The 72,089-nt window shown below is 33.2% G+C and overlaps 1 pseudogene; it reads right to left on the bottom strand.

Annotated features, from left to right (window-relative positions):
* Positions 1 to 25,085: 25,085 nt before the first annotated feature.
* Positions 25,086 to 61,374, bottom strand: LOC114086891 (trifunctional enzyme subunit alpha, mitochondrial pseudogene; annotated as a pseudogene).
* Between the last annotated feature and the right edge of the window lie 10,715 nt (positions 61,375 to 72,089).

Below are 72,089 nucleotides of genomic sequence, written 5' to 3'. Positions count from 1 at the left end.
CATACTGAACTTGCAGACAAGTTTGTCCAACTTAGATTTCCTCTGTGTACAACTTATATTCCCTGTTTTCCCTTGAGCATGTCTCTTCTGTTTTGGCAGAAGCTGTGGTCTTACTCAGACAGAGTCAAATAGTTTGTTGGAGAATGATGGCTGAGAAGACACAAATAAGTGTAGATGTTATATGTCCACTTAATGTTTATTTTACTGTTTCTCTGCGGGAAATTGGAACTTACTTGTAGATGTATGTAAACCCAATGGAGAAACATATTCCTTTATAGAACAAGCAAGCTACTAGTTATCTGTGTTATCATACTAAGGAAAATGACAATAGCATCTATACTTTTCTGAGCACTTATTGTATGATAAGTACTTTATAAGATGCTATTATTTAATCCCCACATGTACTCTGCAAGATAGAATCTATAGATGAGAAATCTGATACTAATACACAATATGTATTATACAAGTGAGTCTATTTCACCATCATCATCTCTTCCTTTCTTCTGTGTTTTAATAGAAACACTCCATAAATGGGAAAAAAGAATAAGTTATTTGGAGTAAAAATTTATGTACCTATTCTTTCATGAGATTCACATTGTGGCTCTGGTTTTTTACCTCCCTCTTTCCCCTCTTGAAATATTTTGCTAAGCTTATCAGAACCTGCATCTGTCTATCAGGTATTTATGATTTTTCTAATCAAATAAGATCACTGAGGACTTGTAGAAATATCATTTAGTGTCATTTTATTTGGCATAGGAGACTTATAAAAGCTGATATGTTAAGATTTTTTTTTTTTTTAGATCATACTTTAGTAAGTACAAGAGAAAATTTAGATGAACTTCATTTTAGATGTTGTCTTTTAAGCCCTTCCTGGGATCTGATTTATGCTGACGCTGTAGGCACTATATAAACAATATGTTGTAGTGCTCCTTCTTTCCTTGTGCTCCCACTTCCATTTCCATCCTAGTAAATCCTTTGAAGGTTTTATTATTCAGGGGTGGGAAGATTGAAGTGAAAGCTACAGAATGATTTAACACTGTGGGAACTTAATCAATAAGAGTGTTGCTGAGAGCTCCCAGGAAAGGGTGTTGTTTTCCATCCAGATGATAATGAGGCCGAGTAGCAGCAACCTCTGGAGGAGGAGTGCTGGGGCAGCGATTCTTTGGTGGTGCTTTTGCTGGTTGCTAATTAATAGTTTTGAGGCCAGTGGGGCACCTTTTGGCCTCTCTGACATTTGCAAGCTTTTCTGTGGCTTGTCCCACATGTCTTTCCACCATCAGGGGTCACTCTCAACTGGATTGGAGTCTGACAAGTCTAATTGGCTCGAATCTATGCAGATTTAAACATCTAGCCCACATGCCAAAAATCTGATGTTTTCTCATGCTGCTTCTGAGTTCCTGGCATTATGGGATTGGTGCATGCCTGAATTATTATGTATCAGCTTATCCTTCTGTTAGCATGTTAAAGAGCAATTAGCTGGATGTGGTGTAAGAAATAGGGAAAAGAACTTCAATGCAGTTCAGTTGTAAATGCCTTTTATATTTAAAAAAAAAAACTGTCAGACCATTGAGCATTACTGGTTGGAGAGCAGATTGAATCGTATAGTCAAATTTTTTTAAAGAGTGAATAATTTCCCTAGAATTGGTTTAAAAAAAAAAAAAAAGAAAAAGATCCTTGCTGGGCAAACATACAAGGATGGTATAATGTAAATCACCCAAACATTCTTGATTTACTTACATCATCTCACTTCTTTTCCCTGATCTTATACTTCTCTTAAATTTTCAACTTTTATTTTATTTTTAAAATTTCAACTTCCTTATAACTGATTTGTGGCCAACTTGCTAGGTAAATTTTCTTGTAGATTGTATTTTGTCACCATTGCCAGTTTATAGGATTCTGAGTTAACTGAAGAATGCTGAGCTAGAAGATGTACTCACAATCAACTCAAGTCATTTGGATGAGACAGCGCATTCCAACTGTTCTTGGAAAAATTTTTTTTAGTTGACTATTATAACATATACAAAATAATATAATACCCATGCTGACAATTGCTCATATTTTGTCATGTTTAATCATAATAATCTTCAGAAGACAATAGCGCAGTAGAGGAAAATATCTTTAAATAATAACATATTTAGAGAAAAGTTAGATGACTTGCCAGTGTGCCTGTTTCTGAGTCAAATTGAATTTTGATTATAAGCCACTTTTCCATAAGAACATTTATGAAAATATTTTTTCAGTAGATTAGTTCATAAAAATCTTTTTAGATGATAGATTAATAGATTGTATATTAACTTTTCAAAATGTGTTGGTATAGTCAAACTATTTAAGGAGTTTTTAAAAGACAGAAATAAAGTGAAAAATTTACCTACATAAGTTAAAAAATTTTACTTAATAAAATTGAAATGTAATTTAACATTAAAAATTTTAGCTCAAATGTACTCTAGAAACTAAATATTAATTTCACTTCTATCTTCTGAAGAATTTGTACCATTTTTGATAAATGATCTGAAGACATAAACTTTTTTTATACTACATGGATTTCAAATTTAATGCTATGAAAGGTCACAAGACTCTGGTTGAAACTATTGGCAAAATTCTTACTTTTCATAAAATGTTGATAAATAAAAATATGTTCAATTCAAATAATAGTTTAAAATATTCAATATTCAGTTCAATGCTAATCTTAGCCTTTATCTCAAGTACTTGAGAAATCTGAGAATGCCTTTTATTTTTTTCCCATTTTAGCATAAAATGTTGTAAGTACAACATTTTTTTTCTAAAGAATCTCTAATTAATATCTCAATGTTGCTCAGGTCTTAAACTCATCTTTAAGTTTCCTCATAGCATATTTACATTTTAAATGCAGTTTTGGAAAAAAATATTATAAGATAAAAAGAAGTGTGTATGTGTGTTTGTGTGTGTGTGTGTGTGTGTGTGTGTGTATGTGTATAGTTGGGTATTTCATAATAATTTAGAATTAATAGTCTCAGTAGAACTGATTACACAGAATATAATTACATGTGTTTTTTGTTTTGAGTTTCTATTCATGTACTATTAGACATACTCAGAATCATAAGCATGGGCATTTAGAGATCAAACTAGCAGAGAACTTAGATATCATTAGTTTAGCTCCTCATTATACATTATTTTATTTATTTTTCTGATTTTTTTCCCAAAACAAATAATTTGAGGTCCATTAATATATGAAGAAATGGGAGAACAGCACTTCAATGTCACTTGTGGATTTATTCCAACATTGAGATTTGCCATTATGAAATGAATAAACATTAATTTTAACATTTTTGTCCAAGCAGTTTTAATGAATAGTGTCCCAATATTACCATATCAAATTAAAATGAGACTACTTGTGTTTCTTGAAGAAGAAATACTTTTAAAAATATCTACTATTTGTCAAGCCAGAACCAGAGATCCCAGTTTGTATGGTGAGTCCTGAACTCGTTGCTCTGGCCTAATTAATATTACTGCTTACCTTCACTCTCAAATCATATGAATATATTAATTGAATGTATGCCTTCTTTTCTATTTGTCTAAACATTCCCTAAAAGAATTAAATCACCAGGAGATTTGGGATTTTAGTTTGTATTGTTCATTAATTAATTATGTGATTTAGGTTAAGTAAATCTACTAAGTCAAATTTGTCAATAGTAAAATAGGAACAGTGTACCTTTCCTAAGTGATAATAGTGTCTCACCAGAACTTCCATAGCTAGTTCATTTAAAATACATAGAGAGAAGTTTTATTATTGCCTAACAAATTTATTTGAATAGACCTTGATTTAAATCCTGGCTCAATGCCTTTACTAAATATGAGTTTTTTGTGGAATTATTTTGGGATGTAAGTGTGTGTGTGTTTTGTTTATCATCTCAAAATAAAAGGAGAAGAGCTACCACCCCTCACCCCTCTGGCACAGACTAGATAAATGATAGAGAGAGGTTGTTAATTTCTCCTTCCCAATTTTATGGGAATAATTGGATAAATGAGCTTATAGTCATGTGAGTGTGGCTTATCATTATTGTTACAGAGTTATGATAAAATACCATGTTTCATCTCTCTTGCTTATTACTTTAATCTCTATGTTTAAATCTTATCATTATATTTTAAGTAAGGAGAAATGATTCTAAATGACTTTATGTGACATGTCTCACTAATGGGGAATCGGAAAAACTATGAAAGATATCAGCTACTTGAACCAAAAGGGATGTGATTTTGGTGGGCTTCAATTGTAGAGAAATGGACCAGAATAAGTTTTGTCAACTATCTGGAAATTAAGGAGAAGCCTAGACAGAGGCAGAAGCTAAAATGGGGAAGGGTAGGGAGGCATGCAATTTGGGCTCTAAATGTATCCCTTGATTTTCTCCATGTTTAATTTGGAATAAAGACTAATTGTTGGTAGGGAATGTGGGTAGGGGTAGGCCTATCACAGATAGGATGGGGAGAAGTGATATGTAGGGTAAGGGAAATTTTAGCATGGATTTCAAGTTTAATGCTATGAAAGGTCACAAGACTTTGGTTGAAACTATTGGCAAATTGTCTTGTTATGCAATGAGTCAGGGAAGAAAGATGTAGGTGGAATAAATCAAAAGTTTATGTCCTGGTTGGTTTCTTTTTGTCAAATTCATTATTCAATGATGCCTTTATATCAACTGCTAGTTAGAAATTGATTTTATGAGGTTTTTTTTTGAACTGGGACACAAATGAGTAGATAATCTCAGATTGTGTAATAGTAGAAGGCAGGAGCTCTGTACCAAGCAAGTTTATTTACCAACTTATACCAAAAACCAAAGAAAATAAATTGTTAAGCAATTATTGAATTTTTTAAATACTTATTTTCCCAAAAAATAAGAGCTTTATTGTAAATGTATCTAGAATGTCTATTTTTTGTATGTTCAAATTTTCCTTGTTGTTACTGAGTTAGAAGGATCAATCTCTCCAATCCCACAATCAGTTGTGACTATATCCATAAAACTAACAATGGATGTACATTTTCAAAATTGAAAGTCATTAAAAAACAATGTAGGCCACTGTAAATCGTAGCCAAAAACAGTTATAATGGAAATCTTTTATCTATGTCTGATTCACTAACATACAATTATTCTGAGAGCTAATAACTTTTTTTTCTTGGAGATAGGGCCCCAAATTCAATTTTATAGCTCATAGTCCCAGTAAATAGAAAAAGTCTGCCAAACCTGCCTTTATAAATCCTTATGATTTCATGTTTTCAACATATGTATTAAGCTAGAAAAAAAATGGGAAGTGAGATTTGATGGTTCTTTACTTGAGATATATATATATATATATATATATATATATATATATATATATATATATGAAGTTTTGTTGTTAATTTTTCTATTGTTTTAGAGATATATATGATATATAAGTAGAATTAATTATTTCAATAAAATACAAGAGTACTTGGAAGAAATACTTGCTCCTCTCTCAAGTCATAATTCAGCCTCAATTATTTGAATAGGCCATCATCAATCCACACTTTCTACTCATTGAGAAGATGGGCTACAATACTCAGTTCCCCCAGTGGTATTATTAGAGGGGAGTACGGAGTGCACTCCTAGCAATAGGCCTCATCGATGCTTCCTAGTTCCAAAGGAGAATTTTACTAAATAAAGCAAGTCTTCTGGTGGAACACTTGAAGGAGAGATCTACTTTTTCAAACTGAGAAATTGAGTTCTTTTGAAGAGTTTCAGAGTCCAATGTTGATAATTGCTTTTAAGATTATTTAGTAATATTTTTGAAGAGTTATTTTTTGTTTAAACATTTTTATTTTTATTAAATTTATTATTAATTATTTAAATTTAAATCAGATATTTTCACTTGCACACAAAAGAAACTGTTTTAAGCAGAAAAGGAATTTGTTAAAAAGGTTGAATATTATCCAGTTATTAAGAGGTATTAAAATTAATCCCTGGAAAGACTAGAGAATCAGACTACATGGACAGGAACAAATCCCAAAGTCATCTTATAGAATGATCTGTTGGACACAGATATGATACCTTGTTGCCTTGATAATATCTGCCCTGGAAGCTGCTACTTGAACTGCTATCTGGCGTATGGATATGGTCACTGCAGCTAACCCTTATCTTTACTAGAATAGAATTCTACATAGACACTAGGATGGTGATGCCTTTGTTTGGCTTTGCTGAACACCTTGCCATTCTGGAGACTAATCCAGAGATTTAAATGATGAAAACCATAAAAATGCAGAGTCTTCTAGTAGGATTGAGTATCTGCTCACTAGAGATGTTCAAGTAGAGACTAGGTGAGCACTTATTAGGAATATCTTGAAGGGAATTCTTTCATTGTACAGTTGGAAATAGTTAATATTTAAGTATCTGTACAACTATTAGTTTAAATCTGGGAAAAGTTTCAGGATATATTTATTCTTCCATTATTAATAGTCTTTACTTTGTTGATCTAGATGAGTATCTGCTGGAATTTGTTTTGCATATGACCCCTTCTAGATGTTCTAGAGATGAATGAAGGTAGGATGTAAGTTGGTGATAAGGTTTGTCCTATCCATTTTATATTCCAAACAGCAACCGCTTCTGACTTAATAAACTCAGAAATAAACATAAAGAGGGAGAGAAAGGGAGGGAGAAGGGGAACAGCAAAGATGGTGGAAGGAGACGTCATCATTATACAAAATACATGTATGAAGATATGAATTTGGTGTCAACATACCTTATATACAAACAGAGATATGATAAATTGTGGTATAAAGGTGTATTAAGATTTGTAATGCCAAAAAAATCAATAAGAGAGCTCATGTATAATGGCATAATTTGGCATGAACATACTTTATATACAGAGTTATGAAAAATTGTGCTGTGAATGGATAATTATGAATGTAATGCATTCCACTATTGTCATGTATGAAATAAGTAAATAAATAAATACATTTACTGTGGGCTATAGACCTCATCCTATTTTAGTGAACAAAAAGTCTCTAACTTTATTAATTTTACAATCTTATGCCAACAACAAAAAATATAATAAAACACTGTCTGTAAGCTAAAAAAGAAAAGAAAAGAAATAAATATAAAGAAAAACCATTGTAGTTGTTATGGACTTCCAATTTAATATGGTTGATTGAACACAAACATTTATCTTTACTCTTCATGAAACCCAATTAAATTGAAAAGAAGATTAATATATATATAAACACAAGGACAAAAAGAACATGAGAGGAGAGGTAAGTAGATGAGAAATGTTTCCAGTTTTGGAACATATGTAAAGTGGTATCTAATGCAGCAAGAGAAGAACACTGATATGGAAAATTGTGAAATTGCAAGCACTAGATAATTCTGAGGTCTGTAGTGTAATGTGGAAATAAGAATAGAAGGAATTATTTTAAATGGTATAGTTGACAGTCAAAGAAAATGGAAACAAACAAAATAAATAATGAGAAAGGAAAACTTGTATTTTAATCTTGAACCTAGAGAGTGAGAAATACCAGAAGGGGTAAGGAGAAAGAACATCCTACCTTGTTAGTAGTTCAGTGATCCTTCATGAAGGAAAATCAGCTCAAGTATCAGAAGATAAAATATTTTTCATCATATTTATATATGCTGCTTTGAGGCTATCATGCTTATAGGAATCTTAAAAGGAATTTTAGATATTTAAATAAAATTTTGAAATGCTTTTATCTCTTGAAAATTAACTCATTCACTTTATTTATTCAATAATTATTTTCCCCCTTGATACTGTAATAAGCTGAGAGTACAACAGTGCACAAGAGAGGCACAATGCCTGTCTTCATGGATTTCATGATCTTGAAATCTTAATTAATTTTTAGTCTTTTAAATAGCAGGTATGTCTTACATGGAGAGACAAATGTTCCTACTAATGTGATAGGCACTTTGCATTTAATCATAGAAGCTCTATAAGGCTTCATTTTTGTTTGTCTTAATAGTAACTATTTTAGATTGGTGTAGAAATTAAATAAGGGATATTCTTGGCTTAGTGCCTGTCACTAAATAATCATTCAATAATTATCAGCTTTACTTAATCATTTTTTTCTTATGATCATGATGTATACTTAGGATTCCATCTGAGCAGATGAATGGAGTGAAATTTAGAGAATTTGTACAACATGCTCAATGTACCTTGGCTTTTAAGTGATGGAATTGAGATTTGAGTCCAAGTCTGTCTTACTCAGACCATATGCTCTCTCCACTCTATTATAAATTTTCTTCTAGTACATTATACACGATCTGCCTTTTTAGGTTAGCTTTACTATTGAGCCAGTATTTACAAAATAATTAGTTATGGTTCCATTGAAAAACTAAGAGGTCAACATTAATAAACTACTATTAATTAAATTACACACTTCATTCAGATTTAACTAGTCCCCTACATGATCACATTGCATTTTGTTGTTATGTCTCTGTAGTCTCCTTTTCTTGGCAACAGTTTCTTCAATTTTCCTTGTTTATGACCTTGGCAGTTTTGAAGAGTACTTGTCAAGTTTTATGTATGAGTGTGTCTAAAGTTTTTATCTTCAGTAGGGTGAATTTATATTTTTTGGGGAAGGGATGATACTGAAGAAATTTAAGTGTCTTTCTCATTGTTTTGTATCAGAGGTTACTTGATATTAACCTTCCTTATAGTCATGATGTTAACCCTGATCACTTGGATAAGTTATTGTTTTCCAGCCTTCTCCACTATTAAGTTCTTCTTTTTTCCTTTTTATGCTCTGTTCTTTCAAGAAATCACTAAATCCAACCTACAACTACACTAAATTTGGGGATTACATTTGTACAATGCCCTTTAATTTATGATGGGGTTACTTATTGATAAACCTACTTTAAGTTGAAATTGTACTTAATGCATCTAAACTACCAAACTTTGTATCTTAACAACACAGTATACTTTAAGGTTGCTTGTTTATCCTCCTGATGAAATGCCTGACTGGGAGCTGTAACTTGCTGCCACTACTCAGTTCTGCAAAAGGTATGGTAATAAATATCGATACCCGTGAAAAGATAAAAATTCAAAATTCAAAGTACTGTTCTTACTAAATACATATTACTTTTGTACCATCAATAAATCCCCAAAATTCCAAGTTATACCTTTGTAAATTGGGGACCATCTCTGTATTATATGAAATTCTTCTGAAAGAAATTTTGTCTCCCTCCCAATTTTCTCAGCTTCCCATATTATTTTTCTAAAAATATATTTTATTTCACATTTTACATAGTAATTGTATATATTAATGGGGAATGGTGCTTGTGACATTTTAATACATGTGTATAATGTATAATGATCAGATTAATGATCTACCACTTAAGACATACCTCCTTCCTTTGTGTTGGGAACATTCAATATTTTCTCTACTAGCTATTTTGAAATATTAATTGTCATCAGTGATAGTTATCTCTCTGTGCTATATAATATTAGAAGTTATTTTTCTTATAAACTGTACTTTAACCCATTAACTATTGTTTCTCCATATCTCCCTCATCTATAGCCTTCCCTGGCTCTGGTAATAACTAACCTGTTGTATTCTCTACTTTGTTGAGAACAATTTTTACCCTACATGTAACTGAGAACTTTTGGTATTTATCATTCTGTACTTGACTTACTTCACTTAGCATAATGATCTCTAGTTCCATCCATGTTGTTGAAAATGAAAGATTTTATCTTTTCTTATAGCTGAATAGTATTCCATTGTGAATATGTACCACATTGTCTTTATCCATTTGTTAATTGATGGGCACTTAGGTTGTTTCCATTTCTTGGTTACTGTGACAATGCTGCAATGGACTTTGGAGTATAGATATCTCTCTGACATGATGATTTCATTTTCTCTGAATGAATAATGAGGAATGAGATTTCTGGATAATATGGATGTCCTATTTTTACTTTTTTAAGGACCCTCCATACTGTTTTTTACTAATGGCTGTGCTAATTTACATGTCCATCAACAGTATGCAAATGTTCCATTTTCTTCCTCTTCCTCACAAGTGCTTGTTATCTTTATAGTCTTTCAGATATTAGTCATTCTTACTGGGATAAGGTGACAGCTCTTTGTGGTTTTGATTTGCCTTCTGTGATGATTCGTGATGTTGAACATTTTTTCATGTCCCTGGTGGCCATTTGTAAGTCTTCTTTTGAGAAATGTGTATTTTGTTTTTGCTTTGGGTTTTTTGTTTGTTTTTGTCTTTTTTTTCCTTTTTCTTTCTTTCTTTTTTTTACTATTGAGTTTGTGGAATTCCTTATATATATTCTGGATATAAACAACTTGATTCATTGCTAATATTTTCTCCCATTCTGTATGTTCTGTATGTTGTCTCTGCACTTGAGAATTTTCTTTATAGTGCATAAACTTTTGAGTTTTATGCAATCACATTTTTGTATTTTTGCTTTTGTTTCCTGTGCTTTTAGGGCCTTGTACAAAAATCATTTTCCATTCCAGTGTCCTAAACATTTATCATATGTTTTCTTCTAGTAGTTTCTGTTTCACATCAGATACTAAAGTCTTTAATCCATTTTGAGTTGATCTTTGTAACTCCTGAAATGTAAGAGTCTAGTCTCATTCTTCTGTATGTGAATATCCAATTTCCCCAGCACCCATTTATTGAAAAGACTATAATTGGCTGTAGATGCATGGTTTACTTCTAGTCTCTCTTTTCCATTCATCTATGTGGCTATTCTAATGTCAATACAGTACCATTGTTATTTTTATTATTAAACCTTTGTATGTGTTGAAGTAGGGTAGCACAATGCCTCCTACTTTGTTCTTTATGCTCACATTGGCTTTGTCTATTCATAAATTTTTGTGGTTCCACATAAATTTTAGGATTGTTTTTATAATTCTGTGAAAAATATCATGATATTTTGATAGGAATTGCACTGATTTTTGTAATCTCTTTAGTTAGTATGGATATTTTAACAATGCTGATTCCACTAATTTGTGAATATGGAATGTCTTTCTTTTTTTGTGTGTCCTCTTCAGTTTCTTTCATCAATATTTTATAATTTTCATTATAGAGAGCTTTCACATCTTTAGCTAAATTTATTCTTGGGCATTTTATTTCTGGATGTTTTGATTACTGTAACTTTGTTATATCTTTTGAAATAGTATTTATTATAGTCAGGTTTTTTGCGGCTTGACCAAAAGACTTGACATGAACAATTTTAGAGGAGGAAAAGTTTATTTTGGAGCCCATGGTTTCAGAAGTCTCAGTTCATAAATAGCTGGCTCTGTTGCCCTGGGTATGAGGTGGGGCAATACATCACAGCAGAATGAAACAGCATAGGACATGGCACCAGGAAGAAGAGAGAGATCCCTGATGATCAAAGACAAATATATTCCCCAAAGACATACCCCCAGGGACCCACCTCTTGTAGCCACACCCTATCTGTCTATAGTTACCACCCAGTTAAACCCTGTCTGGAGATTAATGCTGTGATTAGGCCAAAACTTTCATAGCCAAATCATTTCACCCCTATGCTTTCTTGCATTGGGTCACATATGAGGTTTTGGGGGACACCTAAATCTAAAACACAACATTATTGCAATTGGGATTGCTTTTATGATTTCTATTTTGACTATACCATTTAAAAATCTTTGGGCCAACAGTGCCTAAGGATTCAAATTTTTCTATATCCTCATCAACACCTATTATTCCTTTCCTTCCTTAAATCATAATAGATAGGTATGGTTGAAGTCTCGTTTTGAATTAGATTTGCATTTTCCTGATGATTAGTGAAATTGACTATCTTCTCATATTCCTTGTATCTTCTTCAGAGAAATGTCCTTTCAAGTCATTTGCCTGTTAATCTGATCATTTTAAAAGGAGTTTTTCTTATTGATCTATAGTAATTCTTTATGTAGTCTGAATATTATTCATTATCCCATGTATGGTTTACAAATATTTTCTCTAATTTCAAAGGTTTGCCTCACTTGGTTGATTGTTTCCTTTGTTTCACAAAAGGTTTTAAGTTTGATATAGTCCCAACTATTTTGCTTTTGTTATCACAGATGAATGTCATGGAGCTTTCCCCCTATAGTTTTCTTTAGTCATTTTATTGTTTCATTCCTTATTTTTAGATCTTTAGTCCATTTTATGTTAATTAATTTATTTTTAGTGGTCAATGGACCTTTATTTTATTTATTTATATTTGGTGCTGAGAATTGAATCCAGTGCCTCACACATGCTAGGCAAATGCTCTACCACTGAACTACAACCCAGTCCCCATTTTGTGTTAATTTTTTAAAGTAGGTATGAAATAGGGGATCATCTTTATTCCTTTCATGTAGATATCCAGGTTCCCAACAGTATTTGGAAAAAAATAGAGACTATATTTTCACTATTGTGTGATCTTGGCATACTTAGAAAAGATAATTTCACTATATTCATGAGTGTTTATTTCTGGGATGTTTATTAAATTTCATTGGTCTTTATGTCTCTCTTTATGTCAATACTGTGTTGTTTTGATTACTGTAGCTTTGTAATATATTTTGAAATCAGGTAGTATGTTTTCCAACTTTTTTTCTTGTCTGTTTTGTTTTGAGAGTTCATAAGAACTTTATGATTTTTTTTCTATTTTTCATAAAATACCTTTGGAATTTTTAATAGAAATTACATCGAATCTACAGATCACTTGGGTTATATGGACATTTTAAAATGTTAAGTCTTACAATACATGAACAGCATTTTTCCAGTTATTTGTGAATTCTTTAATTTCTTTCATAAATGCCTTGAAGTTTTCAGTTTGTAAGTCATTCACCTCTTTGATTCAGTTTATTCTTGAGTATTTTACTCTTTTTGATGCTATTATAAATGGGATTATTTTCTTTATTTCATTTTTGGATAGTTTTTAGTTTATAAAAACATTTGATTTTTGTATTAAACACTTTGATGAATTTATTGGTTCTAACAGATTTTTTTTTGTGTGATCTCTTTAGGGTTTTCAACATATAAAATCATATCATCTATAAACAGAGATAATGTTACTTCTTTATTTCCAATTTTGATGTCTTTTGTTTCTTTTTATTCCCTAATTGCTTTAACTGGAACTTTAGTTCTATAACTGAAGTCATAGGACTACCTGTTCTTATAGAAAAATATTTTATTTTTCACCATTTAAATATGTGAGCTGTGAGGTTTTCATGTATGACCTGAAATAAGCTAAAGTAATTTCGTTCTATACCTGGCTTCTTGAATGTTTCTATTATGGAAGGATACTAAATTTTGTCAAATTAAATTTGTCAATTTTTTCTACATCCGTTGAGATGGCCATGTAATTTATGTCCTTTGTTGTAATGGTGTGGTGTATTTTATTGATTGACTTTCAAATATTAAAATGTCATCATATATCAAGGGTTAATCTCACTTGGTGATAGTGCACAATTCTATGCTGATGAATTCATTTCACCTGCATTTTGTTGAGGATTCTTGCATCAGCACTTTTCAGGGATATTGATCTGTACTTGTATTTTGTTTTCTTTGTTCAGCTTTGTTTCAGAGTAATGGTATCCTTTTATAATTGACTTTGGAAATGTCTCCTCCTATTCAATTTCTGGAGGGATTTTTGAAAAATCATCTTTAATTCTTTAAGTCTTTGATGTAGTTCTGTAGTGATGGCATTAGTTTTCAGATTTTTCTTTCTTGGGGAGGCTTTTATATCTAATTAAATCCCATTACTGGTTATATATCTATTTGGATTTTCTATTTATTTATAATTCAGTCTTTGTAGGTTGTATACACCTAGGAATTTGTGTATTTTATCTAGGTTATCTAATTTGTTGGCATAGAATTGTTTATAGTACTCTCTTATGATTGTTTTATTTATTTTTGTAGTATTAGTTATACTTTCTCCTCTTCTGATTTGAGTCATCTCTTTTTTCTTGATTAATCCAGCAAAAATTTGCTAAATTTGTTGATGTTTTCAAAACACCATTTCTCAGATTCTTTGAGTTTTTTTCTATTGTTTTTCCCTTCTATTTTTTCACTTATTTGTCTTTTAATCTAGTTACTTACTTTTTCTGCTGCTACTTTCAGTTTAGTTTGTTGTTTTTCTGTTTCCTTGAGGAATGAAGTTAGTTTATTGATTTGAGATCTCTCTTGTTTTAAACATATTTACTGTTATAATTTTTTCTTAGCACTCTTTTTGCTGCATCTCATGTTTTGCTTTCATTTTCGTTTGTTTTATGATATTTTCTAACCTTCATTGTGATTTCAAGATTGTGTTAAGTTTCACATATTTGTGAATTTTCTACTTTCCTAAAGCTATTGATTTTTAATCCATTCCAATATGATCAGAAAAGATAGATGGTGTGATTTCATTTAAAAATTTGTTCTGACTTGCTTGTGGCCTAATCTGATTCATTTTCCTGGGGAAATGTTCTGTGTTATACTTGAGAAAAATGTATATCTGCTTTAGTTGGGCTTTGTGTTTTATATATGTCTGTTAAGTTGCCTATGGTCTTTTTTAGTCCTGTTTTCTTATTGATATACTTTCTGATTGTTCTATCCACTACTCTTGTATTATCTATTTTTCTCTTCAGTTCTTCATAAATTTGGGTTCTTTCACTAGTTAGGGTATATAAATTTATAAGTGTATATCTTCCTGCTGGATTGACTCCTATGTCAGACCCCCATACCTGTAGGTTCCACGTTAATGGATGAAACCAATATATATCAAAAATACTTGCTTTTCTTTCTTCTGGGGTTATGGAGGGAGTGGGGGCCAGGCACAAGGGCTGGGTGTTGTTGACCCTTTCCTCTTTTTGTGTGGCTCATTGATCTGCCAGTTGGAGGAGCCTAAGACTGAGACTTGTTGAAATAACTCTAAGCTTCCCTTCTAACCACTATAAGGTAGGATGGAATGAGAAAAACTGTCAGTTGGAGTTTTGTCTGCACAAAGCTGACTGATGCACTACCAGGGTGAGGCTGCAGAGTTCTATAGAAGGATTCCATAGGCTGGCGCTTGGGTGGTAATCAGGCTTTTTCGGGTGGTGTCTGCCCTAGAGAGATTAGATCAACACAATTTTAGGGCCTGGCAGTTGAAGATCTCCACTGGGAGTCTGGATCTCATTGGCCTCTCAAAAATTCTACTTGTGGAGCCTGGATGGTTGTGCATACCTATAAACCCAGCAGCTTGGGAAGCTGAGGCAGGAGGATTAAGAGTTCAAAGCTAGCTAAGCAACTCAGTGAGACCCTGTCTCTAAATAAAATACATAATAGGGCTGGGGATATGGCTCAATGGTGAAGTGCCCCTGAGTTCGATTTCCAGTACCTACCACCCCAAAGAAAGAATTTTACTTGTGGGCAGGGAAGCCAATCCTCCACACACTCTATTGTCTATGAACTTAGTCTTCTTAGGCTTAGTCCCTGAGTGTATTCACACCTGTCTGTTCAGATTCCTGATGAGCTTCAGCTGTTCACATGAGCTTCCAGACTCAAAGGAAAAGTGAGTTGGGTTCCTCTTTGTTTTTCTGACTTGAATTCCCTTGGGTACAATATTCTCTGTGATTGTTTCACTTACGTGCTCCTAGGTATGCTCTAAGTCTCATGGTAGGTGTATTCGCTAGGACAGTATGGCAGTATTTGCCATGCTCTCCTGGCTCCTGAAACTGCTTGGCTTCCTCAATATGGCTCCCTCTTCAGTTGTCTGTAGCCAGTTGATAAAAACAGAGCACCTACCTATCTTCCCTCCTTCCCTCCTTCCCTCCCTCCCTTCCTTCCTTCCTTCTTAGTTCTAATCAGTTATACATGACAGTAGAAATCTCTTCAATTCACTGTACACAAATAGAGCAGATTTTTTCACTTCTCTGGTTGTTCATGAAGTAGAGTTATACCATTCATGCAATCATACATGTACCTAGGGTAATGATATCTGTCTCATTCCACCATCTTTCCTACCCCTTCCCTTTGCCTCATCCAAAGTTCCTCTGCTTATCCCATATAATCCCCCCCCATACGGATTAGCATCCACATATCAGAGAAAACATTTGTCCCCTAGTTTTTTGAGATTGACTTATTTTGCTTAGCATGATATTCTCCAGCTCCATCCATTTACCTACAAATGCTATAATTTTATTCTACTTTAATGCTAAGTAACATTCCATTGTGTATATGTACTACAGCTTCTTTATTCATTCATCTATTAAAGGGCATCTAGGTTGCTTCCACAGTTTAGCTATTGTGAATTGTGCTGCTATAAACATTGAAGTGGCTGTATTATTGTAGTATGCTGTTTTTAAGTCTTTAAGGTATAGACCAAGGAGTGGGATAGCTGGGTCAAATTGTGGTTCCATTCCAAGTTTTCTAAGTAATCTCCATACTGTTTTCCATATTGGTTGCACCAATTTGCAATCTCACCAACACTATGTGAGTGTGCTTTTCCTCCACAGCCTAGCCAAAACTTATTGTTGCTTGTATTCTTTATAACTGCTATTCTGATTTAAGTGAGATAAAATCTTAGAGTAGTTTTGATTTGCATTTCTCTAATTACTAGAGATGTTGAACATTTTTTTCATATATTTGTTGATTGATTGTATTTCTTCTGAGAAGCATCCGTTCATATCCTTAGCCCATTTATTGATTGGGTTATTTGTTTTTTGGTGTTAAGTTTTTGAGTTCTTTATATAACCTGGAGATTAGTGCTCTGTTGTGCATTTGGCAAAATTTGCTCCCAAAATGTAAGCTCTCTCTTCACCTCATTGATTGTTTCTTTGCTGAGAAGCTTTTTAGTTTGAATCCATCCCATTTATTAATTCTTGATTTTATTTCTTGTGCTTTAGGAGTCTTGTGAAGGATGTCAGGGTCTAATCTGACATGATGACATTTGGGCCTACTTTTTATTCTATTAGGCATAGGGTCTCTGGTCTAATTCCTAGTTCTTTGATCCACTTTGATTTGAGTTGCATGGTATTGGCACCAAAATAGACATGTAGACCAATTGTACAGAATAGAAGACACAGAGACAAACCCACATAAAGACGATTATCTCATTCTAGTCAAAGACACCAAAAACATTCATTGGAAAAAAGATAGCCTCTTCAACAAATGGTTCTGGGAAGACTGGAAATCCATATGTCCTTTTCAAATAGCAGTCTACAGTGGATTAGCTAAATTCAGTCCACTTTTCTAATCTCAGGGTTTTGGGTTCTTAATCTGTCTATTGTGTTCCTCTCTGTGTTATCCCTTCCCTGTGTGATGAACCAGTGCTGCTACTCTTCTGACTGGCTTGGCTCCAATGTACCTAAATTCTTCTTGGTTCAATGTACCCAAATATCTGAGTCTCTAAGACATTCTGTCTGTCCAGTATTGAATTCTAGTGAAATCTCTCTTTCACTCACCTTTCTGAGAAATAGTACTTCTGCTGCTTGAATCTTGAGCCACAGAGCAACTAGGAATACAGCTTTCCTCTAATCTGCCATCTTGAATCTTTAAAAAAAAGTATTTAAAAACTTCTGTGTGTACTAAATATTACCTTCCTTCTTGTTATATACAAACTCATAAATAATATAACCATGTACATAATATTTAAACTGGTATTTAGTATTATAAGTAAAGTAGAGATGATTTCAAGTACATAGAGGTTGTATATAGATTATATGCAAATACTACATCATTTATAAGAGATTTGAGAGTTCTTTAGATTTTGGCATCTAGGTTGGTTCCACAGTTTAGTTATTGTGAATTGTGCTGTTATAAACATTGATATGGCTGTGTCCCTGTAGTATGCTGTTTTTAAGTCCTTTGGGTATTAACCGAGGTGTGGGATACCTGGATTAAAAGGTGGTTCCATTCCCAGTTTTCTAAGGATTCGCCATACTGCTTTCCAGATTGGTTGCATCAATTTACAAACCTACCAGCAATATAAGAGTGTGCCCTTTTCCCCACATTCTAGCCAACACTTATTGTTGTTTGTATTCTTAATAACTGTCATTCTTACTGGAGTGAAATGAAATCTTTGAGTAGTTTTGATTTGCATTTCTCTAATTGCTAGAGATGATGAACATTTTTTTTTATGTATTTGTTGATTGATTGTATATCATCTTCTGAGAAGTGTCTGTTCAGTTCCTTGGTCCATCTATTGATTGGGTTATTTGTTTTTTGGTGTTAAGATTTTTGATTTCTTTATATATTCTAGAGATTAGTGCTCTATCTCATGTGTGTGTGTGTGGTATAAATTTGCTTCCATTTTGTAGGCTCTCTATTCACTTCACTAATTGGTTCTTTTGCTGAGAAGAAGCTTTTCAGTTTGAATCCATCCCATTTATTGATTCTTGATTTTACCAACCCAAATAATCCTTGTTTCTTCCTTCAAGACTTTTTTTTTCCTCCCTCAATATTCTCTTTCCCTCACATCCTTTAACATTTCTTTAGTTCAGTCCTAGTGTGATGAACTCCCTCAGTTTTAAAGTCTATTTCCCTTTCAATTCTTCAAGACAATCTTGATGCATGTAGTATTCTTGGTTTGCAGTTTTATTTTTCTTTCACACCTAGCATACATCAATCCTTTGCATTCTATACAAAAAGTATTTTTGTGAAAAATCTGTTGATAATTTAATGGCAACTTTCTAGTATATGATGAGTCACTTTTCTCTTGTTGCTTTAAAATTTTCTGTCTTTGACTTTTGTTGACCTTAATGTGTTTTTGCACAGTTATCTTTCAGTTCATTCTGGTTGTAGTTCTTTGAGTTTCCCAAATTTGGGTATCAATTTTTTTTCTTCATATTTGGGGAAATTTCAAGCAGTATTTCTTTAAAAACCTCTATGTTGCTTTTCTTTCTCTTTTTCCTTTGAAAATCCATGTTGTATATTGCAATACGTGTGTGTGAGTGTACGCGCGCGCACACGTGTTCTGAAAGTCCTTTAGGATATTTTTACACTTTTTTACTTTTATGCATTGTTTTCTTTTTTCTCTTCCAACTGAATAATTTGAAATCACCTGCCATCAAGTTTGCTGAATCTTTCTTTTGCTTCATCAAATTTGCTGTTGGCCTCTTCTAAAGGATTTTCAATTCAGATATTGTATTACTCAGCTCCAAAATTTGTGTTTCATTCTTTTTTTTTAATGTTTCTCATTGTTGACATTCTTATGTTCATTTATCATTTTCCTGATTTCATTTTGTTGTTTATCTTTTCTCTCTTAAAAATCACTGCCTTTTTAAAGACAATTATTTTGAGTTCTTAGGCAAGTTACTAGTTCCATTTCTCTGGGGTTGGTTTCTGGAGATTTGTGTTGTTTGATTGGGCCATGTTTCCCTAATTTTTCATGTGCTTTTATTTTTGACTGAATTTTATGCAGATGAAACACCTTCATCTGTCATCCCTTTTGGAGATTCTGGGGACCTTTGAAAACTTTTTTTGGAAGCTATGACTATTCCAGTCTTATGCATGCTATTTCCCAATTAGAGAGACTTGCCAGTAATTTCCTTTTCAGAGCTCTTAATCTCTTGTTTCCTCTGATGTTTGTATATAGTACGATAGGTTCTCTAGTGCTACAGAAAGTAACAAGGTGCTTTTTCAACCCTTTATTTTAGTGGCTCCAAGTGCCTAAAGTATTTAGTTTTCTTATAAGCTCTCCAAATCAGGTGAGACAGAAAGCAGTTTCTTGGGAAACTTCCCCCAAAGCTAGAATACCAAATCATATTCTAGGTTTTTCCTTCTCTTCCAAGGGAGAGGTTATGGGTTGGATATATTCTTTCAATTACACAAAAGCCCTGAATTATCTGCAACACTGTAGGCCATCTAAACTTTACTGATTCTTTTAGTGCTATAAACCATGTAGCACAGAAACTAATCCCTTAAGTTGCCTTCAATCCTTTACTCTTCTCTTTTTCCCTAGGGAGAAGTCCTGAGCCAAGTGGACCTGTGCTGGCTTGTAGAATGGGCAGTCATGAAAAAAAAGGCTCATCTTATCTTTTTTACTGTAGCTGTACGTGGCTTTGCATTCACCAGGGATACTGCATGTTTTTAACTGCTTTCTATAATTGTTACAAAAATAATTTGGATTCTCTATTGTTAATTCAGTGGAAAGAGGGCTGGGAGTTCTTATCCCACCGTCTTATCAATGTCATTTCCGTTATAATGAAGTTTTACATTTTAAGTTTGTGTGAGTTTCTACAAAATATATAATGTATTATATTTTTATAGAATTTATACTATAATAGGAGGAAACAACACTGATACAGCCCATAGTTTTATTTAAAAATGGTTTTACATTTAGTTCTATACAGGTAGAATTTATTTAGAATTTTTTCTAATATGATTATTTTAACTCCGAGTTTGAACTTTCATATAATTAACAGCCAAAAGTTATCCATTGGTAGAGTATCAGTGTCAAGACCTAGAGTATCTAGGTGATAGAATGAAAAATATGACCATTATACAATTGTGAAAGAGCAAATATTCATTGTTTAGAGGGAAAAAGTTCTTGATTTAAGATTTAAAAGTAAATTATTAGGGTTAGTTAAAATTGCTAGAGTTCAACTCCTATTGGAATTTTGTTTAAGAGAATGAGGGATATATATATGAATATATATCTTTTTGCCTATGAATTAAAAATATAATACTAATGCTGTAGAACATAGATTTATATATACACACATTTATATATTCATATATTGAGAATATAGATATTATATAATATGTTGTAGTAGGAAAAAGGGAAAGAAGGTGGCTATAAAAGTCTAAAGATGCAGGAAATCTTAGGCTATATATTATTTCAAAATGTAAGTATTTAAATATTTAGAATGTTGCTGGAAAAAATTTAAAGTGCCCAAGAAACAGACTATGTGATTTTAACACTACATTTTACTTTCACCTTATGTCTTGATATGTGCATATGGAAATTATAAAATTAGAATATTTTTTCTTTGTTTCAAGGTCATTAAAAGATCTATGGAGCAGAGGGTATGTTGTGATATTTAGAGTAGATCCTGGGGGGGTGGGGTGGGTACAGAGCAAAAGGACTTTCTGTTGAAGAAAGTTACATTTTAGAATACAATTTAGAATAGAAATGATCAGAGTAATGCCATTATTGTTACTTATGATTATTAAGTAAATGTTGGATCCAGTTTTTGAAATACCCATGAAATATAGATATTACGAGTTATAAATTTTGCTCTGTTAAGGAGTAATTTACTTTTCTTCAGGTATTTCTAAAAATTTTTATTTCTAAGTGCATATGACTTTATTCTATGCATATGGAGTATATTATCTAGTTATGAAAAAAGGTCCTGCAATATAAGCTGTACAAGATGATATATTATGATTAAGAAGATAGTATTACAACTTTCTTAATATTTTACCTCATTCTCTTAAGAAGGTTTTTATCTATGAATTAAAACAATTCTATACAAATGCAGTAGAACAGATTTATTTTAAAAAGAAATAATAATATTGGGAAATTTTTATAGATGCAAGAATATATTAAATTTAAGTCCATTGAGATACAAGAACTAGAATTTTTGTATTCCATCATGACAATGACATTTTAAAATTAATTTTTTAATTTGTTATACATAACAGTAGAATACATTTATGCACTTTGATATATCATAAATAGATGGGATATAATTTCTCATTTTTCTGAGTGTACATGTTGTAGAATCACTTTGGTCATGCGGTCACATATATACATAAAGTAATAATGTCTGTTTCATTCTACTATCTTTCATATCCCATATCCGCTTCCCTCCCCTCCGTTCACTTCCCTCTATCTAATCTAAGATAATGCTATTCAGTTTTTTAAAAAAGTGGTTTATTGAGGTATAATTTACATGCCATAAAATTCACCCTTTGTAAGTATGTAATTTAATGATCTATAGTATATAAGGTCACATAACTGTTACAATAAACCAGTTTTGGAATTTTTTATTACACTATATTGTTTTCCAAAGTCCATTTGCAGTCAATTCTTATTTTCTCTGCTTTTCACTATAAATTTGCTCTTTCTGAATTTTTTTTATGAATGGAACCCTACATACATAATCTTTGTGTATGACTTCTTTGATTTAGCATAAAATTTTTCAGGTTCTCTAATATAATGGATCCAAAGTCCATATTTCATTAATTGTTTTCCTCAATAACATTCCATTTATGGATATACTATATTTTATTTATCTACTGACTGGTTGTTTGGATTTTGGATTGTTTTCAGTCTGGGGCTTCTATGAATAATAATGAAGTGTATATTTGCCTAGCAGTATCTGTGTGGACACATTTGTATTTTCTTTTTTTTAAAATATTTTTTAGTTGTCAATGGACCTTTATTATTTATTTATATGCGGTGCTGAGAATCAAACCCAGTGCCTCACACATGCTGGGAAAGCACTCTGCCACTGAGCCACAACCCCAGCCCTCATTTGTATTTTCTTGCCTAATTGTTGTAAGACTTTCAGTATAATGTTGAATAAAAGAATTGATAGTGGGAGTTCTTGTCTTTTTCTTGGCATTGAAGGAAGAGCATTCCACTTTTTACTGTAAATATGATGTTAGGTGTGAGTTTTTCATATATGATCTTTATCTTGTTGAGATGCATTCCTTTTATATCTAATTTCTTGAGATTTTTAATCATAAAAGGATAATACATTTTGTGAAATGCTTTTTCTGCATTTATTGAGACAATCAGAAAATCTTTATTTTGCCTTCCATTAATGAAGTGTAAAAGATTTTTATATTTGCATATGTTAAACCACCCTTAACTTTTTGAGAAAATCCCATTTGATCATGGTGAATAATTCTTTTAATTTGCTATTGAATTCACTTTAGTTGTGCTTTGTTGAGGATTTTTGCCCCATGTTTATCAGGGCTTTTCTTTTCTTTCAGTGTCCTTATCCTTTATTAGAATAATACTGGCCTTATGAAATATAATTTTCTCTCAATTCACTTCTTTTTGCAATTTTGAGAAGGATTGACATTATTTCTTATTTGAATATTTAATGAAATTCATCAGTGAAATAATAAGGTCTTAGGCCTTATTCATGGGTGATTTTTTTTGTTAATGAGTCAGTCTCCTTACTTGTATTGGTCTGTTCAGATTTTCTGTCTCTTCTCAGTTTTGTCTTGGTATGTAATCCAATTAATTGGCATATACTTGTACACAGTAGTTCCTTATGTTCTTTGTATTTCTGTGACATAAATTGTAACGTATATATTCTCTTTAGTTATTGACTTTATGTGAGTTTCATCTTTTTTTCCTTAGTCTGGCTAAAGCTTACCATGAATGAATAAGAATTTCTGTTGCTCCATATCCTTGATTGCATTTGGTGTGTTGATGTTCTGAATTTTGGCTATTGTAATATGGGTGCAGCAGTATTTCAATGTTTTAATTTGCATTTCTTAATGGTGTGGGATATGTAACATCTTTCCATGTGCTTCCTTGTCACCTATATATCTTCTTAAGCCCATTTTAAAATTGTTGTTCATTTTTTAATGTTGAATGTCAAGATTTCTTTGTATTCTTCAGATAACTAATTTATTTAAAATGTCTTCTTATATTATTTTATCTCAGTCTGTCGCTTTTTTTCTCATTATATTCACAGTGTTTTCTTTCCTTCCTTTTGATAGTTTGATATTTATTGTTAAACTGTTTGTACATAATTACGTCTCCCTCCACTGGCCACCAACTGGTCTCCCAGGAGGAAAAGGAAGCAAAGATGGCTCTAAATGACTCTTAGCTGCCACTTTGGGCCTTATAAAATGAGACCAGTGTGTTCTACCTTCCACCATGAAGCAAAAACTCTAATTTCCAGTCAGACTTCAAAAGGATGAAGAGAGAGTCATAGTAGAAGGCAAACCCAACGCCATAGTTTTGTTTTCCTCCAGTTACTCTGATAAATTTAGATAGCACTATTGAAATAACAGCAATGCTGGCAGCTAGAATGTTATGGTTAGGATCTTGAATGTCCTCCAAAGGCTCATGTTTTGAAGGCTTGTTCCCAGTGCAGCAATGTTCAGAGACAGGTCTTCTGGGAAGTGATTGGATTATAAGGACTCTGACCTCATCAGTAATACACTGATGGATGAATAATTTGATGGCATTATTGGGAGATGGTGGAAACTCTAGGAAGTAGAGCCTAGTTGGAGGAAGTTTATTGGGGGTCTGCCTTGGAAGTAGCTTGTCCCTGGTCCTTTCCTCTCTTTCTCTGGTGCTTAGCTGCCATGAGGTTAGTACACCCTTCTATCTTGATATTCTTGCCTTGCCTCAAACCAAAATTAATGGCCCGGCTGAAACATCTAACACAGAGATCCAAAATGAATCTTTCTTCATTTAAGTTGGTTTTGTTAGGTATTTTGTCCCAGTGATGAAAAGCTGATGCAAACATAAGGTTAGTATGTTGACTGTGCAGTTTATGAGGGCTTGCTCAATGGTAGAACTTCTTGTTAGGGTTGTTAGCATGGTCAATGAGCAACTGATTTGGGGTGAACTGTTTTCCATAGGCAGCCTAATACTATTTGAGCCAGTCTATTACCTTCTTAGTATTATACAGATTCACAAAGCAGAAGTGCTCTCCAAAGCAAGCGGAGAAGCCAAGAGCAAAGACTGATCCAGTGTCTCCTGCTGCACTTGCAGCCAAGATGCTTTCATTCACATATCTTTTTACTGGGTGGTGATGTATCTCTTTGTCAGAGGAAACCTTAGACTTAGGAGAAAACCTCAGATTTACCAAAATACTGACTATGTCTGAATTCAAAGCCTTATTCTTTGAATGCTTCTTGGTTTAGCAGCTTTTTCACTGCTGTGACTAAAAGGCCCAATCAGTGCATTTGTAGAGGAGAAAAGGTTTATTCAGCATCTCAGTTTCAGAGGTCTCCATCCATAGACAGCAGGCTCCATTACTTGGGACTCAAGGTGAGGCTGAACATCATGGCAGAGTGTTTGGCAGAGGGAAGCAGCTCATGTGGTGATCAGAAAGCAGAGAGAGGTCTCCTTCTACTTGCCAGAAACAAATATATTCCCCATTGCCACATCCCAATTCCCACCTCCTCAGCTGTAATCTACCACTTTAGTTAGCACTCAGTTAATTCCTATCAGGGGATTAATTCACTGATTGGTTTAAAATTCTCACAACCCAATTATTTCTCCTTTGAACCTTCTTGCATTGTCTCACATGTGAGCTTTTGGGGGGAAACCTTACATGCAACCATAACACTTCTGATCAAAGTAAAAACCCTTTCCAGACCCTTGAACAGCATCTGTTTCAGCAGTTCTAGGCTTCTACCCCCTAAATGCTCCTTATAGGTCTTGCCTAGATCTTCTGCCACATGTTTTGCTACATCCACTGTAACTTCATTTGCCAGTGTAACAGTACCCATAGGAAAGCCAAAGATTCTCTCAGGGAATCTAGCTTTCTGGAGGATTCATATGACTTCAGACATCATGGGTGCAAGGCACTTGGTGGTATAGAAACCAGGTCCATCTTTAGTGATGATCCTCCTCTACCTGTTACACCTGAAGCAATTGTATCCTTGGATGTCTTTTTACTTATGATCTCAAACAGCTGTGCTTGTCCATAGGAGAGAAGTAATACATAGGAGAGAAGTAATACAGTCACTCTCTCAAGTCTTTTGCCAACAGCAGCAAGTTTGGCAGCAATTTGATTAGAAAAACAGTGATCTGGGATCCCTACTGTTACTTCCTTTAGTACTCTGTGCTTAAGACTAAGGTCCTCAAAAATATCTTCAATCACCATGTTGGCCTTTTCAAAACTCTGGTAATTAAGTTGCCTATCCAAGTTGCTGAAAGTAGAATTTCTTTCTAATAATATTAGAACTTCCTTATTTATTTTATCAGACAATATTTTGAATACTTGCTGTTCTTGGCCCTTCCCAGCTACAGCATCTTTTAAATGCAGTCTTCAGTCCTTTATTCAGGTGATGCTACCTCCCTGTCAGCCCCCACCAAGAGTAGCTAGGTGCTTAATATTCTTCTACAGAGATCCAAATTTATTTTTCTTGAACAAGACCTAACTATGATTGTAATGGTTAATTTGAATTGTCAACTTGGTTGGATTAAGAGATGCTGATGATTAAAAGGTTCTGGGTGTATCAATGAGAGTGTGTCAAGGAATGATTAGCATGTGGGATAGCCCACTGAAGTGGAGACCCTCCCTAAGCGTGGGCAGCACAGTCCAATAGGATGATGGCTTGGATGGAATAAAAGTTGGAAGAACAAGGAAGCAACAGCAGATGCAAGCTCAGTTCTTCTTAAATGGGTTCTTGATTGCTGCTGCAATCAACTGAGGATATAAACTCTTGATTCTTAGTCTTCCAAAACAGACTTTGCCAGTGATTCTTGAGAAACCTTTGGTCTTGGACTAGGGTAGCACCTTTGATCCCTCTTGTTCTGGGGCTTCAGCCTCTTGGACTGTGCAGCTACAGGTTCTTTTAGCTCTCCAGCTTGCAGGTGGCTATTATGGACTATTCAGATTCTGGTTGCTTAAGCTAACCTAATGAAAACCCCTTTATAATTATACTTCCTGTTGATTCTGTTCCTCTAGAGAATCCTGACTAATACAATGATAGTCCTATAAAGGCCTTTAATCTTTGGTCATTGCAACCTCTTCAAATTTGAGAATTGATGAGATAACCAGCATCATTCCCTTGATTGGATCCAGTCTTTATCACATACTTTATTTTCAGAGGTGCTGGATAATGATCTTCAGTCTGCTTTCACACTTTTTCTTCCACCTTTTTGTTTCCTGACAAATGGAATATTCATGCTGTATGATGCCAATTTTTTCATCAATATTTTATGTCTTTGGAGAGATCTTATCTGCTAGTCCTTTGGAAAAAGTAACTGTAGCTTTTTCTAAGTATCCAAATATTTTTAACTCTGGAGATTTTCATCTTGGTCTTGGGGATTCCACCAATTGGTCAACCAGTTCACCTAAAACAGGGCTTTTAAGAAAAGGAAGCTCACAAAATATAATACTTCACTTAAAAGAAGAAGTCAGAATCATATTGATAGATGGGTAGACACACAAACGATATGAAAAAGCAAAGGAACAAACCATCCCAGACAACCCATAATGCTCCAACAACTTCATTGACATCACATTGAAAGAAGCGTCAGAGAAGGAATTTAGAAAGTTTATAGTTAAACTGTTCAACAAGAGATGATGTAACGAGTAAAATCCGAGAGAAATAGAAAGTGAAGTATCACTTCAATAAAGAGAGAGATTCTGAAAAAGAACCAAACAGAAATCCTTGAAGAAATTAATGTACCAGATTAAAAATTTAATGGAAAGCATCACCAATAGACTAGACCACATTGAAGACAGATTTTCAGGCCTTGAAGACAAAGTATATAATCTTAAAAATAAAGGCTACCATAGAGAAAAGATGTTAAGAGACCATGAAGAGAATATTCAAGAAACATGGGATAACATGAGAAGACCAAATTTAGGATTCATCAGGATAGAGAAGGCTCTGAAATACAAACTAAATGAACACACAATCTTTTTTTTTTTTAAATTTTAATATTTATTTATTTTTTTAGTTTTCAGCGGACACAACATCTTTGTTTGTATGTGGTGCTGAGGATTGAACCCGGGCCGCACGCATGCCAGGCGAGCGCGCTACCACTTGAGCCACATCCCCAGCCCATGAACACACAATCTTTTCAATAAAATAATATCAGAAAAAATCCAAACCTCAAGAATTAAATGGATATTCAAATACAGAAGGCAGATAGGATTCCAAACATAGAAAATCCCAAAAGATCCACTCCAAGAAAACATTATTATGAAAATACCTAACATACAGAATAAGGAAAGAATTTTAAAAGCTGATAGAGAAAAACAATTGGGCACATTGAGAGGTAAACCAATCTGGATCTCAACTGATTTCTCAACCCAGACCCTAAAGGCTAGGAGGTTTTGGAATAATGTATACCAAGCTCTACAAGAAAATAGATGCCAACCAGGAATATTATACCCAGTAAAATTAAGCTTCAGAATTGATGAAATAAAAACTTCCCATGATGAACAAAAGCTAAAAGTATTTATAACTAGAAAGCCTGCATTACAAAACATACTCAAAAAATATCTTGTGAAGAAGACATGATACCAGCAGAGGGAGGAGCTACACCAGAAGAATAGTCAATCAAAAGAGAATTGAATTCAACTTAAACACTAGAAATAAATCAAAATGACAGGAAATAAAAATCATCTCTTAATAATAACACTGAATGTTAATTGTCTAAATTCTTCAATCAAAAGACAGGGGTTGGCAGATTGGGTTAAAAAATAAGACCCAACAATATGCTGTCTCCTAGAGACTCACCTCATAACAAAAACATCCACTGACTGAAGGTGAAAGTATAGAAAAAAAAAACATTCACATTGATCTCATAAGCAAGGAGGAGTTACTATTCTCATATCAGATAAAGTAGACTTCAAGCCAAAATTAATAAGAAGAGATGAAGAAGTTCATTTCATACATCTTAAGTGAATAATACAACTATAAGAAATAACAATTGTAAATATTTATGCCCCAAACAATGGAGCATCTACATACATCAAAAACACCCTGCTTAATATTAAGAATCAAATAGACCACAACACCATAATACTTGGTAACTAACATACCTTATTCATCAAAGGATAGAGCATCCAAATAAAAACTAAGTAAAGAAGTTATAGAACTAAAAATTACAATTAATAAGTTGGACTCAACAGACATCTATAGAATATTTCATTTATCAGTGACTGAACTCACTTTTCTTCTCAGGAGCACATGGAACATTTTCTAAAATAGACCATATTTTAGGCCACACAACAAATCTTAGTAAATACAAAAAAAAAATAGAGATAATACATTGCATTCTATCAGATTATAGTGGAATAAAATTAAAAATCAATGGTAATATACAAAATAACACCTAGAGGATCTGGGGTTGTGGCTCAGCGGTAGAGCACTTGCCTAGCACATGTGAGGCCCTGGGTTTGATCCTTAGCACCACATATAAATAAGTAAATAAATAAAGGTATTGTGTCCAACTACAACTAAAAAAAATTTAAAAAGTAATAACATCTGGAGACTAAATAATACACTTTAGAATGATGAATGGGTAGCAGATAAAATCTCTGGGACACTATGAAAGGTGATCCTAAAAGACAAGTTCATAGCATTAAGCTCATATATTAAATGAATAGAGAGATACAAAATAAATAATCTAACATTACATCTCAAAGCCCCTGGAAAAATAGGAACAAACCAATACCAGAATCAGTAGAAGACAGATAATAATTAAAATGAGAGCCAAAATCAAATGAAATTGCAATTTAAAAAATTCAAAAATCAATGAAAAAAAAATTGGTTTTTTGAAAGACTACACAAAATTGATAAATTCTTAGCCGGACTAACCAAAAGAAAGAGGGGAAAAAACTCAAATTCTTAAAATCTGAGAAGAAAAAAAAAATATTACCACAGATACTACTGAAATCCAGAGGATTATCAAAAACAATTTTGAAATTTATACCCTAATAAGCTAGAAAATCTTGAAGCCATGGTCAAATTTGTAGAGACATATGACCTACCCAAATTTGACTAGGAGGATATAGAAAAATAGATCAATTTCATGTAATGAAATTGAAGAAGCCATCAAAAGCCTATCAACTAAGAAAATTCCAGAACTGGAAGAATTCTCAGCTTAGTTTTATCAGGTCTTTGAGGAAGAACTTGTATCAATGCTCCTTAAATTATTCCATGAAAAGGAAGGAAATCTTCCAAATTTATTCTACAAAGCTAGTATCACCCTGATATCAAACAGACAAAGGCATAATAGGAAAGAAAACTTCAGAAAAATATGCTTGATGAACATAGATGCAAAAATTCTTGATAAAACACTGGCAAAATTGTGTGCAAAAACACATTAAAAAGATAGTTCAACATTATCAAGTGATTTTTATCCCATCAAGATGCAGCATACAGAAATCAATAAATGTAATTCACAACATAAATAGATGTAAAGAAAAGAGTCACATGACTGTGTCAATAGATGCAGAAAAAGCATTTGTCAAAGTACAGCATCCATGTTTGACACTAGAAAAACTAGGGATAGAAATAACATACCTCAACATCATAAAGGCTATATATAACAAACTCAACAAGAAGGCCAATATCACTCTAAATGGAGGAAAAACTGAAACCATTGCTTCTAAAAACAGGAACAAGACAGTGATGCCCATTTTCACCACTCCTATTCAGCATAGTCCTTGAAATTAAAAGGATGCAATTAGGAAAAGAAGAGCACACTCTCTGTTTGCCAGTGGCATGATCCTATATTCAGAAGACCCAAGAAATTCCACCAGAAAACTTCTAGAACTCATAAATGAATTCAGTAAATAAGCATATAAGGATACAAATCAACACCCATAAATCAATTGTGTTCCTACACTCCAGTGATGAATCAGCTGAAAGAGAAGTTAGGAAAATTATTTCATTCACAATGGACTCAATCTAACAAAGGTGTGAAGGACCTCTACAATGAAAACTATAGAACACCAAAGAAAGAAATTGAAGGAGAGCTTAGAAGGTGGAAAGACCTTTCTAAGATAGGCAGAATTAATATTGTCAAAATAACCATACTAACAAAAGTGTTATACATATTCAAAACAATTCCCATTAAAATTCCAGTATGCTCTTCATAGAAATAAAAAAAAAAAACAGTCATGAAATTCATTTGAAAAAAATAAAAGACCTAGAATAGCGAAAGCAATCCTAAGTGAGAAAAGCAAATCAGGAATCATCAAAATACAAGCACTTAAATTGTACTATCCTAACAAAAAACAGCATAGTATTGGCACCAAAACAGGCATAAAGGCCAATGGAACAGAATAGACGCAGAGATAAACCCACCTTGATAAAGGTGCCAAAAACATACATTGGAGAAAAGATAGCAGTTTAACAAATGGTGCTGTGAAAACTGAAAATCTATATGTAGTAGAATTAAATTTAACCCCTCTCACCCTTCACTAAATTTAATGTGGATCAAAGACCTAGGAATTGGACCAGAAATGCTGCACCTGCTAGAAGAAAATGTAGGCCCAATTCTCCAACATGTTAGCCTAGGAACTGACTTCCTTAACAAGACTCCTAAAGTGCAAGAAGTAAAATCAGAAATCAATAAGATGTCATCAAAAAGCTGTTTCATTGCAAAAGAAATGATTATGAATGTGAAGAGAGAGCCTATAGAATGGGAGAAAATCTTTACCACCTGCTCCTCAGATAGGGCATTATATTCTCCAGAATATAAAAAGAACTAAAAAAACTTAACACCAAAATCATCATCATCATCATCATCATCATCCGATCAATAAATGGACAAAGGAACTGAACAAGCACTTTATAGAAGAAGAAACATGAATGGTCAACACATATATGGAAAAATGTTCAACATCTTTAGCAATTAGAGAAGTGAAAATTAAAACTACACTGAGATTCCATTTCATTCCAGTTGGAATGGTAATTATTAAGCATACAAGTAACAATAAATGTTGGTGAGGATGTGGGGAAAAGGTACACTCCTACCTTGCTGTTGGGACTGCAAATTGGTGCAACCACTCTGGAAAGCAGTATGGAGATTCCTCAAAAAACTAGGAATGGGACCACCATTTGACCCAGGTATATCACTCTTTGGTATATATCCAAATGATTTAAAATCAGCATACTACAGTGATGAAGCCATGCTAATATTTATAGCTGCAGAATTCATGTTAGCTAAACTAAGGAGCCATACTAGGTGCCCTTCAACAAATGAATGGATAAAGAAAATGTGGTGTACATACACAATGAAGCATTACTCAGCCATAAAGAAAGCTTTATGACATTTGCCAGTAAATAGATTTATCTGGAGATTATCATGCTAAGTGAAATAAGCCCATCACAAAAAACCAAACGTTGAGTGTTTTCTCTGCTATATCCAAGTTAATCCCCAATCAAAGAGCAGGGAATGTAAAAATAAAAAGAAGTTCAGTGGAGTTGACAATGGGAAATGAAGAGTAGGGAAGAGGGTTTGGAAAAGGAAGGCAGTGGAATGAATCTGATATAATTTCTTATGTACATATATAAATATAACATAGTGAATCTCACGATGGTGTACATGCACAAGAAATTAATTAAAAAAATAAATAGGGTAAATGGCAGATCTGTGAAGTAGAGGAAAGGGAGCAGGGCTTTCAGGGAGGCAAGAGGAAGAGGAGTTCCTAGGGACTGCATTAGAACCTGATATATTCCATGCTTTTGTAATTATGTCAAAATGGATTCTTCTGTCATGTATAAATAAAAAGAACCAAAAACGACAACAAAAAAGAGTCCAAATATAGAATATTCTGGAATAGGTAAACCTATCAAGAAACCAAAAAGATCACTGGTTGCCTGAGTTTGGGGAGCTAGCAGGGAGGGAGGGAGGAATGAAAATATCAGAGAGGACTTTTAGGGCAGTGAAAACATTCCATGTGACACTATGATGACTTCAGTTGTTATACCTGAGTCTCAGTATCATTATATATAAAATAAAGATGATTAAAAGATTAGATAATTTGACAAACACCTAGAATTAATTCATTATAATAATAGCCTCAAAAACTTACATATGCATAAGTGTGTCTGGTGCTATAATTTATTTTTGTTACTAACTCATTTATTTTGATTAATTTTCTTTTTACCTGTCAATTTGTTTTAATTCAAAGTGTTTATTTATTAACCATCACTGAGTGAGATGTGTTTTCTTGAAATTTAAAATATTGTCATTGACAGGTATATTTGACAAAAATACAAAAAATTCCTATAAATATTACTAAATATTATAGGATGCCAGAGTTTATTGATTATATATTTAGCATTGTATTTAGAATTCCTTCCTTACTTATTTAACTTCAATTTTTTTAAAATGAGTAATAAAATTCTTCTTTGTACTGGTAAAGAAACTAAAGTTCAAAAAAGTTATGAAGTCTGCTAAAAGTGACATTGTTGGATCTAGGGTATATACTTTTCTGTAAATAATGGGGATGATTTTTTATGTAAAAAGAGATTCAAATCACCCTGAAATTTAAAGCTTAAGTTTCTAAAAATCCTGCTGCTTTTAAATGAGACAATTGTCTGAAAAGATTGATCTGAACTGCATTTTCTCTTTTGCAGATTCACACAATTTACTACTCTATCTTTTGGCTTTTGAGTTGACACATTATTGCACTTGCTAAGCAACATCATCTCTAATTGCTGCATGTCCCTATGATTTATTATTTGTAGTTGAATCTTGATAAAAGAATTTTTAAACTTTTGAAAAAGATTTTTTTAAACAGAATTTTAGATTTCCAAGGAAAATGTTGTGAAATTAAACCTTTATTTTTTTTCTTGCATAATGAAAACAAATGACTTAATTATTCATTTATGAGTTTTGGACAATTCTTAAGGATTTGCTCAAACTTCATTTAACCAAGTTTTATCTAATTTGGAGTGGTGCTTCTTAGATCTGAATGTGCAGATGAGTCAACTGAGATAATTATTAAAATGCAGATTGTGAATTAGTAAGTTTGTCCTGGTCCTCAGTATATACTTTCTACCAAGATCCAAAGTTTTGCTTCTGTTTCTCATGTCATACTACATTTTGAGTAACAGAGGCTTAAAGAATCAATATTCCATGCTGTATTTGATGATGTGCTCATGAAGCTATTTGAAATTTTTACTGTTTGTATTTTCTTTTAAACTTCTGTGCAAGAGTTTATGTACTGAATTAATTCACGATGGTATAAATGGTTTAATTGATTGTCTTTGTCCTGGTAGAAGATTTGTGGCCATGCTAATGGCAGATAGATTTGACATTTGAACTTGTGTATGTGACTCCTTGAAAAAACCCTGCCATAAGTGTTTCAAGAAATTTGCTTTCAGAGTATATTGTGAACACTGTTTCTAAGTTATAAATTGTAAGTTAATATTTGAAAAAAATTGTCTTCACCCTTAGGACTAGGAGCACTCTTTCCATTGCCCAATCAAGTGGATGGAACAATTGAGATATAATGGTATATTTGCATATAATTAAATATGGTTTAGTGCTTTGGCAACCTAAAAGATATTTTAAAGTGCCTACTTCAGGATTTTAATTTCCTTCCTGTTCCTGCCAGTTTTAACATTGCATTTAACATTTATCATTTTGATATTTTAAAATCTGACATCCAATTTATCATTCTGTTTGCTATTTTTTAAAAATGAAGTTCTTACTATCTCTCATCTTAAAATCTATTTTCTCAGAGTTCCACGATATTTTGAGTTTTACAGCTTTTGGGACAAGTTTTCCCAACTACTTGTCCTAGTTTAGGCCTATTCTCAGTGTGGGTTTCTTCTTGATCTTTACAGTTGAGGTTTCTTATTTTGCTTTAGCCAGTTCTGAAAGGTCACAAATATTGGCTGTTACGAAGATCAAGTACATTATATCCACTCTAGTGTCACTTCTTCATGACTCACGAGACCAGCTTTACCCTCAAAATAGCCTGGCAACCCTGAAAGTGCATGTCATCCCAAAGACATAGTTTTAAAGAGCATGGACTTGTGAGTAATAAAGTCCAGATGGAAGTCAACTACAAATATTCAGGTAAATTTTACCTCTAACCATTACAAATTAATAAAGCCAAATTTGATGATTATGTTGGTATAGTTGTTTTCAAGATCTCACTTTAAAACCAAATTGCTATCTATTTCCTGCAGAAATGAAAGATTACATGACTTTTACAGTAAATGTTACTTAAAATTTTTTTCCCCTAATTCTTGGCAATATATCTGGGGTCAGATGGCAAACCTTTGGATGCTTACTACTTTGGCAGTTCCCCAGAGTTTAGTAGTATTAATGTTTTAGTTTCCTAATAAAAGTTTGAATGTATTCAATTTCTCAAGTACATTATGTCATTTGAAGAGATAGGATAATGGCAAAAAGGAATATAATAACCTTGAGATTTTTAAATATTGATTTTGGAAACACTTCACACTAAAATCATTCAGTATAATTAGTTGATCTCGTTTTCCTATCTATTGTATTTATAATTCTTACAGAAATATTTTAAGGCATAATAGGTTGCCAGCAGGAGCTTAAGTAGTAAAAATGAAGAATGGATGTCATTATGATAATTTTGGGGAACATTTCCTCCAATTCTATTTCTGTATTCAATAACTGTTTAATTGTGCATTTATTGTTATATTCATCACTGTGCCTTTACTAGATTTGTTTGCTGACATCAGAATCAAGTATAACCGACTGCTGATTCATTTTCACTAAGAAATCACACTTGAAGCATATAAAGTTCAACAGATCCAAAACCAGTTTTGCGATTGGTCAGTGTTGTCCATATTCATTTCTCCTTTGAAGAAAATATCTTCCAGCTGTATTTTGATTCTTTTTAAATCTTCTCCCATCAAATATGTCACTAAATTCTTTTAGTCTAGCTTTCTAATTTCTGAAATCATCTCTTTTTTCTCATCTCATTTTAACTATTGCTGTAACTTTCTTATTGTTCTGTGTTCTTATATTCTCTTTCCAACCCTCTACCAACATGAGAAAGCACTTACAGAGGGGAAGGTAGGGAAAAATGTGACTTTCATTCTTCATTTTTGTCCATGTGATGACTGCAATTCCAGCCCTGAGTTTTGAGGAAAGAAGTGCATCAACAAAATGTGATTTAAGCCATTTTCCAATAAGCATGTCCTTTTTATAACATTTTTTTTTCTTCTTCTCATGTACTCCTGTTTGGGAGCCAAAGGAAAATGCAAGAATAGGTTTTTCTTTGGCTGTATAATCAGATGTGTGCTGTATCTCCACTCTATGATATTTTTACTGGACACTTTTGAATATTGAAGCCATATTTTGATTGCTACTAATGTAAGTTTTTATTTTTAAAAGACCTAAGAAGAAAGACTAGAAAGCACAAAACAAATATGCATTTTTAAAATTCTTAAGTGACAATTGCTCCATAATTCAGGAAGATTATCAAACATAATATTTATTATAAATAATATAACAAATATTTTTTTATGGTCAGGAAATCTGTAATGTTATACAGAGATGTTTACTGACTTTTTCAATCAGAACCATCTAGTTGGGTAAATATGAATATGAACCCAGCTTTGTACTTTTCTCATTGAGTTTATGTTATTATTTTTGGGATCCTAGTGGTAGTGTTTCTGCAGACAATCATCATCAGTTTTTCTCCCTCCTTTTTTATTTATGCAGTTATGAAGAAATGGTATGGTAAAAGGTAATTGTTTAGGACTAAGGAACAGTGGATAATAAAAATTTCCTTTTCAGTCAAAGGAAAAAAAAAACTTTCTTTGGTCAGGTTGTGGAAATAGTTACTATTTAAGTTTTTGTTGGGAGTATCTCTGGTTGTTATATGTATCTGGGTTAAAGCAACTCATTGTGAAGAGAAAGGCCAATGGATTGAATAAGATTTATTTCATCTTAATATGTGCAAATCATGTCTTTAGATATATAAATAGGGCATAAATACATGTGTTTATATGTGGGTAAACTTATACATAAAAATAGTAATCAAATAGGTGGGTATTAGAAGTTATTATTTCTGTTGTTATTCCTTTACCAAAGAGGCAAACATCTATACTCCATTGAAAACATGGATTTTTTTCATGTTACTGTTGTAAATTAACTTGTGATGATCTCCACGAAAACTGATGACAACTTATATTTGAAAAATGCAGATAGCATTTATTATTATCAATTGTGATCAGCTACAGTGAAGATGTTCTTTGAAAATGTACTGCTTTAAATTAAAATGCTTAAAAAGTAGGAATAATAAAATAAAATGAAAAAAAAATTCAGGCTTTTCAAAGTTGGGATGTGAATGTGTCCATTTTTAATGAGGAAAATGAGGTCAGCATCATTTGGGGTCATTAAGGAGAACAGAGTATAGTACCAATTAGTGACTATTCTCAGGAGACCATAGTGACACAGTTTTTAATTCTGCTGCCAGGTGGCGCTGTGTGGTAGTAGGTATAGACTTGTGCAAGGCATAAAGTGGTCCTGATCTGACTATTGTGTTACTGACCCTGGTAGCTGATTCTACTGGAAGTGTGAATATAAACTTACTTTTACAAATTTCCAAATCACCTCTATGACTATAGTTAAATAGGTCGTCTTAAAGTTCTCTTTTGATGAGAGGCTTTTGTACTCGTGAGTGTATCTTAAGAGATTCGATAAAAGATTTTTAGTTTCCAGAATGTACTGTCTTTCACTATAACTAGTGCTATGCCTTATAAATACTGTGGTTTAAGAATAAATGATGCAGTGTTAAAAATAAAATTCTTTTGTTGTCAATAGAGAACTTTTTACTTTGGAAGATCAGACTAGTAGGAGTTTAAAGGTAGTGAATGGAGAAAATATTTATAATGTTAGTTTAACATTTATAAGCATACACTTAAGGTGGTTTATTTTTTCAGAGAAAAGCTTTCTATATAATATTATTTCAAAAAGTATATTTTTGCCCCATCATAGTCAATTAAGATCATTCTTGAAACAGTCAACTTTCTGGTTGCTATTTTTCTTTCATCATGATGTAATTTGGTGCTTTCCTCTTTATTATTATAAAGGCTTGACTTAAAAATTACTCTCAAATCAATCTTTACACAGGAAGTTTTTAAGTTCCATGTAAGTAGCATATGTCAGTTCCTAAATTATTTTAATTGTTAATTCAATTTTCTCTATTATGATTATGAATTTAAATCCTTCAAATTTGTTCTTTGAATATAAAATACATATATTGTTTTGGATTTTTAAAAGGTGGCATTTAAAATATATGGGTGTTTTTGCTATCTATAAGAAATAGGACTGTTTTTCTGGTTTCTAACCTTAACTAGTTTTAGAGTCATCTAGGTACTACAGTGGCTAGCAAAACATGTGAATTTATGGATGTATCTTGAATGTATTGATACTTAAGAAGGTTCATGGTTTATGGAGGAAACATTCAGACAGAGGGAGCCATATTTAGCAGTAATTTTTAAATTTTCTGTTAAAATTTATTATGGCAATGTAAGGAAAGTGGAGTAGTGTGAATCACAGATTCTGAATTAGTTTCCTAGTGTCTGTAAAGGAAAATGCCTTTACTGAATGTTAATTAATAGGGACATATTTCTTAGAGTGGTTCTTTTTTTAATATATACATTTATTTTATTTATTTTTATGTGGTGCTAAGGATTGAACCCAGTGTCTCACATGTGCTAGGCAAGCGCTCTACCACTGAGCTATAACCCCAGCCCCTTAGAGTAGTTCTTATTGAATAATCACACCATGCTGGCAGCAAATGAAATCCAATACAGGTTGGACAAGAGCTGTGGCTTCAAGGAGTTTTCAGTTTAATGGTTGATAGAAAATTCTAATTGAAAAGAATTTATGGAACCAAAGGATGCTAATTACAGTGTTATGAGAACAGCATAAATGTTTTACAGGAGAATGGGAGTAAAATAAAATATTGATTCATCCCTATGACATGATACTTAAAAACATCTTTTCAAGATAGGATCTTAATTAGAAAATTTGTATTCCATCCATGTGTAATACTTCAGAATACACTCTACTGTCATGTGTATCTAAAAAGAACAAATAAAAAATAAAAGAATATATGATGGATAAATGCTCAGCATTTATAATTGGAAAATAAGGTAATGTATAACTAAATAAGAGTGTATAACTTATTTCATATATGATGAACTCAATATCTATTAAATAATTGGAAAATATATACTTAAAAGATTTTAATCAAAACGTTAAAAGCAATTATTTCTGGATAGTAATATTATAAATGACTTTTTTCTTTTTTTGCCCTGGAAAATTTTCTTCACCATATGTATTATTTTTATAATATAAAAATGTTTTTTATAACCCAGAAATACATATAAAGACCATGTTTTAGTTTTAATTTATGCTAAAAAGTATTTAAACATTTTATTTTCAATGTAAGTTAGGACACTGACTGATTAAAAGAATTAGGTTCTTTGCAACATTACAAATTTATTATGTCTCTCTTACCCTCAAACTGGGCTAAATATTTCATAGTGCAATGCCATACCTCCTTAAACATCCTTAGTTGTAACTGATGAGTGAATATCTTGTACTTAGCTTTAGACAAAAGCTTATTTTTCTCTTATTATGAGTATCGATGCATAACACTTAGATCTAAGTGAAGGAGAGATGACAGGTGCAATTAATGAATGTGCTAAGTAAATCTTAAACAATGGTTTATAAGCTGTTTTTTTTTGTGACTAACTGGTATCATTTATTGAACAGTTACTCTGAACCAGGTATTGTGTTAAAAGCATTTTAAGTTTGATTCCTGTAACTAACTTGTATGCCAAATATTGTTCTTTCCATTTTATAGACAAGTATCTGAGGCTCAGAAGGCTAATGGATTACCAAAAATGACAAAATTAATTAACTGCAGAGGGAGGAAATGAAACTAGATCTTTTAGACTTCAGTTATACACTTCTAATTGTAAATTAATTCAGGTGTTTGGCCACATAGACAAATTGCTTTCTGGGACTCAATTAGTTTCTCATATGTAAATTGAAGGACTTGGGTAAAGTTGAAGTGTTGCTCAAATTTTCCTAATAAGAATTTACTTTTAATTTTTGAAAATCTTATGTTTGTATTTGGGGTCAGACAAAGGGTTCTAATAATTCTGGTTGCCGAAAGTAGAAACAACTTGGAAATTGACCAGGTAAGCATACCTTTTAAATTTTTGGTAGATTGGAATTGACTGTGTCTGGGATTTCTGGGTCCCCATAGGACTATCAGACAATAATAGTTCGTGTTTCCAAAATGTAAATTTTATTGGCCCAAAAGTACTGTATTTAGCCTTATAAGTAAAAAATGTGTAAGATCAGTTTTAAAGAGAATATAAGAAGAGTGTAACAATATTTTGTATAGGTAGAATTACTTATTTGTTGCAAAGAGACCAATAATATTTAAATGAAACAATTGTCAGGTTAGAAAACAATTCATCATAGTGAAAAAAGTAATGCAATAAAAGGAGAAATAATAGAATCTCATGATGGGAGTATGGACTCTATATTTGAAAATATTTTGCTGAGAACACTTTGATACCAGGGACAGATGAAGTGAATGACCTCACAGGGTTTTTCTAATTTCCGTGATTCCATAGGAGAGCACTCTGGAGGTGCCTTGCTTATGACACTTCTGGATTTACATTTTATCACATAATGAACTGCTGAATGATTTTGGTTGAAATGGTTTCCTTATTATTGTACAAGTCATCCTATTATTGAATGGAGCACCCCTATGTACTCCACAAAGCTCAAAACTGAAACTTGACTGTAATGGTTTTCTAAGTTCATTTCATAATCAGTGATGCAGTGCTTCATATTCATATTCATAAACACTGGAGGTCTTGGGAGCTCCACATGTGACCAATATTATCTGCAATTAAAACTTTGCAATTTGTTTTTATAAAATGTAAAAAATGACCAAAATAGTATAGAAACCATAGAGTGCAGATTTCCTTTTTATTAGTACAATTATTTTTCTTCCATCTATACAGCACCCAATTTAGGGCAAAGACAAAACGAAAGTGTATCTTGAATATGCATCACAGGTTCCAAAAATGAAAAGAAATTGGATTTGGATAGCACTTACTCAATAGACAGATATGATACATGGTAAGAAGGTGCACTGTCTGCCCTGTGATAGATTAAACTACTTTGTAGGAAAATTACTGTGAGCCAGTCACCACCACCACCGTGGCTAAATCTTTAATAAAATTCTCTTCCATATTCAGGAGTGAGGTATGAAGTACACAATAAGCAAAGTGTAGTAGAATGCCATTTATCAAACACTGGCCAGGTCTGTAATCTTCTGCTTTATCCTTTCTTTGTACTTTATTTGTCTTTATTGTTACAAGAAGGAATATTTACCCAGAGCAGTGGGCATGAAACCCAATAAACCTCCTCCTTCTCTTCTTTCCCCTTTTTATATTCCCTTTTGTCAGTTTTGTCAGTATAACTTGTTTGTTTTCATCTAGGTGGTCCTTTGCTTGTTTGGCATTCTTTTCTCTGGCTTTTGTTTTTGAAATGTGCACTTAGGCTATGAGAAATGATATCAAAACTACAGGAAATGCAATGGGAATGCTAACAGCTACCATGAAGGACAGTTGAACGTGCATTTGGTAATGACTCTGAATGCTTTTTGGCAGGATAGAATGGTAAAATGTTGTAGATAGCCCCTGGGTGGCAGTGCACAACAAGTCCTGATGCCAACAAAATCATTTTCAGTATAAAGATTCATATATGTATGTATGTTTATGTGTATATGTTTTTATATACATATGGTATATATGTGTATGATATATGTGTATTATATATATAGGATATATATGCGTAATATATGTAAATGTTTATATGATTGTACACATTAATATGTATGTACTTGTATGTGATATCTATATCTTCAACATTCATATATACATTATATATAAGTGCACTACATATTTATATAGCTGCCTCCAAACTAAGAACTTAAAACAGTAGCTTTCTCTTTGAAAGATACAAACTCTCAAAACAATTTTTCCATGTGTCTTAAATACAATAATGATAATATTGCTAATAATAATCAGTGCTTTATAAAATTTGATGCTAAAAAGTTTCTGGATATCACAGCCTTGTTATGATATCTGAATTGTCTTTGAAACCATGCAGCTGTATGTACAGATGCAGAAGAGTCCAGAGAATAGTAAGCATGTGGCTGGAGGTGCTTTGTGCCCCTCAGTCTGCATGCTACCAGTCTATATGGAAAGCTTAGGGGTAAATTATTTTTAGAAGTATTATAACCCATTTTATTGTTTAAATTGCAATTTTATGTCAAAACATTTATGATCAGGCTCACTCTGTACGCGACTGAAAGACAACAATTATGGAGAGTGATAGGGTAACAATGGTAATGATAACTGCATTTATAAATACAAATAAAATTTAAATTTAAATTCTAAAATAGTAGTTTTGATAGAGATAGCCATGATTCTTGTGATAGAGAAAATTCTTTGAGGGCAGATGACTCTGTATGTGTGTCTATATGTGTGTATATCTCCTTTGCTATAGTTTCTTCCTTTCAATTAAATGTACATATTATGTAGCTGTAGGGATAGTGGTAATAAATAGAAATATTCTATATTCAGATTGACAATTATCATAATTTTGTTACATTATGATAAAACTGAATTTCTGAATAAACTATATAATTCAAACATTAGTTCCTAAAAATTTTGTTCACTTGCTGTTACCTGGTATTGGTCTATTTGCCTGTCACCTGAGAATATACTCCTCATAAAAAATTGATAATTTTCTATATGAAGTGTAGAAAGATGGAGGGAGAGGAAATTTGAATCTTGAGACATAATTCAAGAGTGAGAAGTCATTCTGTCCACTTGGTACCAGTGGGCTTCATATATTTTTACAATTCATGAATTTTCTTTATTTCTAATGTTCCTACCATAAGTAAAATTGAAAAATCTACAGTTCAGTCATGTTCCTTTAATTCTTTATTTTAAAAAAAATTTGGAGCATTAACATAATGGCTATAACAATAAAAAGGGTTGACATTGTGCAATTGCCTTGTGTGTGCATAAAATTAAAACTATACATGTGGGTTAGAAATAGTATCTTCTCTTCACAAGATATCCCCGAGGTCTCTTAAAATCAGCCATACATTGCCAAACTCTATATTTTGTCTTCCTTTGCCCCTTCTTCTCTTCAGCAAAGTTAATAACTTCTATCATGAAGGAAAGAAAATCAATTTATTTATGCCCTACCTTGTTTCAAAAAGAAATTAAGGTGACTTACAAAGATATATAAAATAAATTTAAAACTAAGCGAGGGAAATGAAGCCGAGGGAAAGCCAGAGGAGGAGGGAATAGTGGAGCACAAAGTGTAACTAGGGATCCAAATGCCCTCTGTAAAGCTTTAGGTACTAGTTAGATGTGGATTGCAGGTTTAGTCCTCAGCTCTCTTGCAGCCAACACTAATATGGAGATAATTAATTCCAAAATATAGGCTCCGCAACAAGTGCATAAACAGGTTTCTCAGGAGATGTGCAGCTAGTTCAGAGTACACAGGCTCATGGGAAATTTATCTTCTGGTCTTCACAGAGAGGACACTGTGTAATTTAGGAAATGTATTTGAAAATCTGTTCCAAACACTCACATTAGTACAATGAAAACTGGTTGTGGATTGTATAATTCTTTAGCCTATGGTAATATAATGAAAACTAGTTGTAGATTATGTAGCATGTTGAAAAGCAAAAGTCAGTGAAAGCAAGTCAAAGGTTATTATGCAGCCCACAGTCATCCACTGAGTGTTGAACACTGTAGCAGATTGAAAACAGTAGTGTGCAAGAACCACAGTCCTGCTCTCATCAAACTTATAATCTTTCTCTGAAAGTCAACATTGACAAACTAGTTATATGTGTGATGAAAAGTCCTGCCAGTATTCAAAAGTATTCAACACACACACACACACACACACACACACACGTGACATTTCTAAGAATGCATCTTTTAATTCATATTGATTAGTGGTGAGTTCAAAATCTGCTTGCTGTCAAGAAGCTGATAATTATTCTATTTTTTCTGGGTTGCTAATTGAGAGCAAAGCCACATGCTTCTTGGGTCAGTGGGGGTGAGGCTAGAAATACAATGAGAATTGAGAGAATTTCATAATTAGTGATATTTTATTCATCCACATGGAGGGTTTTGTTTGCATAATTTTTCAATTATGAGTCTCTTATCTTTTGCAATGTGTTTAGCCTTTAAATTTTATTTTTCGGGTATAACTCACATACTTTAGAATTTTTAAACACATTTCCTATCAATAGTAACTATGAAGAGCATGTATCTCACAAACAGATAATAGGTATGTGAAAAAATGTACAACATCACTAGCAATCAGGAAAATGCAAATCAAAGCAACAATGAGATTTCATATCACTCCAGTCAAGCTGGCAGTTATCAAGAATACAAACAATAATAGATGCTGGTCAGGATGTGGGGAAAAAGGTACATTCATACATTGTTGGCAGGACTGGAAATTAGTACAATCACTCTGGAAAGTCGTAAGGAGATTCCTTAAACAACTAGGAATGGAATCACCAAATAATCAGCTATTCCACTCCTCAGTATTTACCCAAAAGAATTAAAATCAGCACAGTATAGTGATATAGTCAAATCAATGTTCATAAGCAAGGCAACTTACAATAGCCAAGATATAGAACCAGCCCAGGTGCACATTAGTAGATGAATGGATTAAGAAAATGTGGTATATATACACAACGGAATTTTACTCAGCCATAAAGAAAAATGAGATTATGGGATTTGCTGGTAAATGGATGGAACTGGAAAACATCATGCTAAGTGAAATAAGCCAGACTCAGAATGTCAAGGATAGAATTTTTTTTTTTTGTCATATGCAGAAGTTAGAACAAAGTAAGGGAAAAAACAGAGGTGGGTAAGATATCATAAAAACCTAAGGAAGTCCAGTGGAGTAAAAGAAGGAGGTTGACAGCCAAGGGAGCAAGGACAGGAAAGGGGAAGAAATGTGAACTGAATCTGGCAAAAGTATACTATATGGATGTATAAGTATACAACAGTGAATTTTACCATCATGTCTATTTACAAAGAATCAATCAAAAATAAATAAATAAATGAGTGGAAGAAAGACTAGTAGAGACTGGGGAATAAGTGGAGAGAGGACAGGGAACCAGGAACTAAAACTGAGTAAATTACACTCCATACATATATGATTATGTCAAAATGAACTCAACTATAGTGTACAACTATATTGTATTGATAGAAGAAAAAGAAATTATGTTTCTGAAAAGTGATTGTTTAGAAGGCATAGTTTTTTACCAGGGAAATATATACTTCTATTTGGAAAAAAACATTTTAAGACATTGAAGAAATTTTTTTCATTAACAATTTAATTAGAATGTAATAGTTCTTGTTGTGGTCCTATTTAACCTGTTGTCATTAGTGTTGAGCATAATTTCATTTTAAAATATAGAGATACAACATTTCAGACAGTCTGTTTTTTTTTTTTGGTTCTGTATTTCTCTAAGAATGGCCTTATTTGTTTATTTTTAAAATTATTTTTAAGGCCCATAATTAGATTGCTTCATATGGTGTGCTTCTCTTTTGAATATGTTTGTGAAAGTGTGGGGAGGGAGGAGAAGGTATCTACTGAAATGGTTATAAATCCAATATTATGATAAAAAATAAAAATAAAAAACCTCCCAGCAAATTCTGGCTCCATAATAAGCTGGAAAGCACAACTATTCATTGGTAGCTATTTTCCCACAATCAGGCATGTACTTATAAGGAACCACTTGCTGTTTAGTATGAAATTTTTCGCTAGTGTGGATGGGATCTGGCAACTCCTCTCAAGAAAGTAATACCCAAGTCCAATTATTTTGATTAGCAGTCTTCCTTTGAGGCTTTTCCTATAGCCACAAACCTTTGGTCATATTAAACTCCCACTCCCTCCCTCTCCCTGCTCCCATACCTCCCCCCCAAACCACCACCCCCCCCCCCCCCGACTTTTTTTTCCAGAAAAGCTCAGTGTGGGATAATGGAACTCATCTTCTACACACTGAGATATTAGAAGAATCATAATTTCCCCTTTTAAAGTGGCCATGTCTGTGAGAAATGGGGATAGGAGATAAGCAATAGTTTCATCTCTTCCCTGGATAATACAGAAATCTCATGACCTTTAGAATATTCTTAGAAAACAGTCTTCATGCTGGTCTCCGTTGCCCCCTCACTCCCACCATAATCCTCAGATTTTAACTGTATGTGAAACACAGGGAATTTGTTGCCTTTTCTTCTCTCTCAGATAAATATAAACCCATAGAAATATTAATTTTTTTTTACACTTTTACAGACTGATTCTAGGAGAGTCAACTAACTTGGCTGTGCCTGCTCCTTTAAAACAGCAGCAGCAACAACATCAAAGGTATTCTTCCCTGGGCCATTTTACTATTAAGCTATTTAACTATGTCTTTCTTGGGATTTAGAACCAGTGATACAGAGGTGCATACAATTATTATTATTGTCGTTGTTGTTATCATTATAATCATCATTTCTTTTGGGTATGCCTTTAAACTAATTAGTGATAGGCATGCAGAAAATTAAACATAAAACCTGAAGCTCCATTTATTCTTGTGTACCATTATCTATTGCATGTAGTCATCATTAATTCTTTCTAGATCTTTGGTTTCTTGGCTTATATAAAACCATAATATATAACAGATAAGCAAACTGTACAATTAATTTGAAACATTAATTTTTAAAAACAAAAGATGACTTCCTCTATGGCACATTGGTTTCCTTCAACATTAGGGATTCTTGTTCAAACTCTTGCATAATTAGTTACACCATAAAACTAAATAGGTTTTCTTCTAGATGTCAGGTTTCCTTTGACACAAAATGGTAGGAAAAAAAATTGTTCCTTCAGATCTTTGTATTCCTCTTTAGCTTTCCTTGGAAAGCTCTTTTGCATGACAGAATCCAACAGGGCACATTTCCTATTAGAATCCACTGGGGAAAACAAGTTTTAATTATATTGGAACATTGAGAAACAATGTAAGTTAGGTATAGGAAAGAAAAAAAATACGGTAAGAAGAAAGGAAGAGGAACTAAAGAAGGTGGTAATGATTCAGGGGAGAATAGAAATTGCTCTTAATCTAATTAAAAAGCAAAAGCTTCAACACAGGTTTGTTTTCAAAGCACATGCCTTTTTTATGAACATACTTTTCAAATTCGTAGAAAGTATATGGTATTAAAAACTCCGAAAGACCTGTTTTTCAGGTTAAAAATGTTGCCTTACAAGGTGTGATTTGCCATCTATCTTTGTCTGTTTTCTGTTCCTATAATAGCATACCAGAGACTAGGTAATTTATAAGGAATAGGGATTTGTTTGGGCTCATAATTCTGAAGGCTGAAAGTCTAAAATTGGGATATTGCATGGGACAAGTGCCTATGCTGCACTGTAATGTGACAGAAAAATGGAAAGGCAAGTAAGCACATGTGAAAGAGACAAAACACAAGGGATGAACTTGCTTTATAATAATCTACTTTGAGATAACTAGTGTACACTAATGAGAATTAACCCATTCCTGGAAGAAATGCATTAATCCCTTTAAATGTCAAATGACCCTTAAAAGACCCAGTACTCAATACTGTTATATTGGGGACCAATTTTCAACAAGTTTTGGAGAGAAAAAAATCATATCCAAACCATAGTACTAATTAACTTTTTTTCATGGGGCGTGGTTACTGGGGATTGAACTCAGGGACACTCTAACACTGAGACACATCCCTAGCCCTATTCTTATATTTTATTTTTATTTAGAGACAGGGTCTCACTGAGTTGCTTAGTGCCTTGCTGTTGCTGAGGCTGGCTTTGAACATGGGATCCTCCTGTCTCAGCCTCCTGAACCTCTGGGATTACAGGCCCAGCTAACAGTTTTTATTAAAATAAGATGTTCAAAAAATAGGAAATATTGAAAACAGCATCACATGAAGAAGCAATAGATGCCTGTGTTTCAGTTTTGCTTTTTTAAAAATTAATACATTATAGTTATACATCATATGGGGTTATTTTTGACAGAATTATACAAGTATGAAATATAATTTGCTCCAAGTTAGTCACCAGTATTTCCCCTCTCCCTTCCCTCCTACTTCCCCTGTTTCCATTCCTATATCCTACCATTTTTTTCTATTTATTTATAGTATTTTTAAATGAACACTTTATAGGTGTACATAAAGGTGAAATTCATTGTGGTATATCATATATATACATATATGGATAGTTTGGTCAGTTTCATTCTATCTTTCCTCCTTTTCCCCAGCCCTTCTTCTTCCCTCCTCAATCCCCTTCCTCTACTCCACTGATCTCTCTTTTATTTTCAAGGGATCCCCTGGTCTTTTTTTCCTCCATAATTTAGTCTAGCTTATGCATATGAGAGAAAACATCAACCACTGACTCTCTGGGTCTGTCTTATTTCACTTAGCATGATGTTTCTCCAGTTCCATTAAGAAGTGAGAGTAGTTGTTACTTTTAGGCATCTTTTCCTAATGAATCATAGTTGTGAAGATGTATTATACAAGTTATAGAGATAAGATTTGAAGATTATAGAGATTTCAAGCATAAAAATCTCCTCCTATCCCCTTTCCCCTCTTAAAAAAAGAGATTAGGAGTTTTATCTTTTGGTCAGACATGTAGTTTTCCTTCCTTCCTTCCTTCCTTCCTTCCTTCCTTCCTTCCTTCCTTCCTTCCTTCCTTCCTTCCTTCCTTCCTTCCTTCCTTCCTTCCTTCTTTATGGTACTGCGGATTGAGCGCAGGGCCTTGTGCATGTGAGGCAAGCACTCTACCAAATGAGCTATATCCCCAGACCAAGTTGTAGTTTTAAATGTCCAACTCAATTGATAACCAAAATGAGTGTTTCAAAATCAGTAGGGTAAATTTTGTAAAAGAACAGGGAATTACCAAGTAAAAGGTAAGCACTGACATTAAATACATCTACTTGTTTTTTTTTCACCCCCGTTTTATTTTAATAAAATGATATATGTGTGCCACCTCTGTGTACTATTGGGATACGATGTTTGTACCTAAGAAGTGTTATTGTAATAGGTAGTATGGCAGTATGTGATTTGATCTCCAAGAATGCTCCACATTTGCATCCCTACATTTTACATTGAAAATTTTAGTTCCAATAGATTTTCAAGATTCATTTGTCCACTGCTCGCTGTCATTAGCAACACCAATTTTGAATGGCTATCTGGTGGTGATTGATAATGACAGTACTCTGCTGTGGCTCTCACAAAGTCACACTATTTAGTAAAATTTTTACAGAGTAAATTTTTAATTTTGTTCCTAAGGGTTGTGTACAAGTACAGAATGATATGGGAAGATGGATCAGTTTAGTGATATACATTCATTGATATTTAACCCAGATAGAATTCTGATCAGAATCTTAGAACTGGCAGTATTTTTTAAAGGTTTTTGACTTTAATGCTCCCATATTGTAGGTATGAAAAATAAGGCTCAGAATGGATTTCTAAAGTCCATAGTTATAAAAATTAAAAATTAGAAGTTAGATCTTAAAAACTTAAATTTGTTGCCATTCTTTTCTGGACTTAGGTATCCTTAGTGATATATATGTATTTTTACCTACTTACATATTACTTTATTGGGTAAAAACAGAAGTTATGATTCTCTTGTACACAAAAATTTTTACTGATCACTTGTATAATTAGATAAACAACATTTTAAATATTTTTCTCAACTACAGCATTTTCTTAGGTTTCACTTCCTTAAATCTCAACTTTTGTTAATTTTTGCCTATTTTAGGTTTATAGAACTGTAGAGATGAAAATGCACATATATCACACAGTTCATTACTCTTATTTTATAAATGAAAAAAAATGGGACCCACAGAGATTTTTGTCTCTTTTACTAGGTCCGGTCAGTTAACGATGGAGCTAAGATGAATTCTCACTAACTTTGACTCAGTCCATTGCCCTTATATTCTTCTATGTTGTATTCATTCAATTTTATTTTATATAAAAAATTATATTGTGAAATATTTCAAGCATGCCATAAAATATGAAAAAAAAACAGAAGAGAACAATGCAATTAATACCTATGTATCCTATATTCTGGTCTTTAGAGTCATGTTTTCAGACCATTCTCGTATTTTAAGAAATAAAGCAGACATAGTTGAATCTTTGTAACTCTGCCCCTCTTTCCTTCTCCTTTTTTCTTAATATGTATTTTTTCAACTTTCAGTAAAAAACATTTCAAACATATAAAAAGTTGTAGAATATTGTTATTATTTCAGAATATTCCTGTTGTTCCTTCTCAGCCAATTCTTGCCCTAGTCCACCTAGAACTAACTACTTTTCTGACATTTTCCACCAGAGTGAGTATTGCCTGCTTGAGAATTAAATAATGTGATTGAATGGTATATACTGTGTTGTGTAAAGCTTCTTTCATTCTGCATAATGCTTTTGGGATAAATCTATGCTGTTGGATGTATTAATAGTTACTTTTAATTGCCAAGTAGTGCACCATTGTATGAATGTATCTTGATTTGTCTATCCACTTCCCGTTGGCACATGTTTGCTTTCTAATTTTGCCTATTATGAGTAAAGCAGCTATAAGAGCTACTCTAACTTCGGTATACCTACTGTTTCAGTGTATATCTTCTTTAAATTTATTTTAACTAGTTATACATGACAGTAGAATGCATTTTGACTCACTATACACAAAGGGAGCACAACTTTTCATTTTATTCATTTAACTATAAATTATTCTTATTTCTTAGTTTAAAAATGCATCTCATATAGACAGTATAGAGTAGGGTCTTACAAATTTTAAAGTTTTGTGGTTACCTCTACTTTTAAATTAGAATTATTAATCCACTTAAATTTAATGTAATTATTGTTGTATGAAGTTTTAGATCTACCATCTAAAATTTTGTTTTCTTTTTCTTCCTTCTGTTTATCATTCCTCTGTTCTGTCTTTGGATTAGGATATAATAAAACTATATATAATTACTGGATTATATTAATGTTTTTAGAGTCTTAGAATTCTGTTTTATACATTGCCTTTTTAGCTATATTTGTTAAATATTTTTATCATATATATGTGTTCTTTATTTTGTGTTAGAATTTTTAGGGGTTACTCTAGGGATTGCTATATACAATTTTAATTTATGCAGTTTATTTGGTGTTATTATTGTGTTGCTAAAGTATGAAAACCTTATAATTCTGTACATTCATTTACCACTTTAAACTTTCTTTTGTTCTGTAATTTTAATATATAATGTATCTGCATACATTATAAATTCCACAGTTTATTTTTAAATTTTTATTGGTAGACTATAATTAGATATATTAGTGGGGTTCATTGTTACATATTTATAAATGTGTATAATCTAATTTTTTTTCAGTTTCATTCTGCAGTATCTCCCCTAAGCCTCCTATCTTCTCCATTCCACAGTTAAAAAATACCCTTAAACTGTATGCTTAAATAAATGAAAGGAAAAAAAAGTATTTTATATTTACTCAGATGTTCATCATTTCCAATGCTCTTCATTCCTTTCTAAAGATCCAAGTTTACTTCTGGTATTATTTTCCTTTAGCTTGAAGATCTTCCTTTAATATTTCTTATAGCTTAGAGGTTTGCATCATAGATGCTCTTCGTTGTCTTTCATCTACATTGTCTTTATTTTGCCTGAGTTTTTAAAAGATAATTTTTCTGGATATAAAACTTTTCAACGCCAGGCACTGTAGTGCATGCCTATGATCCCAGCAGCTCAGGAGACTGAGGCAGGTGGATTGCAAGTTTAAACCAAAAGCGAGGTGCTAAACAACTTCACGAGAAGCTGTCTCTAAATAAAATATAACATAGGGATGGGGATGTGGCTCAGTGGCCAAATGCCTGTGAGTTCAATCCCCAGTTACCATCCCATCAACCTCCCCAAAAAACCTTTTCATTGACAGTTATTTTATCTTTATTCTCTTTCACTGTAATAATTGTCCACTTTCTTTGGCTATTTGATTCTGATAAAAAGTCAGTGGTCATTTTAATCTTTATTCTTTTGTACATAATATGTTATTTTCTCTGCTTTCATGATTTTATATTTTTTTCTTTTATTGCTGATTTATAAAATTTATTTATTTATTTTTTTGTAATTTTTGCAGTGCTGGGGATCAAACCTGTGGCCATACACATGCTAAGCAAGAACTCTTACAACTAAGCTACATCCCCAAAAATGTTCTTCATTTTTAAGTTTATTTAACTAATACATAAATCATAAAATTGCATATGTTAATGAAGTTTTATGCAATGTTTTGATATACATGTACATTGTATATTGTTCAAATACGTTTACATATATTTATCTCCAAAAATATTTTTTCTTTTCTTTGTGGTGAAAATATTCACCATAAAATACACATTGAAAAACTTTTCCCCCTTTTCTTCATGGACTCTTGTAACCACTATTCTACTTTCAAATTCTATGAGATCAACTTTTTTAGATTGCACATGAGTGAAAAAGTGCAGTATTTGTCTTTCTGTGCCTGGCTTATTTCACATAATATAATTATTTTCAGTCCCATTTGTGTTGTTGCAAATAATGGGATTTCATTCATTTTATGACTGAATAATATTTCAGTGTGTGTGTGTGTACCTCACGTTCTGTATCAATTCATGATGAATGCTTGGTGGACATTTAGGTTGTTTTTACTTTTTGGCTATTGTGAGTAGTGCTAGAATACTTTTGATTTAAAATGTACATTATAGAAATATAATTATTGCTATATCTGCTTTCTTTTGGGTTTCATTTGCATGGATTATCTTTTTCTGTCCTTGTTTTTCAGTCCATGTCTTTCCTCAGAGATGAAGTGAATTTCTTGTAAGCAACATACAGATGGTTTTGTTCTTATATTCATTCATTAACTATATAATTTTTAATTGAAAAATTTAACCCATTAATTACACTCAAGGTAATTATTGATTGGTAGAATCTTACTACAGACATATTATAACATTTTTTTTTAGTTTTATTGTAGTTCTTTTCTTTATTGCTCTCTTAACACTCTTCCTCTGTAGTTAAGTGATTTACTCTAGTACTATAGTTTCCTTCCTTGCTTATTACATTTAGTTTGCTTATTGCAGATTTTTGGCTTATGCTTGTCATAAGGATTACAGAAATATTTTGATTCTGATGAGATATACAAATATAATAACAACATAGCATGATTATAAAGAACAGAAATAAACAGAAAAAAGGAAAGAAAATATATTACTAAAATGATCTTCAGTTACACTTCATTTTCCCCCATATTCTAAATTTTTATGTCCCAGTTTATATCTTTTATACAGCCTATCTCTTGATATATTAATGTAGTCATTTTTATTTTTGATTTTATAGCTTCCTACTAAAGATATGGTTTATGCACTGTTTATAGTATTAGAACATACTAAATTTGTTTATATAATTGCTTTTACCAGTGAGTTTTATAACATCCCATGTTTTCTTCTTATTCACCAATGATTCTTTCTTTCAGTTCAAAAAACTTCCTTTTGCATTTTTTATAGGATAGATCTGGCAGAGATATGTTCTCTCAGTTTTTGTATGGGAATGTCTTTTTCTCTCTTTCATTCTAAAGGTTAGTTTTGCTGGGTACAGTATTCTATATTCTCAGTAGGCAGTTTTTGTCTTTCAGCAAAATCTTATGCTACTCTCTTCTGGCCTATGAAGTTTTTGCTGAAAAATCTATTTTTAAGCAAACCAGGATGCCTTAATATGTTGTTTCTTTTCTATTGCTTCCTTGAGAATCTTTATCTTTCAACTTTGAGAGCTTGATTATAAGATGTCTTGGGGTAGATGTAGTTGAGTTAAACCTGACTCATGACCTTCAACTGTATTATACCTGGATATTTTTACTCTTATTTGGTTTTAAAAAATTTTCTGTTGGTCTCTGGCTCTTGATTATTTGGGTGTAAAGTGGCCTGAGCACGAACCCTTGAGAGACTGAAGAATCAGTCAGTGAGTTTATTAATCATCCCCCGAGAGCAGATTCAGGAGGCATCTTGGGAATGCAATGTGGCAGTAGCTACAGAAATAAGAAACCCAGAACTGTGAGTTTGCCACTCAGTCTGAGTGGACCTGTCTGAGCCCAGCAAACCTGTGTAAAGGCAAAAACCGGGAACATTTTACCCAGGGGAACAGAGGTTAGAGAGGCTGTAGATAGCTGGACTCTCCCCAGCTCCATGAGTCCCAAGGCTCACAGTAAAATGGAAAACTAAATACAGGAGGCTTACAGGACCCCAAGTACAAAAAAATTACAACAGATCCACACCAAGGCACTGATTATAAAAATGCCTAACATAAAGAATAAGTATAGAATTTTAAAGGCTACAGGGAAAAGTGATAGGTAACATTTAGAGGAAGACCAATATGGATCTCAGCTAATTCTCAACCCAGACCCTCAATTTAGAAGGTCTTGGAATAATATATACCAAGCTCTGCAAGAAAATGGATGCTAGCCAAGAATACTATTCCCAGCAAAATTAAGCTTTAGAATTAATGATGAAATAAAAACCTTCCATGATAAACAGAAATTAAAAGAATTCACAAGTAGAAAGCCTACACTATAAAACATACTCAATAAAATATTTCATGAAAAAATGAAAAATAAGGGCTGGGGTTGTGACTCAGAGGTAGAGTACTCACCTAGCATGTGTGAGGCACTGGGTTTGATCCTCAGCACCACATAAAATAAAGATATTGTATCCATCTATAATTAAAAAATAAATTTAAAAATTCAGGAATTTGTCAAATTGAATCTTGTCTGTGAAGAAATTCTTTAAAAAAATGAAAAATAAAAGTAAAAACCAGCAAAGAGTGGAGCTACACTAGAAGAATAATCAATCAAAGAGAAACTAATTCAAATTAAAAAGAAGAAATAAATCAAAACGACAGGGAATAAAAATCATATCTCAATAATAACACTGAATGTAAATGGCCTAAACTCATCAATCAAAAGACATAGACTGGCAGATTTGATTAAAAAAGAAGACCCAACAATATGCTGACTCCAAGAGACTTACCTAATAGGAAAAGACATCCACAAACTAAAGATAAAAAGATGGGAAAAAACATATTATTCACATGTTTCTTGTAAACAAGCAGGGGTGTCTATCCTCATATAAGATAAAGTGGATTTCAAGCCAAAAAGTTAATCAGAATGGACCAAGAAGGTCATTTCATATTGCCTAAGGGAATTATATATCAATGAGATATAACAATCATAAATATTTATACCCCAAACAGTGGAGAACCAAACAAACCATTCTCAATTTCAAAAATTGAATAGACCCAACACAATAATACCAGGTGACTTTTACATGCCTCTCTCATTACTAGATAGATCCTTCAAACCAAAACTAAATAAAGAAGCTATAGAACTAATGAATACAATTAATAATGTAGACTTAACAGACATGCATAGAATATTTCATCCATCATAGACTGAATGTATTTTCTTCTTGGCAGCACATGGATCCTTCCCTAAAATAGACCATATTGTAGGTCACAAAGCAACTCTTAGCATATACAAATAATATAGAGATAATAACTTGCATCCTATCAGATCACAATGCAATAAAATTAGAAACCAATGATAAAACAAAAAATAGAAACTGCTGTAACAGTTGGAGACAAAATAATATGCTATTGAATGACCAATGAATAGCAGAAGAACTCAGATGAAATTTACATAAAACCTTTAGAACTTAATGAAAATCACAACATAACTTATCAAAATCTCTGGGGCAGTCAAAATCTATGAAGGCAGTTCTAAAAGGAAAGCTCATTGCATTGAATGCATTCTATAAAAGAACAGAAAGTCACAAAATGCATAACCTAACATTACATCTGAAAGCCCTAGTAAAAGGTCAAATCAACACTAAAAGAAGTAGAAGACAGAAAATAATTAACATCAGAGACAAAATGAATGAAATTGAAAAAAAAATTAAAAATAGATGAAACACAAGTTCGTTTTGAAAAAATAAATAATATTGATAAATCCTTAGCCAAGGTAAGGAAGAAAAAGAAAAATCACTAAAAATTTATGATAAAAAAGAAAATATCACTATAGACACTGTTGAAATACAGACAATAATCAGAAACTATTTTGGAAATCTGTACTCCAAAAATGTAGAGAATCATATGTTCTAATCAAATTGAACCAGGAAGACATAGAAAATTTAAACAGATCAATTTTAAGCAATGAATTTGAAGATGTAATCAAAAGCCTACCAACAAAGAAAAGCCCAGGACTAGATGGATTCTCAGCTAAGTTCTATCAGACCTTCAAAGAAGAACTAACCCAACACTCCTCAAAATACTCGATGAAACAGAAAAGGAGGGAACACTTCAAAACTCTTTCTATGAAGCTAGTATCACCCTGATACCCAAACTAGACAGAGACATATTAAGGAAAGAATACTCCGAACCAATACCCCTTCTGAACATAGATGCAAAAATTCTTAATAAAATCCTGGCAAATTGTATACAAAAACATTAACAAGATAGTGAACCATGATCAAGTGGGGTTTATTCTAGGGGTGCAAGGCTGGTTCAACATTCAGAAATTAATAAATTAAATTCATCACATCAACAGACTTAAAAATAAGAACCACATGATTATCTCAATAGATACAGAAAAAGCATTTGACAAAATTCAGCATAAATTCTTGTTCAAAACAATAGAAACACTAGGGATAGAAAGAACATGCCTCAACATTGTAACAGCTACTTATGCTAAACCCTACAACCAACATCATTCTAAATGGAGAGAAATTGGAGTCATTCCCTCTAAAAACTAGAGCAAGACAAGGGGGGGGGGGGCTCTTACATGACTTCTATTCAACATTGTCCTTGAAACTCTAGCCAGAGCAATTAGACAAAAGAAAGGGAGATTAAAGGGATATGAACAGGAAAAGAAGAACCGAAATTATCCCTATTTGCTGAGGACATGATTTTGTATTTAGAAGACCCAAAAAACTCCACCAAAAACCTTCCTGAACTCATAAATAATTCAACTAAATAGCAGGAAGTAAAATTAACACCAATAAAGTAATGGAATTCCTATACACCAATGATGAATCAGCTGAAAGAGAAATCAGGAAAGCTATTCCATTTACGGCAGCCTCAAAGAAAGTAAAATACTTGGTAATCAATCTAAGAAAAGAGGTAAAAGACCTCTATAATGAAAACTACAGAACCCTAGAGAAAGAAATTGAAGAAGATTTTAGAAAATGGAAATACCTCCCATGTTTTTGGATAGACAGAATTAATATTGTAAAAATGGCCATACTCCCCAAAAGGCTATACAGTTTTAATGCAATTCTCATTAAAATTCTGATGACGTTCTTCACTGAAATAGAAAAACCAGTCATGAAATTCCTTTGGAAAAATAAGAGGTCCATAATGGCCAAGAAATCCTCAGTGAGAAAAGTAAAGCAGGAGGCATCACCTTAAATTACTACAGAGCCAATTCACAAAAGCCAATCTTTGGACCAACCTAGGTGCACTTCAACAGATGAATGGATAAATAAAATGTAGTGTATATACAGAATGGAATACTACTGAGCCTTAAAGAAGAATAAAAATTATGGCATTTAGGGTAAATGGATGGAACTGGACAGTGTCATGCTAAGTAAAATAAGCCAATTGCCCCCCAAAACAAAGATTAAATATTCTTTCTGATATATGGATGCTAACCCATAAAAAGGGAGGGGAAGGAGTGGAAATATAGAAGTTCATTGGATTAGACAAAGGGAGATAAAAGGAAGGAATGGGGATGGGTAGAAAGATGGTAAAATGAATTGGAGATTTATTTTCTATGTTTATGAATACACAGCCAGTGTAACACCATATCATGTTCAACCACAAGAATGGGATCAAAATTTTAATGTGTTGCACATCTTTTATATATAATATGTCAAAATACACTCCATTGTAATGTATATCTAAAAGCAACAAATAAAAATAAAATAAAAAAGAAAAGTTTTGTTATTATTTTTTTTTTTAAATAATACGTCTACCCCTGCAGCATTTTCAGGTATTTCTTGAGCCCCCAAAACACAAATATTGGTTTTTGAATACTGTCCAAAAGTAGACTTTCTTCATTCCTGTTTATTTATTTATTTTTTTTCTCTTTCAACTATGTATTTTCAAATCAACTTTCTTGAAGCTCACTAATTATTTTTTTTTCCTTTGGTCTACATTACTATTGATGACTCCAATTACATTTAATTTCTGAAACAACTTCCATCTCTTTGTTATTTTTCTGTTAGAGCATTGAAATATTTCTGTGTGTTTTCTTCAAGCTTTTTGTTTCCTCTAAACAATTGTTTTAAATTCTCTGGGAATTCTCTACTGAATTCTATGTGGTCTACTTCTGGCACTTCATTTTGGCTATTAAGTGAGGTCATGATTGCCTGGAAATGCTTGTTGGTGTTTGATATCTTCTGGATATTGAGAGATTAGGTATTTATTCCAATCTTCTTAATCCGGTTTTGTTTGTGCCTCTCTTTCCAGAAATTATAAGCAGTTCTCTTATTTTTTTTATTTAATTTTTTAATTTGTTTTAATTAGTTACATGACAGTACAATGACCTTGACATATCATACATTTGAATCAGATGGGATATAATATCTCATTTTTCTGAGTATACAGGTTGCAGAATCACATTGGTCATGCATTCACATATATACACACGGTAATGTCTGTTTCATTCTTCTATCCTTCCTATCTCCCCAACCCCACCCCTCCCCTCCCATCACTTCTCTCTACCTAATCTTTTTTTTTCTCACATCTTCATACATGTATTTTGTATAACAATGAGGGTCTCCTTCCACCATCCATCAGTTCTCTTATTTTTCTGTGAGCCAAGAATCACTTCTACTTTTTCATCAGGGAAAGACATCCAGGTCCATATTTGCCAGGAGTCCACTGTTGGTATATTGTTACTTTTTGTACTTCGTGCCCAAGATTGTTCCAAATGTATTACTGGTGTATTGTACAAGGTGAAGCAGGAGGGTACCTAGAGAGGGTAGCCTGTCTACACAAGCGTCTCAATGGTGTCAAGGCAGGAACAGGCACCTTGTCCATAGTTACTGACCTGTCATCAGGAACTGGGGCATTTTGTCCACCCCTGGGAAAAGTCACCATGAATGGACAAGACCCATGTTCTGTGTTATGTACAGCAATCAACACCACCAAGACACACTCTAAATCCATGACCTGTCAAGACCTATATAATATTGGGGCAAGACCAAGACTTACACTCCTTTGGGCTTGTCTATTTGTGAGGTGGTTTATGGCCAAAGATTGTTGCAATTAGCCACAGGTGATGGTAGCTGGAATCAAAGACTAATAGACTGGGGCTGCATATCTTCTTTTGGCACCAGAGTTATTTTATAGGCTCTGTTAACAAAAATGCCTTAGGATGGGGACTGTTAGAATCTGTCCAACATTAAATTATCCAGCTCTATGTTCTAAGGTAAATCCTGTGCTCTCAGCCCAAGTGAATGAAATCTTTCACTACACTATGCTGCCTAAGATTAGGGTAGTGTTGGTAAAGGAATCCTTAATCACCTAGGCTAATGGGAAGCTTTGCCATGCCTGAGTCTTATAGAGATGGACCTGGAAAATATCAGGGGTGCACCAAGGTCCATGAAACAGCTGGTAGTGACGCAGTCCCAACAGGAGTCTGTCTCACTGGAGCACCGGTCTCTCCCTGGTGCTAGAGCAATTCTAAAGCCCCAACTGTGAGCACTGACCTGACAAGCTGTGCTACCTGAGGTTGGAGGTTTGCATGGTGTAGATAATCCCTTGGCTTTCAAGGCTGAAAACAAAACAAAACAAAACAAAACAAAAAAACTGAGTTACACCTGAGGCTCACAATCTTAGGGACCTGTACAGTCTCAGAAGGAAAATGTATGTGGCTCATGCCTATTCCAATGCTGGTAATGAGTATATTGCACTAGGGCTGTCTGGAGTTTCTGTTAGCTTTGGGATGTGTATGGGGATTGCAGTTTCTGCTGGGTGCTGGATTTCACCATGGCAGTCCTGGAATTGGGCTTCAAGACAGAGTCCTATGCAAGCTTTTGTGTTCTGCTTCCTAATGGATGGAATCTTGCTCTTCTCTGTGTCAATCAATGTTGAGGAGGGGTGGCATAGGCAGTCTCTTTTCCATTTGGCATCTCAGTCCATGGGTATTGACCTTGTGGTAGGGGTCCTGGGGCTCTGCTCACCTCAATTCTGGGTTTCCCTATGGTGACTTGCTACTGGTCTTGAAGTCCAAGGCTTGAATGAAATTCTGTCTCTCTTTCCCTCATACTGGAATTATGTCTCTCTCCATTTGGAGTTCTTGAAATTGGCCAAGGTGTGACACTTGCAACTCTTTCCTTCCTGCCTTCTTCAATGTCTTTTCATTTGATTATACTAAAATAAGATAGTATGGTTTCCTACCTGATTTACTTTTTTTCTCTTTGAAATCTAATAATATTTTAAATTTTATTTGAAAATGTTTTATTTATTCTTTTTAGATATACATGACAATAGAGTGTATTTCACATTATATATACATGGAGTATAACTTATTCTAATTAGGATACCATTCTTGTGGTTGTACATGATGTGGAGTTTCACTATTGATGTATTCATATATGAACATAGGAAAGCTATCTGCAGTTAATTCTACTGTATTTCTTATTCCCACCCCTCTACCTTCTCTTCATTCTCCTATGTCTAATTCACTGAACTTCTATTACCTACTCCAGTTTTGTGTTTTAGCATCTGCATATAAGAAAGAACATTTGGCCTTTGTTTTTTTTGGGGGGGATTGGCATGATATTCTCCAGATCCATTCATTTACTGACAGAAGTTATTTAAAAAAAGTCATGGCTATTATTTTTATGGCTGAGTAATATTCCATTGTGTATATATATACCACATTTTCTTAATCTGTTCATCTGTTGAAGGGCACCTAGGTTGGTTCCACAGTTTAGCTATTGTGAATTGAGCTACTGTAAACACTGATATGGTTGCATCACTATAGTATGCTGATTTTAAGTCCTTAGGTATAAGCCAAAGAATGGGATAACTGTGTCAAATGATGGTTCCATTTCAAGTTTTCTGAGGAATCTTTATACTGCTTTCCAGAGTTGATGCACCATTTTGTAGTCCCACCAGCAACAAATGAGTGTACCATTTTCCCCATTTCTTTACCAATGTTTATTATGATTTGTATTCTTGATAATCTATTCTGACTGGAGTGAGATGGAATCTCAGTGTAGTTTTGATTTGTATTCCTCTAATTGAGAGAGATGCTGAACTTTTGGCATATATTTGTTGACTATATCTCTTTTCACGTGAAGAGTTTTTTCAGTATCTTTGCCCATTTATTAATTAGGTTATTTGGTTTTTTGGTGCTAAAATTTTTGTGTTCTTTATATATGCTTTATAATGCTCCCTGAGGTGTAGGTGGCAAAGTTTTCTTCTATAGTGTAGGCTCTCTGTTCATGTTCTTGATTGATTCCTTGGTTGTGAAGGAGTTTTTAGTTTGATGACATCCATTTATTGATTCTTGATTTTACTTTTTGTGCTTTAGGAATCTTATTGAGGAAGTCTGTTCTTGAGCTGACCTGATGGAGAGTTGGACTTACTTTTTCTTCTAGTAGGTGCAGGGTCTCTGAACTAATGCCCAGGTTCTTCATCCACTCTGAGTTGAGTTTAGGTTAGGGTAAAATATAGGGGTTCACTCCATACTATATATGGATTTCCAATTTTCCCAGCAACATTTGTTGAAGAGCTATCTTTTCTCCAATGTATGTTCATGGTGCCTTTGTGTCTAGTATGAGATAGCTGTATTTATGTGGGTTTGTTTCTGTGTCATCTATTCTGTTCCATTGGTCTTCAATTTTATTTTTGTGCCAATACCATGACACTTTTTGCTATTATTGCTCTGTAATATAATTTTTTAAGTTTTTAAAATTTGTTCTTTTTAGACATGCATGACAGTAGATTGTATTTTGAAATATTATGCATACATGTAGTATATCTTATTGTAATAAGGATACCATTTTTGTGCTTGTACATGATGTGTTATTTCACTGATTGAGTATTCATATAAGGCTATAGGAAAGTAACGTCTGGTTTTGTGATGCTTCCTGCTTTGTGTTTGCTTTGCTTATTCTAAACCTCTTATTTTTTCAAATGAATTTTATGATTGCTTTTTTTTCAGTTTCTATGAAGAATATCATTGGAATTTTAATAGTAGTAACATTAAATCTGCATAGTACTTTTGGTAGTATGGCCTTTTTTAGCAATGTTTATTCTGCTTATCCAAAAAATGGACAATCTTTCTATCTTCTGTGGTGTTCTTCAATTTCTTTGTCAAATGTTCTGTAGTTTTCATTGTAGAGTTCTTTCACCTCTTTTGTTAGAATGACTCCCAAGTATTTTAATTTTTTTGAGGCTATAGTTACTGGGATAATTTTTCTAATTTCTCTTTCAGCTGATTCATCATTGGTGTATAGGAATCAAATTGATTTATGGTTGTTAATTTTACATCCTGCTACTTTGATGAAATAGTTTATGAGTTCTAGAAGTTTTCTGGTGGCATTTTTTGGGTCTTGTAAATATAGGATATGTCATCAGCAAATAGGCCTGGTTTGAATTCTTATTTTCCTCTTCATATCCCTTTAATTTCTTTCTTTCTTTTCTTTTTTTACATAATTGCTCTCCCTAGAGTTTCAATGACTATGTTGAATAAAAGTTGTGAAAGAGGGCATATTTGACACAAAACTCTATGTGATTGTTGGTAGCAGCATTGTTCATAAAGTCCTCATACTGAAATAGTCCAGATGTTCATCAGTTGGTGAATTCATGAACAAAATATGGTATATTTATATGGAGCACAGAATAAAAAAAATAAAAAAGGATAGGGCTACCAAAAAATGTAACAACCCAATAAGCTTCAGACATTGTGCTAAGTCAAAGTAGACAGACACAAAAGACTACCTATTGTATGATTTTATTTTTATAAAATTTCTAGAAACTTCAAACATATTTAAAGATAAAGTAAATTATTGTTTGCATGGCTAAGATAGTAATGGGAATCAATTGCAAACAGGTATAAGAGAATTTTAGGGTGATTAAAGTGTTCTAAACTTGAATATTGGTGATAATTGCAGTGTATAAGTTAAAATCATTGAAGTTCACGTTTGTAATGAAATTTTTATGATATGTAAATTATAACTCAGGAAAAAAAGTATATACCACAACACACTCATTAGAATTGTTAAATTAAAAAGACTAACCCTACCAAGTATTGGGGAAGATATGAAACAGCTGTATATCGCATTCATTGCTTCGAGAAAATGTATGGCATAGCAGTACAGAAACAGTTTGATTGTTTTCTTATAAAATTGAATGTATACGTATAATCCAGAAATTCTACTTCTCAGTATTTATTCAAGAGACAATGAAAATATATGTCAACAGAGACATTTATACTCAAATGCTCATAACAAGTTGGTTTACAATAGTTGAATACAGTGAACAACTTATATGTGAATGGATAAAACAAATTGTGTCTTGTCTATATATAGAATATTTTCCAGCAATGACAAGGAGTGAACCACTTGCTGATCCTGACAACAACATGGATTAGTCTCAAAAGCAAAACAACAAAAAACAAACCAAACAAAATTAAAACTGACATCACAAATTACATATCATATGATTCTATTTATACACAGTTCTAGAAAAGACTATATTCTAATGACAGAAAGCACATCCATGGTTTCCATGAGCCCACGTGGGAGGAATGAATTAAAGATAATGAGATAGGAAGCAATTTTGGGAATGTAGCAATCATTCTAGTTCATGATTCTTGTAGGATTTATAGATAAATAGATAGATTGTTCAAAGCTCATCAAAGCTCATAACATTTAGAAGTTTTCTTGTGTATAAATCACATTAAAACAAAAAAAACATTAAAAATACCTTTTAAGAAGAAGTGTAATCTATAAGAGCAAATTTAGTTTTTCATTTCATTTGTTTCAGTACTGGGGATTGAACCTAGGGACACTCTATGACTGAGCTAAATCCCTGCACCATTTATTTATTTATCTATTTTTAATCTAGAGACAGCATCTAAGTTGCTGAGGGTCTTGCTAAGTTCCTGAGACCGATCTTGAACTTGGGATCCTCTTGCCTCAGCCTCTCTAGTAACTTGGATTATAATTTGTGCCACTGTGCTTGGCTATAAAAGCAAATTTTTAATGATTATTAATCTTACCTGACTTATAAGTCCATGTAATTTTTAAAACTGCCAATTTATTGTTTTTTCTCATTTGTTTATTTTCTATGAAACTTTTAATAATGCTTATCAAACTTTGTACTTTTCAGTAGAAAAGGAATATATAACACACGTATGTACTTATCTGTAGTATGTATATAATTTTTTAATATTATGCTATTCAATTTCTAAAACAGAAAAAAATCGATATGAGATTGATTTTTAGAACTCCTAATTTTTAAAAATATTGTTTTAGTTGTTGATGGACCTGTATTTTATTTGCTTATTTATATGTGGTACTGGGAATTGAACCCAGTGCCTCACGTGTACAAGGCAAGCCGCTGTACTGCTGAGCTACAACTTCAGCCCCTAGAACTCTTAACTTTATTTGAAGAAAGTGCAGACTAAGAAGAAATTGTGGATGAATAATAAAAATAATATAAATAAAATAATAATTAAGTCTATGAAGTAACAGATTTTGATAATCCATTATAATACAAAAACATTTTTTCAAAAATTGTGGCAAAAAGAATAAAATTAGAGAAAAAACAATTTTAAATTTATAAACTTAATTCTAATTTGCTTAAAATTACAAATGATATGACAATGTTATATGATTACCTATGTGTTAAAAGGATCATCTAGCATGAAAACAATGTTTTCAGAAGCTGGGTGAAGATTGTTTTATAGGACAGAGACTGGGAGGATAATCAACCAGCCAAGAGGCTATTTGGCCAGTGGGCTTGAAACTTAGTAGTCAGCAGAAGCACAGAAAACTCTCTGTCTTTTGGGACCCCTGATACTGATGATGCTATTCCCTGACCAGATCACTTAGTGGAACTAAAATTAACTGAGTAGTGGTACTTTAGTTATGTAGGTAGGGAAACAGCAGTGGGTTCTGCCACTATATTCGACTCTTCTTGTGAAGTCAGAAGTTGACTGGCCTTGTGTGGAGAAATCAATAAAGCATTTATAACCCTTCATGAAAGAAAAGATTTTTGAAAAGGGAATATGTCGGTTACATGGAGAGATGACCCTGTGTGAAGGTGGGAAGGGTTACAGTAAGCGGATTAAGCAGTAGTGACTACAGGGAACACATGCCAGTATTTTTGATTTATGTTAGCGTTCATGTAGTGAGTGCTATCTGGAGAATAGCAGTGCTTTTCAAACCCTATTGATGAAGCTTTGTACACCCATGGCAGCTTTGCGAAGTTGCTGGAGTGTATTGTGCTGAAGGACTCTGATTGTGTGTATCTGATGATCCTGTTTTTCCTTAAAGGGTGACTGATCTAGTCTGCATTGTTTGGTTGGGTAATATTTTGGCTCAAACTTCCTGCTTATACAAAGATGATTGGTTACTTTTTATCTTTAAAATTCCTGCATAGCCAAATTTCTTGTTGTTCAAATGCTAGAATTAATCGATCAGTCCTCTTCCTTTCTTTTCATTTCTTCCACTTCTGCATGGTAATTTAGAGCATGTTTTAGTCATCATGGCCTATCAAATATATGAGTTTTAGAAGCTGGGTGAAAGTCATTTATTTTAGTCATTTAAAATTTGATTAATATTTTAAGTGCTCTACATTTTTATCATACTTACCATACCCTGAAATTTAAGGTGATTAACTCTAAGGAATAATTGTTGAATTTAGAAACATGATATAGTATAAAAATAGGTATATTGCTATTTTATGAATGTCTTTTTCTCTATGAATGAATTTTTAGCATGTTAGATATTGAGAATATTTTCTCAATATAAAAAGAAGTTGATATGAGACATTGTGCAAGTGGATGGGCCTTTAGGCTGAATCTTTATTGTTGTATATGATTTCCATTGCCAAAGCTTCTTTTTAATTTGTAAATGTGAAATGGACTGAATCAAAGTCTTAGAAGATTCAAGGAATATAATCCAATGTGATATAGAGCAAAATACAATTTAAAATCTAAATAATTCTCCAACTCATAAAACTGCTTTCTGATCTACTTTCTTTTTTAATCATTACAAAGCACAAAGCAAAACTACTGCTGTATTTCTCTCTTTCCAAGATAGGCATCTCTTCTATGCATCTTTTTGGGAAACTTAAAAAACAAAACAAAACAAACAAGAAACGAAAAACACCCTTGCACTGGCTCATTTTGTTTAATGGTCTGGAAATTTGAAAATGAGGTTGTCTGATAAAGATGACCCCCAAGTAGTGACTGTGGCAGTGTGGGGTGTTTGGGAGCAGAGCAAAAATGGCAGGAAGCCTCCTAGAAAAGCAGTGGTACTGAAATAATCCTACAGAGCAGCAAAGTCTTATTTCCTCACACTGAAGCTCTCCTGCTCCAGGTTCTTCCTCTGTCACCCTATTGATGAACAGCAATTTTTAGATAGTCCCTAAATCATCATGTTCTGAAAAACAGATGGATTAACTGGCTTGAGGTCACTCAATGTGTTAGGAGCAGAGGTAGTGTTAAATTCCCAGTCTCTCCATCCCCATCCTTGTACACAACCAAATATATTGGCTGTGGCTACATCAACATTTCTAATGCTTACAAAACACACTCATTAAAATGTTTCTAAATTGATTAAACCAAGTTTATACCCAGTTTCTTTTCCATTCTTTTATTTTAAAAAAAATCCTGGATTGATCAGGTACCACTTACTGTACAAATCTGTAAGGATTTTTTTCCCGCTAATTATACTTCCTAATTCTTGTCTCACTTTTTTATATCAAATGATGATTTCATATCTCATCACTTTTTATCATTAAAATGTCAAATCTGAGATTAAAAGTTATAAGCTTTACCCTGCGTTTTAGAAAAGAAGGTTTTTTTTTTTCCCTTAAATTATTGTGCTGATTCTATGTGAGTTGCCACATTTAAGTAGCAGCTACTCTGATTATATGTGGGAGATGGGAAATCACATTTAACTAATTTCTGCACACAAGAAGAAAAGTGACTTCAGTTGACAACTTCAAACTATTGAATTTACAACAAATCTTTTAACCAAAAACACTTTAAAGAGAGGAAAATATCCACTGAATCACTGAGTATAATTACTTCTTTCCCACCAATTGCCAATCAAAGGCATGAGAAAGAGGAGAAAAAAAAAAGAATGAGATAGATGGATAACTTAGAAAAATATGTGCACACAAAAAAAGTTAATTTTACATATAATTTGAAAGATGAATAATAGGCTTAATTATGACAGCTTCTCTCAAAGCAATAGTTTGTAATTTTATTTTTATTTTTTTAAAATTTTTATTGTTCATTGTTCAAAAGATTACATAGTTCTTGATATATCATATTTCACACTTTGATTCAAGTGGGTTATGAACTCCCATTTTTACCCCGTATACAGATTGCAGAATCACATTGGTTACACATCCACTGATTTACATATTGCCATACTAGTGTCTGTTGTATTCTGCTGCCTTTCCTATCCTCTATTATCCCCCCCCTCCCCTCCCCTCCCCTCTTCTCTCTCTACCCCCTCTACTGTAATTCATTTCTCCCCCTTGTATTTTTTCCCTTTCCCATCACTTCCTCTTGTATGTAATTTTGTATAACCCTGAGGGTCTCCTTCCATTTCCATGCAATTTCCCTTCTCTCTCCCTTTACCTCCCACCTCTAATCCCTGTTTAATGTTAATCTTCTTCTCATGCTCTTCGACCCTACTCTGTTCTTAGTCACTCTCCTTATATCAAAGAAGACATTTGGCACTTGTTTTTGAGGGATTGGCTAGCTTCACTTAGCATAATCTGCTCTAATGCCATCCATTTCCCTGCAAATTCTATAATTTTGTCATTTTTTAATGCAGAGTAATACACCATTGTGTATAAATGCCACATTTTTTTAATCCATTCGTCTATTGAAGGGCATCTAGGTTAGTTCCACAGTCTAGCTATTGTGAATTGTGCTGTTATGAACATCGATGTAGCAGTGTCCCTGTAGCATGCTCTTTTTAGGTCTTTAGGGAATAGACCGAGAAGGGGAATAGCTGGGTCAAATGGTGATTCCATTCCCAGCTTTCCAAGAAATCTCCATACTGCTTTCCAAATTGGCTGCACCAATTTGCAGTCCCACCAGCAATGTACAAGTGTACCCTTTTCCCCACATCCTCGCCAGCACTTGTTGTTGTTTGACTTCATAATGGCTGCCAATCTTACTGGAGTGAGATGGTATCTTAGGGTGGTTTTGATTTGCATTTCTCTGACTGCTAGAGATGGTGAGCATTTTTTCATGTACTTGTTGATTGATTGTATGTCCTCCTCTGAGAAGTGTCTGTTCAGGTCCTTGGCCCATTTGTTGACTGGGTTATTTGTTTTCTTATTGTTTAATTTTTTGAGTTCTTTGTATACTCTGGATATTAGGGCTCTATCTGAAGTGTGAGGAGTAAAGATTTGTTCCCAGGATGTAGGCTCCCTATTTACCTCTCTTATTGTTTCTTTTGCTGAGAAAAAACTTTTAGTTTGAGTAAGTCCCATTTGTTGATTCTAGTTATTAGCTCTGGTGCTATGGGTGTCCTATTGAGGAATTTGGAGCCCGACCCCACAGTATATAGACCGTAGCCAACTTTTTCTTCTATCAGATGCCGTGTCTCTGATTTGATATCAAGCTCCTTGATCCATTTTGAGTTAACTTTTGTGCATGGCAAGAGAAAGGGACTCAGTTTCATTTTGTTGCATATGGATTTCCAGTTTTCCCAGCACCATTTGTTGAAGATGCTATCCTTCCTCCATTGCATGCTTTTAGCCCCTTTATCAAATATAAGATAGTTGTAGTTTTGTGGATTGGTTTCTATGTCCACTATTCTGTACCATTGGTCCACCCGCCTGTTTTGGTACCAGTACCATGATGTTTTTGTTACTATTGCTCTGTAGTATAGTTTGAAGTCTGGTATCGCTATACCGCCTGATTCACACTTCCTGCTTAGCATTGTTTTTGCTATTCTGGGTCTTTTATTTTTCCATATGAATTTCATGATTGCTTTCTCTATTTCTACAAGAAATGACGTTGGGATTCTGATTGGCATTGCATTAAACCTGTAGAGAACTTTTGGTAATATCGCCATTTTGATGATGTTAGTTCTGCCTATCCATGAACAGGGTATATTTTTCCATCTTCTAAGATCTTCTTCTATTTCTCTCTTTAGGGTTCTGTAGTTTTCATTGTATAAGTCTTTCACCTCTTTTGTTAGGTTGATTCCCAAGTATTTTATTTTTTTTTGAGGATATTGTGAATGGAGTGGTTGTCCTCATTTCCATTTCAGAGGATTTGTCGCTGATATTCAGGAATGCCTTTGATTTATGCGTGTTGATTTTATAGCTTGCCACTTTTCTGAATTCATTTATTAGCTCTAATAGTTTCTTTGTAGACCCTTTTGGGTCTGCTAGGTATAGAATCATGTCATCTGCAAATAGTGATAATTTAAGTTCTTCTTTTCCTATTTTGATGCCTTTAATTTCTTTTGTCTGTCTAATTGCTCTGGCCAGTGTTTCGAGAACTATGTTGAACAGAAGTGGTGAGAGAGGGCATCCCTGTCTTGTTCCAGATTTTAGAGGGAATGCCTTCAATTTTTCTCCATTCAAAATGATGCTAGCCTGAGGCTTAGCATAGATTGCTTTTACAATATTGAGGTATGTTCCTGTTATCCCTATTTTTTCTAGAGTTTTGAACATAAAGGGATGCTGTACTTTGTTGAATGCTTTTTCCGCATCTATCGAGATGATCATATGGTTCTTATTTTTAAGTCTATTGATGTGGTGAATAATATTTATTGATTTCCATATATTGAACCAGCCTTGCATCCCAGGGATGAATCCTACTTGATCATGGTGCACAATTTTTTTGATATGTTTTTGTATCCGATTCGCCAGAATTTTATTGAGGATTTTTGCATCTAGGTTCATTAGAGATATTGGTCTGTAGTTTTCTTTCTTTGAAGTGTCTTTGTCTGGTTTAGGAATCAGGGTGATTTTGGCCTCATAGAATGAATTTGGAAGTTCTCCCTCTTTTTCTATTTCATGAAATAGCTTGAAAAGTATTGGTATTAGTTCCTCTTTAAAGGTTTTGTAAAACTCTGCTGTATACCCATCCGGTCCTGGGCTTTTCTTAGTTGGTAGTCTTTTGATGGTTTCTTCTATTTCCTCGATTGATATTGGTCTGTTTAGGTTGTCTATATCCTCCTGACTCAATCTGGGCAGATCATATAACTTAAGAAATTTATCCATGCCTTCACTATCTTCTATTTTATTGGAGTATAAGGATTCAAAATAATTTTTGATTATCTTCTGTATTTCTGAAGTGTCTGTTGTGATATTGCCTTTTTCATCCCGTATGCTAATAATTTGAGTTCTCTCTCTTCTTCTCTTCGCTAGCATGGCTAAGGGTCTGTCGATTTTGTTTATTTTTTCAAAGAACCAACTTTTACTTTTGTCAATTTTTTCAATTGTTTCTTTTGTTTCAATTTCATTAATTTCAGCTCTGATTTTAATTATTTCTTGCCTTCTACTTCTTTTGCTGTTGTTTTGCTCTTCTTTTTCTAGGATTTTGAGATGAAGTATGAGATCATTTATTTGTTGTTTTTTTCTTTTTTTAAGGAATGAACTCCAAGCAATGAATTTTCCTCTTAGAACTGCTTTCAATGTGTCCCATAGATTCCGATATGTTTTGTCTGTGTTTTCATTTATCTCTAAGAATTTTTTAATTTCCTCCTTGATGTCTTCTATAACCCATTGATCATTCAGTAACCTATTGTTCATTCTCCAAGTGATGTATGCTTTTTCCTTCCTTCTTTTATCGTTGATTTTCAGTTTCATTCCATTATGATCAGATAAGATGCATGGTATTATCTCTACTCCTTTATATTGTCTAAGAGTTTCCCTGTGACATAATATATGATCTATTTTTGAGAAGGATCCATGTGCTGCTGAGAAAAAAGTGTAACTGCTTGATGTTGGGTGGTATATTCTATATATGTCAATTAAGTCTAGGTTATTAATTGTGTTATTGAGTTCTATAGTTTCCTTATTCAACTTTTGTTTGGAAGATCTGTCCAGTGGCGAGAGAGGTGTGCTGAAGTCTCCCATGATTATTGTATGGTGGTCTATTAGACTCTTGAACTTGAGAAGAGTTTGTTTGATGAACATAGCTGCACCATGGTTTGGGGCATATATATTTATGATTGTTATGTCTTGTTGGTGTATGGTTCCCTTGAGCAGTATGTAGTGTCCCTCTTTATCCCTTTTGATTAACTTTGGCTTGAAATCTATTTTATTTGATATGAGTATGGACACTCCTGCTTGTTTCCGAAGTCCATATGAGTGATATGATTTTTCCCAACCTTTCACCTTCAGCCTATGTATGTCTTTTCCTATCAAATGCATCTCCTATAGGCAGCATATTGTTGGGTCTTGTTTTATGATCCATTCTACTAGCCTGTGTCTCTTAATTGGTGAGTTTAAGCCATTAACATTTAGGGTTATTATTGAGATATGGGTTGTTCTTCCAGCCATATTTGTTTATTTATGTTACTAATCATGGTTTGTTTTCCTCTTTGATTATTCCCCCTCCCCTTTACTGTCCTACCTCCCACTGTTGGTTTTCATTGTTATTTTCCATTTCCTCTTCCTGTAACGTTTTGCCGAGGATGTTTTGAAGAGATGGTTTTCTAGCTGCAAATTCTTTTAACTTTTGTTTATTGTGGAAGGTTTTAATTTCATCTTCCATCCTGAAGCTTAATTTCGCTGGATACACAATTCTTGGTTGGGACCCATTTTCTTTCAGTGTTGGAAATATGTTATTCCAGGATCTTCTAGCTTTCAGAGTCTGTGTTGAAAGATCAGCTGTTATCCTGATTGGTTTACCCCTAAATGTAATCTGCTTCCTTTCTCTTGTAGCTTTTAAAATTCTCTCCTTATTCTGTATGTTGGGCATCTTCATTATAATGTGTCTAGGTGTGGATCTCTTATGATTTTGCACATTCGGCGTCCTGTAGGCTTCTAGGATTTGGGATTCTGTCTCATTCTTCAAGTCTGGGAAGTTTTCTCATATTATTTCATTGAATAGATTGCTCATTCCTTTGTTTTGGAGTTCTGTACCTTCCTGTATCCCAATGACTCTTAAGTTTGGTCTCTTTATGTTATC

Source organism: Marmota flaviventris, chromosome 6 (genome assembly GCF_047511675.1).
Source record: "Marmota flaviventris isolate mMarFla1 chromosome 6, mMarFla1.hap1, whole genome shotgun sequence".
In the NCBI taxonomy this organism is placed as follows: Eukaryota; Metazoa; Chordata; class Mammalia; order Rodentia; family Sciuridae; genus Marmota; species Marmota flaviventris.
Note: the sequence above shows the minus strand (reverse complement) of the source record. Positions and strands in the feature narration are given on the sequence as shown.